This window comes from Sorex fumeus, unplaced genomic scaffold (assembly GCF_029834395.1).
Source record: "Sorex fumeus unplaced genomic scaffold, SorFum_2.1 ptg000007l, whole genome shotgun sequence".
NCBI lineage: Eukaryota > Metazoa > Chordata > Mammalia > Eulipotyphla > Soricidae > Sorex > Sorex fumeus.
This window is the reverse complement of record NW_026606064.1, coordinates 17,520,462-17,592,550: the sequence shown is the minus strand read 5'-3', so window position 1 is coordinate 17,592,550 and position 72,089 is coordinate 17,520,462. Positions and strand designations below refer to the sequence as shown.

General features: G+C 35.7%; 1 pseudogene; it reads right to left on the bottom strand.

Annotated features, from left to right (window-relative positions):
* Positions 1-36,856: 36,856 nt before the first annotated feature.
* On the bottom strand, positions 36,857-37,042 carry LOC130016789 (uncharacterized; annotated as a pseudogene).
* Between the last annotated feature and the right edge of the window lie 35,047 nt (positions 37,043-72,089).

Sequence of the window (72,089 nt, the reverse complement as noted above, 5' to 3'; positions counted from 1 at the left end):
TCCCACCCTGCCTCTGTGGCAGGGCATTCCCTTTCATTCTCTCTCTCCTATTGGGTGTTGTGGTTTGTAAAAGAGTTAAGCCTGATTTTCAGGGAGAAACGTTGGATGATTTACTTTCCATTGATCACTTTGTATATAAGGAGATGTCGGTTTGGAATAAAAAGTCCTGGTTCCCGCATGCCCAAGCTATGCTTGTAAAGGCTCATGGTCACTGGGGTTCCATCTGGAGAAGGCGGGATGCGGCACCTACCCCATCTGGGACTTCCCGGTGATCTCGGCTCTGTTTGGGATCTGGAGCATTCTCCGGGAGCTGTGGAGCCTCCCAGCGGCCTTTCTTCTCTCTAGAATTTTTGCTACTCTTAATGTAAGGGAATATGAATCAGTGAGTGAGCACATGATCTTGCATGCACATATGAGGCCTTGAGTTCAATATCTGGCCCTGCAAAAATATAAATTAATTAAGTAAGTAAATAAGTAAACAGCCCAAATATTCATTATGACAAAGAAATAAATTTAGGCTGGTATCTTCTTCTCCTCTTAAAATACAGACAGGTGTATATTTTATGTGAAAGTTTTTTTTTATACTAAGTGCTATGTAAATACATTTACAATAGTAGAGAGATCCCATTGAAACTTGAAATTGTATCATAAAATATATAAAACCATTGCTTCTATTTTAGAAATCCAGGTTGTTTGACTCTTAAAAAGTTTAAACTTGTGTCCAGATCTTTTGTTCCCAGTCAAAATTTGAGGGTGGCAGGGAAGGACTAGGGTGACTGAACACAAGGATGCAACACAAGTGACATTGCTGGTTTTCTTAAGAAACCCTGATCAGTAGTTTTGAACTCAGGAGTAGAAGGTTTGAAAGCATCATCAATCCAACATCTTCCTTGTTTGTTACCTGGAAACTTGTATTTGGTTCCTGGACCTGTGCTGACTGATTGTAAACATCTAATAGGAATTTAGCACAATAGTCAGAACATATATTTTGAATATCAGTGAAAGGAACATGACCCTAGTAAGATAGCAGAGTTACTCATTACTGCCACCCCATGAAGGACGTATGGCAGATATGTTGCTTTCTGCTGTGTATGAGATAGGACTAGGAATTTTCCTCTATCTTCTGGAGGAAAAGTTTGTACTTACATTGTGTGATACTTGGTCATAATGTATCATATGTTAGAGGACTATCTAGCTGGCATTGAGCTTAGTTTCCTGATTGGAGTGAAGGGCCAAGTCTAAACCTTTACTGTCTCTCATTTCTGGTCTTGTGTATTATTTTAATATTTCTACCTCATTAAATTTTTCTTGTATAATAGTTTCAGTTTTGCCTCTCATCCATATTTGCTCCTCAGATTGAACAGAGGATTAGCTGTTCAATGATTGATTCAGTTTGACTCATCTTAACTGGTTCATAACCATTCCAAAGAAGAAGTAAAAAAAAATAAGTCAATCATGCAACAACTTTGGAAAACATTAAATTTGAATAGCTTGCAATTTAAATTAAAAAGTTGGTTTCTAAAAATCTCACTGCCAGAGATGTAGAAAGGGAAACGTTTCTGAGCTCTATTGGCAATGTTTTGATGTTTTCACATGGGGAAACTCATATCAAATATTCAACTTCGAGAAAAACATAGACTACTCAGTGAAAATTAAAGCAGAGAAGAAAGATTTTAGTTAAATCAGGAGGATTAGATAAAAATAAACTAACTCAGATGATGAAAGTAGATTGCCTATGTGAGAAAGTTGAAAAACAAAAATGAGATATCTTAATTGATGAAAAAAGGAGTGAGTGATCAGACACATAACTCACACAAGCTTTCTAATATTTGGAAATATAAGTTATTATCTGGCCAGCAAAGTCAGTAAAATATTTTCTAATCTTTGTATAAATATTATTATAAAAATAATTAGCATTAATTTTGAGGACTGGAGCGATAGCACAGCAGGTAGGGCGTTTGCCTTGCATGCAGCCAACCTGGCCTGGCCGACCCAGGTTCGATTTTTCTGCCCCTTTTGGAGAGCCTGGCAAGGTACTGAGAGTATCTTGCCCGCACGGCAAAGTCTGGTAAGCCACCCGTGATGTATTTGATGTGCCAAACACAGTAACAAGTTTCACAATGGAGACATTCCTGGGCCTGCTCGAGCAAATCAATGAACAGTGACAGTGACAGTGATTAATTTCAAAATGGTACTACTTCCACTTCAGCTTCATAAATAAAGGGATGGGAACAAATGAAATATTTTATAATAAAAATTAGAAAAACTTTAATTAAGATTTTTTTCTGACCTATTTTTATTAATTTAAACCTATGATTTTTTTCTCTTTACTGGATTTTACTCTTGGCTTTTTGTCATTAACACATATTTCAATAAATAACTGATATGCACTTAAATAGTTGGTCAGGGAAAATTTTTTTCTGTGTACACGACTTTCAATAGTCATTTTAATAAGGGTTTGGGAGCACATATTAAATGCCAAATCAGTTCTGATTCTTATAAGGTATTTTAGAATTGAGTAATTGGACACAGTTCTTTATATAGAATTTATTAAATTTTATTGAAGATGGGTAATTTTTAGTTTGTTTTTTAAGATAAACTCGGTTTTCAACTTTTTTTTCATGATACTTTATGTACTTCTTGGTTATATTTTTATAATTAACTCACTGTACATAATTTTGATATGCAACAGTATATAATGTAGTGATATTAAACGTAGCATATTTAATTGAATAGATTGGACTTTTTGCAGTGCTTGAATTCCAATGTGTGTTATAATTACTGGTAGCATTTATTGAAACTTGGATTATTGGTTTCACATTCCAGAGATTTTAATTGTTCTGAAACTGGCATTTTAGAAACATTTCAGGGTAATAATGATACTTATATTCTGGGGATTGCATGTTGAGAACCATGATAAAGAATCAGATGAAGAGAATTAATTTTGCCTCATAAAAACCACAACCCTATATTTGTCATGATATATAGTTGCGAATGCTCATTATCCACAAGAGTTATCATACTTATGCATGTACAAAGCGCTATTTTCTCTTGAGAAGTTAGCATTACTTAAATGGTAGCTTGAGACAATGCCTGATTTAATCATATTATACTTTAAAAGAAAAATATAAATATACTGAAATTCCTATTCCAATCTCCTTTAAACTTGTGTCTCTGTGGCTGAAATATTCCAGTGAGGGAAGTGAGAATAATTGACGTGAGTCTCTTCTTGTATTATTAATTTAAACCTATGATTTAAATAGGACTGTGAGTCAAGAGCAACTCTATGAGCTAGTCTTCCTAGTACCATCCTTTTACCATACCAAAGAGGTAAGAGAAACTTAGTACAAATGAATCCTCCCAGGAGACTTTTGACCTCTAGAAAGTCAAGGTTGCTGTTGTAGGGAATGCCCTGTTGGGGAACAATAAATTTATATGATTTATACGAACATTTTCATTCTCATGGACTGGATCGATAGCATGGCGAGTAAGGTCTTTGTCTTGCACGTGGCCGACATGGCCGAACCCGGGTTCGATTCCTCCGCCCCTCTCGGATAGACCGGCAAGCTACTGAGAGTATCCCGCCTGCATAGCAAAGCCTGGCAAGCTACACATGAAGTATTCAATATGCCAAAAACAGTAATAACAAGTCTCAAAATGTGTTGTGAGACGTTACCAGTGCCCGCTCGAGCAAATCGATGAACAATGGGAGGATAGTGCTACAGTGCAGTGCTTTCCTTCTGGGACTACAAAAAATCAAGGAGGACAGAAATGCAAACAGGGAAGCAGTTAAAATTCTCACCAGTTTATTATCCCCTCCCTTCCACTTCGTTTAAACCTATTATTCAACTTTTCTATATAAAATTACACTAACATCTTAAGTTATCAAAATTATGTTCATCAATAATATAAATATTTTCAAAGTGATATTAATTGATACAGTCATAGAGATTTTCCCTCTCACCTTCCTTTTTTTCTTTTTGTGTACCAGGGTCAAGGAGTTGCAGTGTGCTAGGGTCACATTCTTGGTTCAGTGAAGATAACACAGAAGAAACAGGGACTTACACTGGGTAGAGAGGTGGTGTTGTTCCAGAGATCAAACTTATGACTGTGGGCTCCATTAATATCTTCTGACATATCATGATGTCTTATGGGTTTATTTTATTTATGGATATAAAAGTTGTCAACCATGATTTCATCCCTGGCATCAGTTATGAATTCTTGTACATAACCAGAAGTGAACCTGAGCACAGAGTTAGAAGTAACCCTGAATATTATTGGAGTTCGCTCATTCCTCACTCCCTCCCAGTCTATAGTCTTTCTCTCATATCGGAGTCAAATAAGGAGTAAAAATCTTTTTCATAGGAAGTACTAAGACTAATGTAAAAGAGCAAGCCAGGTTCTGCAAAGGATTCAGCACCATCGACCATATCCACACGATAACCAAGCTCATTGAGGTTTCTCGGGAGTTCAAGATGCTGCTCTGTTTAATGTTCATTGATTTAAAGAAGGCCTTTGATTCTGTTGAGACAGAAGCGGTCATTGAAGCCCTAGCCAATCAGGGCATTCAAGCCCAATACATCAGGATCCTCCGTGAGCTCTATTGCGGATTCACTACCAGGATCTCACCATTCTACAAAGAAGTGATCGTTGATGTCAAGAGAGGGGTGCGGCAAGGTGATACCATTTCACCGAAACTCTTCAGTGCCACCCTCGAGAACATCATGCGATGACTGGAATGGGAAGGAATGGGAGTGAAGATAGATGGTCGGCAACTACACCACCTCCGCTTTGCTGATGACATTGTTTTAATAACACCAAACTTCAGCCAAGCGGCACAAATGCTGGCTGACTTTGACCGTGAGTGTGGAAAGGTAGAACTACAGCTGAATCTTACGAAGACAATGTTTATGAAGAAACAGCCTCGTTTCTGATGCCCCATTCGCTCTCAATGGAACAACCATCTCCGAATGCAACAGCTATGTGTACCTAGGTCGAGAAGTCAACATGACAAATGACCTGGCACCCGACCTGCGCAGGAGGAAGAGAGCGGCTTGGAACGCCTTCAAGAACGTCGAAGAAATAGCTAAGAGGATGAAGAACCTCCGGCTCCAGTCACATCTCTTCAATTCCACTGTTCTTCCTTCATTAACATATGCCTCAGAGACCTGGGCCCTAAGCAAACAGGATGAGAATACTATTCGGGTCTCCCAAAGAGGAATTGAAAGAGCTATGCTTGGAATAACACGTTTCACTCAAATGAGAGAAAGAATCCGGAGTTCCGACCTCTGTCGACGATCAAGAATCAGGGACGCTGTCTCATTTGCCAAGATGTCAAAAATCAGATGGGCTGGTCACGTAATGAGATTTAAAGACGACTGCTGGACTAGAGCTGTTACCGACTGGATTCCACAGGATGTCAAAAGACCGCGTGGCCGCCCACCTATCAGATGGTCAGACTTCTTCATCAAGATCATGAACGATCAGTTTGAGGCTCTTCATGTTCCCAGAACGAACAGATGCCATTGGGCTACATTAGCACGCGACAGGGACAAATGGAGACGTTACTTGCGCCCGCTTGAGCAAATCAAGGACTAACGGGAAGTTAAGTGATAAGTGATAAGTGATAATGTAAAAGATTACTTCCAAGTTACAATTTCTAAATATTATTTGCTATAATGAAGAAGTCATGATAGAGAGGAATTTAAGTAGTGTATTCTAAACAAATTATAAAATGTATTTCCAGAGCAAAGTAGTTCCAAAGAAAGTAATATAATTTTTTAAAAATTTTTATTAGTGAAACACCATGAGGTACAGTTGTAGACTTACAAATTGTTGTGCTTGGGTTTCAGTTTTACAAAGATCAAGTACCCATCCCTCCACCAGTGCCCATTTTCCACCACCACGGGTTCGAGTATCCCTCCCACCCCCCATCCCTCATCCCACCCATCCCATCTGGGTAACACAAAGAAGTAATAGAATTTGACTAAAACTAAATAAAATTAAGGTCTTTCTTTCTTTCTTTCTTTCTTTCTTTCTTTCTTTCATTCTTTCTTTCTTTCTTTCCCTTTCCCTCCCTTCCTTCCTTCCTTCCTTCCTTCCTTCCTTCCTTCCTTCCTTCCTTCCTTCCTTCCTTCCTTCCTTCGTCCCTCAGTCCCTCCCTTCCTTCCTCCCTCCCTTCCTTTCTTTCCCACGCCTTATGGCACTCAGGGTTTTCTTTCAGCTCTATGCTCAGGGATCCTCCTGTTTGGGCTCATGGGATTTATATAATGCTAGGGGGTCAAAGTCAGGTCAGGTACTTGCAAAGCAGGTGCTTTACCCACTCTACTATTTTGTATGCCCAGATTCCTATCTTTTATAAACCTCTGTGTTATTTAGTTTATCAGTGATAGAGTTGAGTAATGTGAATGGGCTTTCTGATGACCATTACCAATCTTTGTCTATATAGTCTTTCAAATCTTCTGACAATTATTAAGAGGATATTCCTTTCATTTAAAAAGTCACTGTTTGAATTCTGAATATAATTGACTCATAAACCTACAACTAGAAGATGAAATATAGCCTTCTTTGGAGGGACAAAAATGGTTTATTATCTAATGTGCATTACCCTCAGGATAAAACAGCAATAAGTTTGGTTTGAATAATTAAAATTGATTGTTAAATCTGAATTGCCCACCCCCAAAGGAGAAAACCTGCAGAGCTAAAAATGATGTTTAAAATCAGTTTCTGCTTAGATCTTAGGGAACATAAGTTGCATTTTGATCATTGCTTGGAGTAAAGAGAACAGGAGATAAAGTCAGAGTGGGAGACTAATAAGAAATATGCATGTAAAACTAGACTTGACTGGTCTCCATAACCTCTTCGCCACATCATCAGTATACATGATTTTCATCTCGGCCTTCTTGGAATATTTTGGTAGCCCACATGTTGTCTTATGGTCTCTAGTTGAAAAGCTCAGGTTTACATGCTACTGTAAGGATGAAATAGAGGACCAGAGCTGTGGCAGCAGTCATGGCACTTGCCTTGCACATGGTCGAAGCAGGTTCTACCCCCAGCACTACACATGGACCCTCATGTCCACCAGGAGTGATCTTTGAGCTCAGAATCAGGAATAAGCCTCAACTAAATTTATGCATTTTCAGGGTGGACTGGGGTAGCTCCAAAAGAAAACAAAGAAAAATAGATGAAATAGAAATATATATTGCCAATAAAGGGGAACTGTACAGAAACCTCTGTCTTTAAGTTGCTGGAGGGTATTAGGATATTTTCTGTAGAGGGACAGAGTAAATGAATTATTTTAGCTTTAGTGCTTCTAGTAGGATTCCTAAATTTTGAAGATACAACCTAGAGCAAACATAGGTAATATTCAATTACCTGGAATGACTGTTCCAGTAAAACTATTGATACACAAAACTTAAATGTTAAATGGCACATGCTGTATCATTCTTTTGATTTAACATTTAAAAATGTATAATTGAAATACTAGCTTAAAAGTGAACAATAAGAGAGATAAATGATTTCTGACCCATTTACCATAATTTGTTAAAATCTAATTTAGGCAGTTGGATATTGGTGCACAGAAAGAGAAATTGGCTTATAAAGCAGTATATAAAGCTCGTTAATGGACCCACACATAATGAACTCTGTAATAAAATAGACTTTGCATATCTGTGAGGAAGGATAGGGTTTTTATACACAGTCCTGGGAGAGAATTAGTTTATGCAAATTTTACACACTTTCCATAAGGACTCAGTAGTTATCTAGTCTCCACAAAGCGGCATGATCCCCAGTATGGACATGTGTACTATGGTAGTCCCAGGGGAACACTAGAGACAAAATGAGCTAAGTGAGTCTGACACCTGTCAAACATATATGCAAGGACCACAGATAAAATCAGCGGATGTCTGATTAATGACATTGTTGGATCTGAAAGCAGCCATGTCATCTCTGATCTTGATAATATCAAAGGGAAGGGAAGGGACAGAAAACCGAATATTAAATATCTTCTGCACACTATAGAAGAAATAAATTCAATATAGAAAATAAAATTAGCAGTGAAAAGAAATGTTTAAGGATTGCTATAATAATGGTCTTTTAGGGCCCAGAGTGAGAGTATAGAGAGGATGCTTGCTTTGTATGTGGCTCACCTGATTTTGATATCCATATATGTATGGTCCCTTGAGCCAGCCAGGAGTGATGCCTGAACATAGAGTCAGAAGCACAGCCCAGTGTGCTGCAAATCCCCCTGCCACCACAAAGTAAAACAAAAATAATGGTCCCACAAAATCATTCTATGTGTAATTAAAAATTCGGTACATTTGGTGACTGTGACATTGCTACTAATAAAGTATGTACATTAAGCAGCAAAAAGAAAGTTAAGTCACAAATAGATGTCATATATGTTCTGCAAAATATAATTAACATCCTGTATCTGAAATGAATTTTGTAACTTTATAGGAAAAGAAAAAAGCAATGGAGAAAAATGATAGAACTTTTATATGAATATGAAAGATTGTTAAACATCATTATTCACTTGAAAAATATAAATTAAGTCCCACGAGATACCACTACACAACTACCATATTTTCAAATATAAAGGTTCTCTGGGAGAATAAATTGGTATCTTCTGGCATTACCTGAACAAATGAAACATGTGCATAAAGTATAAGAACATCAATTCTACTCTCAGATGTGCAAAAAAACATGGTTGTTCATTACAGCATTATAAATATAAACACAGACATAACACAAACATGCAAACAAACCTCAAAAATAACAATTAATAAAATCCCATAAATGCTTGAATAAATTATAGTATATTCAAATGATGAATTGTAGTGGGAAATGAATGAACCAAGGCTTCATGAATCATAATGGATGCATCTCCAAGACATATTTCTGACAAAATTAGATATGCTATATAAAAGCACATAGTTATGTGATGTTTAAAGGTAAACAATCCTTCTAGAATACAATGTTAGATTATATGCAGAAACATATAAAATTAATATTAACAAAAAATTATTCTCAGTAAATGAATTAGATATAAATATACGTTATCTAAAAAAGTGCACTTGATGACTTTAGTAGAGTCATGAATATATGGGATGTTAAAATATTACCTATTTTTTCTAATTTAAATATATCTGCTAAATTTATAATAAGAATAATACTGCCATATTTATCTGCAATAATGAAATTATACATTTATTATTATTATACAATCTAAAGCAGGAGTTCAGAGGCAAAAGGATGGGCATTATAAATTATTAATTGTTGATGAATATGAAAGTTTTCATATAAAGCTGTCTACTTTGAAACTTTACTACGTCTATTTATATATTCATGTGCTCCTACTTTTCTATTTATTTAAAAATTAAAACTTTCAATTTCCTAATATCCATAATACTAAAAGCAAATGTAGAAAAATGAGTTTTTTATATAAATCCAATATCCTGTGTTTATCTATTTCCCCAATCTGTGTTTAGAGATGTATTTTCAGTTTCTAGAAATTTGTTCAAACAATTCAAAATCGCCCCTATCCAATTAAGATATTACTATTTGTTCCAAGTTTATTTTAAGCAATTTGGGCTTTTTACATTATGAAATATAGCTGTATTAAAAGTTCCAAGGTTCAAGATTGGAGCGATAGTACCGTGCTTAGGGGTTTGCCTTGCATGCAGCTGACCCGGGTTTTGTCCAGGCATCCCATATGTTCTCTTGAGCATCTCCAGGAATAATTCCTGAGTGCAGAGCCAAGAGTAAGATTGAACACCCTCGGTATGACCTCCCTGCAATTTTTTTTAAACGACAAGATTCTTATCTAAAGAGCAAACTGTTTAGATCAGGTCAACTCTAAAATAGACGATCTAGATTAAAGATTTTTGAAAAGATATTTTTTATGTTGTTACACGTTCTTAATTTCTACCTGCAAACCAGCAGTCACAAACTCAGCAACCCTTTCTAGACAAATGCTCACCAAAGATATACAATTAAATTTGTTGACAATTGTAAAATATTTCAGTGATACTTGTGTATGTATGTATGTATGATCTGTGAGTGGGTGTTATGTATGTATGTATGATCTATGAGTGGGTGCTAAATAATAAGTATGACCGATTCAAGCACTTTGATTCTTTATCTGAAGTTCTTTTAGGAAGGTCCAACAGAAAAATATGACAAAGGAAAACATCTAGGAGAATTGACAGTGGACAGTCCTCAAAAGCCATTTTTTATTGTTCTTTCTGGGAAAATTATAGATATTGATATTGTTTCAATTTTTAAGAAATAGAAACATAATAGTTTAGTAAAGTGATATTTTTCAGTTGTAAAGAATCTGTGCTATAAAATACTAGATAGTATATTGTTCTAAAGACAAAATTTTAGGAATCATTCCATTTCTTTTCCAGATTTTGAGAACATGAGGCTTCTGCCAAAGTCTGCATGTGCAAAATTACAGGATGTGTTTAGCATAAATTGAGTTCTATGATGAATTTGATCAATGCAGTTCCATAAATAAAAAAGCTTAGATCTAATCTCTCCTTTTCTCTTACTGATATTTTTTTGTATACATCCCTAAATTTTACTGCTAAAAGAAGTTGAAATAAACAGCAAGTGAATTTAGGTTAAGGTTATTGAGATAATTTTTAAATTATTCTTTCAGTTTTAACCAGGTAACTTAGAGAAAATATAAATGGCTAAATGTGTATTTAAATGAACTGAACAATTGACTCTAATTGTTTGTCTTTATTTATGACTACATAATTTATTTCAGACTTTTTCCTCAGGGAAGAGGTTCAAAAGATAATTAAAAGTTGACTAATCTTATATGCTACTTAAATCTCCTGGAAACCTATTTAAAAAAGGAAAAAAAAACCTTTCCTGTTACTAAATAAATTAAAAAACATTAATAATTACTACAGACAAGCTGTCTTGATGAATGAATAAATTCATGGGAATTAAGGAGAAAAGGTTATTTCCACTTGTTCCCCCAGAGCTTACTCATTTCTCTTGTTGTTTTAATATATATCCACATGTTGGTACCCTTGCCTCTAGGAAATAAAGTTTTCTTATACTTATTTTTATAATTGTATTATTATTCATATGACTGTATATAATTACTAATATTGATTTATCATTTTGTTTTTAATTTTATGGAAATTTGTGGTATAGCTTTATACCTTTACTTTTTTAACATCAAATTCCCAGTGCCACCTTAACATAAAAAATATGCCTCTGCTCCTTTCTCCTCCCCTTTTTCTTTTCAAATTATGTTGAAAACTAGTCAAAATAATTTTTATTAAACTTTTAGTTCAATTATTACTGTCAGTTTTCTTTATTCATGTTCTATACATGTATGAAATCAACTAGTACCTGTATTTCACCCCTTATTTCAAGAAAAGCCTATTGCCTATTTTTTGCAGGTTGGAAACTTCCAAGATCAGGACACTGGTTCAAATTTGTAGAAACTTCCTTACTTGCAGGTTAATTACCGTTTCTGTGTCCTCCCTCATTTGATGGAATATCAGTCTTTTTCATCACTGTCTTATAAGTTACTAGTCCAAACTAGAAGCCCCTAAATTCAACAGTGAAAGCCCACTCCCAAATCTCCAACTAACCCTAATTATCTCCTAGTATAAGTTTTGAAATTGTAAAGTACCTGAGAAATTGGGATGGATTTAAGTGAAATGGAGTTAACAATTTTAAGAAGCAACAACTTGTATAAGTAGAGAAGCTGAATTAAGCGTACTTGAGACACCTTCTGGACACCTTATGATCCCGAGGTCTAAAAAGTTTCCTCTTCTACAATTCTACTACTCAATCCACATTGCTGAAGCTAAAAGACTAAAAGGAATAGTTGAGGATTAGCAACTTGAGAACACCATATTGATTTGATTCTGTGATAGCCTCACATCCCTTTCCCAGAACCACTGAAATGAAATTAAAGTTTCATTGAGAATTGTGATAGGATAGTGATATTTTCTAATGAACTTGAATTTAGCAAGATATGAATAATGTTATCATCACACATGTAGGATAGAACAGAGATATGGGGAAACACTTTATATGTAATATGTAATATTTTAATATGTAATTTATTTTAATTTAATTTTATGTAATAGGTAATATCACTTACATATCTGATCAAGCTGTACTTTATATTCACTTTATTCCTGAACTTCTAGTTATATTGCCCAAATATGTCACTTCCTTGTTTAATCCATGTTGAATCTTGTTTCTGACACATCAACCAATTAATGCTAATACTGAATAAGATTAACATAATTAAAATTCTCAAGATGTTTCTTGGAGCAAAAGAAAGCAATATAAATTTTCCATGGCATTTGGATCTGATTTCAGAAAAACATGCTCTGTTACACAGCATTATTATTTTTACTCTTACTCTGAAAACTATTACTAAAAACTTGGTTATTATAGACTATACATATCCTAGAAACCAAAGCTATTTATTACCAAATGTTTCTTCTCTGAAAATTGAACACTAACAGTGAAATAATTTCTGAGAGTCCCTTTAAGTTTTGTTTAAGGTTATAGCTACATGATCTGACTCAATATATAGCTATAAATGTAATGAGTAATTATATGAGTCGCACATTTTATATTTTATACAGAAAATCTAAAGTAATTTGTTTTCTGTCATTGACAAGGTTTTTTTACAATTTTTTCCCTTTATTTTATTTTATTTTTTTAAAGTTGTAGATTTACAATTTTTTGTGCTTTGGTTTCAATTATACAATGATCAGATACCCATCGCTCCACCAGTGCCCATTTTCCACCACCATGGATAATATCCCTCCCATCCCCATCCCCCCATCCCCCCTGTCTCTGTGGCAGAGCAATCCCCTGTGTTCTCTCTCTCCTTTTGGGTGTTGTGGTCTGCAAAAGAGGCATTGAGTGGCAAACATGTTCAGTCCATAGTCTACTTTCGACATGCATCTCCCCTCCTGGGAGGATCCTCCAAACATCCTTTATTTGTTTTTACACTCTAAATTATCAATATTTTGAGAAATAATCTTTTCATACAGGTAAAACAAAATAAAATCTTGTATTAAGTATTCATAACTATAGATTAAAATTAAATAACATTGGAATATTAATGTTATTTGTTTACATATAACCACATTTTAAATATTTTACTTGATTTTTGTGTCTCTTTACCTTAATATCATATTTGGAATATTATTCTCATACAGAAAGTCCCATGGAAAGAATAATGCTAGAGTATAAAAAAAAGGGAAAAAATCTCTGAAAGGAGAAATAAACCATCACCAAATGTAAAATTTTAATTTAATTATAAAAAATTTTCTCATAATAACTGCTGAGATAATAAACCTTTTGCAGGAAATTTCCTGAGGCCAATTTCTTGATAATTTCCTTTAATGTCCAGAGTAAAGATTTATTACTCTGTTGAGAACACATCTAATAATCAAATTTCATATGCAGTAATTCCACATCTTGATAAAGTCTAAACTTGAATGTCATACTCACTGTCCACTAAAGGTCAATACTTCTGCCTTAGTCATCTGCAAAGTAAAATGCATCAGATTATAATTAAACTTTTATATATCTCCATTATCAATGTCTACTGTCTTTAGTGGTTCTGTGATTCAAATAACTTCCCACAGAGCTGAGAGTTATCTTTCTAAAAGCAGTTTTTTGACACCATTTTATTGCTTAAATACCTTTCTCACTTGTCTTTTGAGAGGAATTCCATGCATTTTGGCAATATTTGCAAATCCCTTCTACATATTAATTTAGACTATTGGTTTGGTCTGATCTTCCATTTTCTTTCTGTCCTTTCTCTGATAATATAAGCATTTTTTAATGATTTTAAATGTGTGGTTGAATTTATTCTCTTCTTATCTCTTTTCTTCCATCTTCCCATACAGAGATACTCCATTGACCATTATATTCCAACTTCTATTAAGAAATATTACAAATTGAGCTCCCATTTGACCCAGCAATACCACTCCTGGGAATATACCCTGGAAAGGCTAAAAAGTATAGCTGAAGTGACATCTGCATTTGTTTGTTCATTGCAGTACTATTTACAATAGCCAGAAACTGGAAGAAACCTGAGTGCCCGAGAACAGATGACTGATTAAAGAAACTTTGGTACACAATGGAGTACTATGTAGCAGTTAGAAAAAATGAAGTCATGAAATTTACCTACAAGTGGTACTACATGGAAAATATTATGCTAAGCGAAATGAGTAAGAAATGAGTCAGAGGGACAGACATAGAAAGATTGCATTCATCTGGGTAACATAAAGTAACAAAATATGAGACTAACACTCAAGAACAGCTGTGATAAATACCAGGTTGTTCACTCCATGGCTTGGAGGCCAGCCGCACACTCTAGGGGTAAAGGCAGCTCAGATAGAGAAGGGAGCACCATATAAAGGGTGTTGGGAAGATCCGCCCAGGATGGGAGATGCATACTGAAAGTAGTCTATAGACCGAACATGATTGCCACCCAATGTCTCTTCTGCAGACCACAGCACTCCAAAGGAGAGATAAAACAAAAGGGAGTGCCCTGCCACAGAGGGGATGGAGGGGTGGGAGGGATACTGAGATTGGTGGGGGTGGAGAATGGACACTGGTGGTGGGATGGGTACTCAATCATTGTATAACTGAAACCCAAGCACAGCAATTTGTAAGTCTACAACTGTACCTCATGGTGTTTCACTAATAAAACAAAAACAAAAACAAACAAACCAAAAAAAGGTTGAACCAGTTGACATTCAAAAAAAAAAGAGATATAAAGAATTCATTACTTTTATAAGAACACAGATGATTAGTTTTACTGTTAACCTTGCTCTATGCTCTGTGAAATTGCCCCCCCACAACAACAACAACAACAAAAACAACAACAACAACAACAACAATGAAGGTGGGGATAGTGACCTAGGCAAAATAGTTAAGTCACTAGAATATAATAGGTTACAAATGGCACCCAGGAAAGGATACAATAGATGAGAATGGTTACAAACATATGCCCAGGAAAGCACAGAATTAAACAGTTTAGTAGGGTATTTTCCATGTAGAGGGATAGATAGATTAAAATTGAATGGGAAACTGTCAAGATCTTACTCTTTATTTTAAGGATGACTGCTGATCGGTTATGTGAAACATTCCAGTCTCTGCTTCTCATATACCAATTGAATGTTGATGTGTTTCCTAAGTGCTCTCCAATATCTTTAGCAGCTTAAACAATGGGTCATGGGTTGGCAGCTCAGGTGATGAAGAGATATTGTACTGAATAAATGCCCAGTCTTTGAATTCATTAATGGTTATCCAAATAGTTTTTATTTGAGCCATTTATTTCCCTATGTGTTTATTTATCTCATTCTCTGGGACTACAAGCTGAAATTTTAGAACAGTGTATAGGATTTAGGAATGTGGTCCTGTCAAATTCTTTGAAAGCATTAAAGACTTGCCTATCTATTATTCTAAGAGTTACCTTGTCTACTATATATCCATGATACAATAGATATTAAATAGATATTTATGGAGAAACATATTTTATAATTATACTATAAATTTGTCTATATTTTATTAAAGTTTAAAAATAGAATTGATTGTTTAGTCAAGTCTGATTATTTTACAAATGACTGAAGTTACACTGAAGGACAAGTTTTATTCAAGGTCACAATATTAATAGAGATGAAATAGCTAAAGAAAATTAGACTTTGATGATGATTAAATATTCAGTTAGATAATTTCTTACTATCTCTATCTAAAGAAATAAGATGAAAGTAACATTTCATAACTTGTAAAAGGCTGTACAAATGAAGAAAAATATAGAAGTATTTGGATTTTGATAAAGACATCTGGAATTTTGCATCTCAGAGATAAAACACAGTTCCTTTTCTACTGCAACTACTTTTTCATTGTATGATTGGGAGGGTAGAGTGAAATTGTTATTATTATTTTTCATTGGAAAATTTGACTGAAACAGAAATGGTAAGTAATTACCTCTGTTTGCACTTAAAGTTATTTCTTTGTGAAACTACTTTTTAGGTTAAAGTTTTAAATATGGAGCTAAGCATACATGGGTGGCTCACAGCAAAATAGAAGAGAGTCTTGAGCTAGGAAGAACCATTCCTCTGCGTAAGCACAAGCAACACATTTGAGTGGAGAAAAACTGCCATCCATTTGGCACCAGAAACTTGCTCTATCTTTCAAATGGTGAGGCAATTTTGAACATTCAGAGAGTAACAAGGGAACGAGCACTACCTAAATAAACTTGACACAAGTTCACAGGTTGGTGCATGTGTATCACAAATATCTTAGAGAAGAGTCGATCATAGATACCTTCCTGATTACCCAGAATCAAGTAGACAACCAGTCTTTAGTCAGTCTTGCAAGAAGCCTGTTCGAAAATATACTGCTGGCACTTCTCAGATCACTCTGAACAGAGAAAGCTGGTAACATCCAAGTGTGGGATTTCTAGTGGAGAGCAGTCACATCCTATGTTGTCTGGATCTTGGCAGGTATTCAAGAAAGGACAAGTGTATACATGAATGTAGGCACACATCAGTATGCCAGAGACTGAGAAGAGAGGTTTCTACCAATATGACCTTTCTAATATAGCCACTCAGGTACTTTGGGGAGAATTTCATTTTTAAAACCTAGTTCCTCAAGATTGAATAATCTTGGTTCATCTGACCTTGAGCTATCCATTACCTTGCATAAACCTGAATTATCTGTCTACAGCGACCCAGATCCTTTTAAACTGATGAAAGGAATCATTTGATACCAGAAATCAATAAAACCATAGACACCAGCCTGATTTTAAAAATGCGATTGTTTCTTGGACAGTCTCATGGTCAGTGATCCATCCTAACTCCTATATGGCACCAAAAATAATAAAAATGTTTTTGGACGCTTGGGATAGATGCCATGGAGTGGAATTGCTGAGTCATATGAAAGCTCAATTCCTAGTTTTTTGAGAAGTGTCCATGCTGTTTTCCAAAATAACTGGACCACTACACTCTACAATAACTTTGTCAATCTTGGTGCCTTAAAAGGTAAATAAATATTTTTTAAAGAATAATGAAGCTGAAGAAATTAAGTTGCTTCAGAAGATAAAAGCCAAGGTAGTCTTCAGTTAGTTTAGAACCCTAAAAATGCCTGAAGAAGATTTCAAAGGAATAAGCCTCTTAGTATATAATGAAATGAGGAAATCAGTGGAAAAGACAATCATTAATCTAGAAGAAAATTTCCTGGAAAGCAATGAGAAAAATTATTCAAGAAAAATGAAAGTGCTGTATAGTATGGTAGCTGAGCTAAAACAATAGCAGGACTCAAAAGCATTATGTGAAACTACGGGAATACTACGTGCCACTGTATGAACTTCTGAGTACTGCTCTGCATAGCCCTGTAGAAATTTGAACAGCACAGGGTGTGTCTCTGGAAGTCCACAAGCATTGTCAATGTGGTTCTGGAAGCCCAAAGCTCTGCCTCAGCACAGCAGCACAGCTGAGTCCCTGGAATATTGCCTCCTCTGTAACTGGTTTTGCTCTCTGGGGCCTGGGTTATCAAGTATTGCTAGGAATGGTCACCATTTGGGAGATCCCTCCCCCAAGGTAGGTTACCAAGCAATGGGGTCAGGGTTCAGTTTGACAGTCAGGAAGGGAGACACAGACCAGGTAACACCTACAATGATCTGGGACTACTTCTGTCTCTGTATTCAGGGGTCACTCCTGGTGGGTGTCAGAGGACCGTATCTAGTACCAGAATAGAAACTGGATCAGCCACATGCAAGGCAAGCATCCTACAAGCTCTCCAGACACACAGCAGTCCATTTAGGCACTCATCTCTCTAAATAGAACAACTAAACATTCTTCTAGTGAAAATTAAAAAAAAAACACCTACATGGCTTTTATTAAGATTTTTAAAATAATGGTGGTTTGGGATAGCATAGTGTGTATGGCATTTGCCTTGCATGCAGCCAGGTCAGGTTCAATCCTTGGAATCCCATATACCACCAGGGATACTTTCTGAGCACAGAACCAGGAATAATCTCTGAGCATCACAGGGCTGTGTCGCCTCCCCCCTGTCGCTCGATGCCCACTTGAGCAAATCGATGAACAACGGAAGGATAGTGCTACAGTGCTATGATTCTTGTTTGTCATTAAAGTTTGAATACAAAAAAGACATTTGTGCCCTTAATATTCAGTAGGTAATAATGAGAATACAGTAACGTAAATCAGAATTCAATATCAAGTTAGTACAGCATAAGAAACAAAGCCTATTTCTAAGTTATTTTGCTTATAGTTGAGAACAGTTCTTTCAGAGAGTTTCCAGTTTGAGATCTGTTCAGTTTAACTTCCTAGCTTTAAACCCCCAAAGTGTCTGAAGCTGGCTTACATTTTAATCACAAAAGGTTTTATTTATACTTACATCTTTGGGATACTCAGCTAAGTAAATTGTTCATTACAAAAATTTTAATGGATAGAAGAAAACATGTTTATTCTTATATTAACCCTTGAGCAAGGGTTTTTCAGATTAATATTTTAAAATTGATCCATGGGCAAGAATACTTCTTAATTTGTTTATCTCTTTTTTATATTTTGACTATATTTTCAAGAAAAAATGTAACTTAGATTTATCTGATTTTAGCTTTGAATGGCTCATGTAGTTTATCTCTACAGCTGAACATTAGCAATGTATCAAGTATAAACACCACAGATAAAGGGCCAATTGCTGGCATTGGTACTAAATCAACACATAATTTATCAAAACCTATCATCTAAATATTAATAAAAAGCAATAATTTTTGTCAGTTTTTATCTTGTTTTAAATCAAATAAAACATAGTATGTATGGGGGGAGTTAAATTTTTCATTTTATGAGTGAAAATAGAAAAATTAAGGAAAATCAAAATATAACTGAGTTGCCCTTGGTTAAGGAGTGGTTGAAAATCAAGCAACATTTCTTAAACGTTATTATAAATTTGGTAAGTAATCATATTAAGAATGATGAATGTTCTTAAACGTCTTTGAAATCACACTGAAATTTTCTGTGGGAATTTTCTAAAATAAATTTGTGCCAAATTCAACTCCTGATCTTTATGAAATCTTGTGACACGAATGTGCATTGCAAAATAACAAATTGTGGCCTTTAGTTAAACTTACCAGAAATATATCTATTTAATATTATTCTCTCTCTTTTTGCTACATATGAGAAAATTATTATTATATACTCACAGTGTGACAACATTTTTTATTTGTCTTTGTACCCACAGTAGAAGGATAGTACTAGTTTTTATCCGCCACCCCCCCCCCCCCCACCCCGCACCCTGTTAAAAGAGTCACATTGTTTCCCAAAGGATCAGCCTCAGGGAGATCACAGGATTTAGAGTGCCCAACAGTCCAGCCAGTCCTGTCAATCTACATTCAAGTTTCCTCAACCCACAGAATCTGAAGTTTGTCCTGTTCTCTCTGGAGCAGTACTCAGGAAGCTGCAGACCTACACTAAGGATGAGATATTCCTTTGGGATTATAAACTAGGGAAACAAAGGGCCTCAATCTTAATACCTGGTTCTTTGTCATCATGGAACAAAGAACATAAGGATGGAACAGTATACGAAAAAATAAAATATCAAGGTCTTAATAAAACTTGAGTAATGAATGTGGATGTTCTTAGGGGATAGTTTCTACGTTCTGAGTTGGTGGTAGAGAATAAGAGAGCAAGTCAATAAAGTCCACGTATTTTTGAATGGATTGGGATAGAATCACTGTTGCTGGGTCTCATATGTAGGTGTATTGGGATTATGGGCTTGCTTATAGGCCACCTGCGGTATTATTACCTCAATATACAGCTAGAGGACATAAGAGTTAAAATTTATGTTGGCCTAGGGGCTGGAGAAATAGTACAACTTTGTTTTGTTTTATATATTTTTAATGAATCATCATAAGATCAGTTACAGATTTACAAACTTTAGCGATTACATTTCAGTCATACAATTGAGTACCCAGTGCCCATTCTCCACCACCAATGTTCCCAATACCCTCCTTCCATCTCCACCCTACGTCCTGGCTCAGTGGCAGGCACTTTTCCTTTACTCTCTCTCTTCTTTTGGATGTTATGGCTTGCAATACAGGTAGTAAATGGCCATCATGTTTGGTGAAATATTACAACTTTGCATGCAACAATCTGAGTTCAATTTTTGGCGCAGTATATGGTTCCCTATCTCTTCCAGAAGTAATTTATGAATACAGACCTAGGTGTGAATACTTCAAATTATTTTTGGTCTTAATAAAAGGACAGGTGAGATTAGGGTCACGGTCTGCTTCATTGGACCTACAACTTGTTGGAAATCAGTTCTTCAAAGTTCTGTTATTATAAGAAGTTGTTAAAATGTAAAGAATTTCAACAATATCAGATATTTTCAATCCTCTTCGTAAATTTTTACATTACCTCTCCTATCTCTACAGTGCCCTCATGTGAAAAATCACCTAAATAGGGTGTCAGAGTGTAAGACAAGGAAGTCAACTGGTAATACTGGGGGTTCCATAAGTAAACAGGTCAGAAGGGGGCCACTAGTGGAAAAAGCATGAGAAACATTGTCCTACAGATAAGTTTGAAACAACTGGTCTGCAGAACTAAGTTTACCATGGTGGGGGACCAAGGATTTCGGTTGAATGCAGAAAACCCTGGTGGAGAGTGTGGTATTGAGTCATTGTTGACATAAAATGTACCATTAACAGTATTGTGAATCTCAAGTCCTAAAATTAAAGATAGGTAAAACAAAAACCTGACTAGCTTGAGTATATACAGCAAATAACCCAAACTTCAGTGTGGTTGTGATAGTTCAAGGGAATCCATTTCACCTACCTTTCAAATTGAACCATTCTGTTGGAACTATTCGAGATCACTAACACTTCAGAGTGGGGAAGGTGAAGTAAAGTGAAGACAAACCATTTCCCTTACTCTTGAAAGAAAGAAGAGACAGGTCATTGGAGAAGAAAATGATTTATACTTGATAAAAAAAGATTTATACTTGATAAAAAGTCATGTTTTACATTATATTGGGGGAGGACATTTTAATTACTGAGTATCTATGGAGTGACACAAAGAGCTGAGAGCTGCCTGTAATTTTACCTAGAGAAGTTTTCAGAACAAAATAAGACTTTTTTTTTTTTGTTCTTTCATATTGTACCTGTCAAGTCAGTTATCTCTCTGCTGAATCTTCTTAGTCTGATCAATGTCACAGATAATTACATGAAGAGTTCTGGATTGCTTCTCCTCCCACTTGTAGATAATACAATTGCTTTTAATAATGAAAAATCACAGACAGGTAGACAAATCAAATAAGAATTTTGATTTATAAAATTTGTCAACATAAAGATAACTTATTTGTGGGATGGGGAACATTTATATAAATGGATATAATCATATTTGATTCAAATTAATGTGTAAAGTTTCTGTTCAATTTGTATATTTCAAAGCCAGTTTTTATGAGGAGTTGCAGATGCCTCTTAAAATAAAGTAATTTCAAGGACGGTTGCCCCTGATTTTCTTTCACAATTTTTTTTGTCTATGTGTCATTGCATTCTAACATTATATAAAGTTCATATACGTACCATTGTATACACATGCACACACAGAGGTGCGTGTATATATGTGTGTGTGGATGTGCACCATTTTATCACAAGTCCAATTTTATGTTTAATGGTGAAATTTATCCTTTTTATCCTTTTTACTTACTCCATTTTATACACTAGTGCATTAAAAACCTTCCTCAAATTATTCTACAGACCTTTCTATTATTGCTAGTCAACCTTAGAACCTATACTAAATTATAATTTTATATTTAACCCAACCCAAACTGCCTACCTTCAAATACGGGGCATTCATTGTTAAGTCTCTGAAAATCAATTATGTCATTTAATATTTAAGAAACTTCTTATGTATCTGAAAGTTGATATAAAATTTATAAAACAATTATGATTCAAAAAACAATAACTGAAATTGTTAAAGGCAATAGATTTTTTATCTAAATTATCACAAATCACTTTATTTTTGACACTGAAATTATGCAACTGAAAGTTATACAAGTATAAAAATGTCTCTAAAAATACAGTTGTTAATTTTAAGTTAAAAGAAACAATGGTTATTTATAAAAAAGTAATATAAAATGTTATTTCAATACATTTAGATGAATAAAATATATTTAAGTAATGCAGTAACTAGTATGGTAACTAAAAGAAATATGGAAGAGAATACAAGAAAAAGAAAAAGAAAAATCATTTTATGTCAAAGAGGGCTGGAGCGATAGCACAGCGGGTAGGGCGTCTGCCTTGCATGCAGCCAACATGGCCGACCCGAGTTCGATTCTTCCACCCCTCTCGGAGAGCCCGGCAAGCTACCAAGAGTATTTGATATGCCAGACACAGTAACAACAAAGTCTCCAATGGAGACGTTACTGGGCCCGCTCGAGCAAATCGACGATGTCAAAGAATCCTACATCAATTCCAGAGGAAACTCCTTTACACTTCCATAAAAGCAAAGGGGAAAAATGAAAGGAGATTCCATGAATAGCTGTAAGATCGCTGTATGTGTGCATACATGCAAAAAATGGAGCATAGAAAAGAAGAAACATGTTTTTATAGCAATATTATTTTTAGAAAAATACCTTATTTTTCAGTTCTGGACTATAAAGTTTGTATCTGGAAAATAAAGTTGCTGTCTAAAATAATATGGTAACCCAGGTAATTCTTATCCTCAATTTGCATGCAATAGATCATAGATTGTTTGCTTTCTTTTTTTGAAAATTATTAATGAGAAATTTGTTATTCATATTGTTTATACTTAATTTTATGGAAATATAAACATCTTCAGATTTATGTGATATATAATTATGTATGTAATATGCTTTGTGCATTGCTTAGTGACTACCAGTAAGAAACATTTTAAGAATATTGCTTATTTAATTTTGCCTTCTAATTATTATGAGAAACTTGGACAGGAGAGAGTACAGAGGGTAGGGGTCTTGTGTTGTACACAGTGGATCTGGGTTTGATTCTTGGCATCCCATATGATTCCCCAAGCCCACCAGTAGTGATTTCAGAATGCAGAGCCATGAGTAACTCCTGAATGATTCTAGGTATGTGTTTCCAAAAGAAAACTAAGCAAGCAAAAAACCTAGGTATTTGATAATACTTTATGAATTTGTAGCAAGTTTTTTAGTGAAAAGTATTACCAGAGTCTTTAATAAGCGATTTTTTGCTTTCCAAATGTTTTTGAAAATTTTTCTTAATCATTTATTCCTCCATATTTAAATCTTCAACTTTACATTAAATATTTATATGCTAATTTTAGGTGAAGAAAAACTATAGCTTCATGCTTCTTCCAGATAGATTTGTTTATTTTTATTTCTTAATTTTAGAAAACAAATGATATAAGATATGATTATCTTATAACTTTTCATGTTTATGTATTTTTTTCTTCTAATAGTAAACTTGCTTCAAACTAACTGCTATCTACTCTACTTTTCAGTTTATCTTTCTTCTACTTTCTGGGGAAAAAGAAAAAAATTCTATAAAACTTGAGTTAAGAATAATAATTTTCTATGGTTCTTGCACTACCATACCAAGAGATCTTCTCAATTATCTTTGAAAAATACCATGATTATTCAGAGTTGATTTTTTTTTTGTGTGTGTATATACAGAAATCTCAGTTCCAAGACCATATATTTGGGCAGAAGGAAGGCAAGAAACCAAGATTTATAAAATTTGAAATACTGTTTTTATTCAATAATCCACCCTGTGTTGTTTATATTTAGTAGCTAAGATTTCTTCAGAATTCCACTGAAGTGTTAAAATCTGCTTATTGTCCCCACAGACATATTTTGCTGATGGAAGATTTTAACAATTTCCCATATGTAATTAGGAATTTGATGTGCTTATATGTATGATTATTTCCATACTTATAGGAATTTATACAAACTGATGCTTTTCATTTATCTTATATAGTTGGGCAATTTTAATACTCTTTATTTTATAATATAAGTACACACATATCATTATAATAACATTGTGAAGCTATTGTAATATCCACTTCTCCAGACCCCAGCACCAACTTTTGATTCAATTTGCTTGTTCAAATAAAAGAGACTATACATCTTTTCAAACAGATGGTACATTTCCTTATTGTGAAACATGATAGCAAAATCACTGCATTTCAGAAATAATGCAATGTTTTTACATTATAAAAAACAAAGTCACAATTGTTTCTTAATGAGATGTGCTATTCAACAAAAAGCTAATTTAGACCCCAAGTACTACACTCTGTGCTGTACAGGAAAGCTTACTATCAACTCCAGAAATATTAAAATTCTAGTTCTCAATTTTGAATAACAGAGTTATAATTACCCTGTCGACTTGCTTATTCAAATGGTGTTTATTTTCATATTATCTGTAAAGTACTATACGGTGTGTAAATATGCCATTTTAATCTACTTAGATTATCTGTTAAAAAAGAAAATAGACACCACAAAATCAGTCATGCAGAATTTTACTTTCTTGCCTTTGTAAGGGGCTGGAGCGATAGCACAGTGGGTAGGGCGATCGCCTTACAAGCGGCCAACATGGCCGACCCGAGTTCGATTCCTCCGCCCCTCTCGGAGAGCCCGGCAAGCTACCGAGAGTATTCGATATGCCAGACACAGTAACAACAAAGTCTCCAATGGAGACGTTACTGGGCCCGCTCGAGCAAATCGACGATCAACGGGAGGGCCTTTACCTTTACCTTTACCTTGCCTTTGTAAAGTTTAATTTCAATGTTCAAGAGTGTTAAGTTTCCAAAACAACTTTCTTGCTGGTCCTGGTTCAAAAATATACACTGTTGTATAGGAGAGAGTGAGAAAAATTGAGAGGAGTGAACATGAATATGGGAGAAAGGACGATAAGGCATGGAAGAGAGCATTATTATCAAGTTCTCTATCATCATTCTTTTGTTCCCTTAGAAACACTTACCCTGATTACCTCCCAAAGGCTCTGTCTCCATATATAGGTACATTAGAAATTATGGCTCAAACATATAGATTTTAAATTCTAAATTTGCTCAGTCTACTACTTTTTCAAGGAGATATAGAACAATATGGTGTAAAGAAAGAGTTTTTGAATGAGAACAACTGACTTGAAATTCTGATTCTTCATGTCCGTCATTAGCAGACAGAAAAGACACAATCCTTATATTACTATCTCTCTGAATCTCAAAAGCTTTTCTATGTGATTTACAAAATCCATGGTGGAAAAGGGACTCAGATTTCAATTTCCCTATCAAGAAATAGAGAGTAGTAAGCACTAGGAAATCAACTCCTCTGGGGTGTGTAAGGAATAAGGATTTATTGGGCGAGGCTAGTTTTTTTTTTTTTTAATTTTTCTCATGGAAGGCCTGAGTGGATAGAAATATCCCAGAGAAAGCTTCAGCTTCGAAGCTTAGAGAGACAAACAGGCAAATGTAGGAAGTCACAATGTACAGCAATAGAGATTCAAAAGCAGTTGTCACTAAGAGAGAGGCTGGAGTGTTATTAAAGTGGACAGGGCATTTGCCTTGCACGAGACTGACTCATGCTGAATCTCCAGCATCCTGTAAGGTCCCAGAAATTATCCCAAGTGGTAATTTTTGACTGCAGAGTCAGGAGTAACCTCTGAGCACCGGTGTGACTCAGAAAGCAAAATTAACAAATAGATAAATAATAATAGTCATAGTAATAATAAAAGAAAAGAAAGAAAATGTCAGTCTGAGAACAAACACTGGTGTAGGAAAAGATGAGATGTAGTTGATGAATGTCTGGGGGGTTGTGTGGATAATTCTGAGATTTAGCAAATCTAGAGTGCTGCAGTTTATTCTTTCCGGACAATACTTTTACAACTACCTCCAGATGTCCCACCAGGTACGCAGAATAAATATATGAGAAGAACTTCCTGTTGCCTGAGCTAGGGTAAGGGAAAAAGAAAGGTTATTAAATGCATCAGAGTATTTTTTTCCAGAAAGTTAGCCCTCAGGAAATACTACTTAAACCATGATTAAACTGATAAGATAAAATGAGTGGAAATGACCTTGGGATAGGGAAATATAAATTTCTATCCACTCAGGCCTTCCATGAGAAAAATTAAAAAAAAAAAACTAGCCTAGCCCAATGTACCACCCTGTTTTATGTAATATCGGAGAAAACAACCTAAGAAATATTCATGAAGCGCATAGCCCAAAGGCATGAGTGCCCTAAAATACCAATATCTGTTTATAAAACTACAGAATGCTTCCTCTCTCCTAACGTCTCACAACCATATTAAAAGTTAGTTTCCTTTTATCTGCTAAAGCATACCTATGAAAAAAATCTTAAAAATAAAAATTAAGAGGCAAAAATATATCATTTCAATAGACAAGGAAAACATTGAGTCAGACAAAATGGAGATGTTGAAAATGATCAAACAGAATTTGTAACCAAAATGATTAATATGCTAAGGATTCTATTTATAAAGAAAGTAGCATGTAAAAATGTGTAGCCCATATAACCAGAGAAATTAACAATCTAAAAGGGAATAAAAGAGAAATGTCAGCGATTCTAAAAGAAGACCCTCAAATAGAAATGAAGAGTGCTTTAGAGGGGGTTTGTTATTAGATAGCACACAGTTCGAAAATAATTTCTAATATAGAGCCTATACCAATAAAAATCCTGAACTGTGAAAAATAAACCGTAGAAAACAAGTCAAAACGAACCCCCCAAAAAAGGAACAGTTATGTATTGTTACAATAATAACGATAATAATAACAATAACAAATTGCATAATGATTATACAAGAAGAAGAGAAAAAGAAAGAGAAGACATATTTTTGACAACAATAACTGAGAACTTTTCCCAAACCACAGGTCCAGGTGCCTAGGAAGTTCAGAGAACAAGAAACATGCAAATTCAAAAAGGTAAGAAATAAAACAATGCAAAACTGCAAACTAGCAAATAAAGAAACAATAACTATGTACCATATGTCATTTTTTTATTTTCCTTTTTTTCCCCTTTGCTTTGTGTTATTTTTAAAGTACAGCAAAAAAGAAAAAAAAATCCTGGGAAGAGTCAGGGGAACAAAACTCTTACTTACAGAGGAACAAGTATAAATACTAGCGCTATATTGGCTTACCTTATAAATCACAAAAACAAGAATTTAGTTTCCTGTAAAATTTTCTTCAAAAACAGAAAATGAAATAGAATTTTAGAAACAGAATATGAGGGAATTTACTCCAGTAAACTGTCTTGAAAAAAGTATTAAAAGACTTTCACTAGGGGATATGTACAGGTCAGAAATAGATCTCTATAAAGAAAGAACTTTTAAAAAGAAATAAAGTGAAATAAAATATCGCACCTTTTTAAATTTTCTTTAAACTAATGAATCCAGAAGATCACTTTAATATGTTTTCTTCTGGATACAGAATATATATTGAGTGAATAAAAGCAATATTATAAATGACATGGAAAGAAGATTAGGAATGTTTTATTACAAGTTACCTGCTGGCAAGCTACCTGTGATGTATTCAATATGCCAAACACAGTAACAACAAGTCTCACAATGGAGACGTTACTGGGCCCACTTGAGCAAATCGATAAACAATGGGAGGACCGTGACCGTGACCCACACTATCTGTGAAGTGGGGAAGTTATTTAAAAACAGATATTACTAGCTTTTAATGTGTATTATGAACTGGAGCTAAAGCACAGCGGGTCGGGAGCTTGCCTTGCACGTAGCCCACCCGGGATGACCCCGGTTCAATTCTTCCACCCCTCTAGGAGAGCCCGGCAAGCTTCCGAGAGTATCGCACTCACACAGCAAAGCCTGGCAAGCTAACTGGGGCATATTCGATATGCCAACAACAGTAACATGGAGATGTTATTGGTGCCTGCTCGAGTAAATCAATGAACAACGGGAGGATAGCGCTACAGTGCTAATGTGTATTATAAACTCTACAACTACTCCCAAAACAAAGGAAAGAATAAATATAAGCAATATCCAAATAAAGAGAGAAAGTGAAATTGTAAAATTAGAATTACAAAAAAAACCCAGAAAAGTAGTAGATGACCACTGATCTTTTTATTAAATAAATTGCATAAAATTTAAATTTAATAAAATACATTTTGTTTTAATAAAATTAATTACGTTTAGGGGCTGGAGCAATAGCACAGTGGGTAGGGCGTTTGCCTTGCACGCAGCCAACATGGCCGACCCGGGTTCGATTCCCAGCATCCCATATGGTCCCCTGAGCATCACCAGGAGTAATTCCTGAGTGCATGATCCAGGAGTAACCCCTGAGCATCACTGGTTGTGATCCAAAAGGCAAAAAAATAAATAAATAAAAATAAATAAATAAAATAAAATTAATTACATTTAATAAAATTTAATTTTTAAAAAAATTGTTTTATTGAATCACAGTGAGGTACAGTGAAAAGACTTACAAACTTTCATGCTTACGTTTCAGTCATATAATGATCGAGTATCGATTCCTCCACCAGTGCCCATTCTCCACTACCAATGTTCCCATTATCTCTCCCCCCACCCCAAGCCCCAACTCTGTGGCAGGTGCATTAGGGTGTTGTGGTTTTCAATGCAGGTATTAAGTGGCTATTATATTCGCTGTATACTCTTCTTTAGTAGTACGCATCTCCCATCCTGAGCAGGCCCTCTAACTACCCTTTAATTGATATCTTTCCTTCTCTGAGCTGCCTTTTCTCCCAGCATTTGAGGCTGGTTTCCAAGCCATGGAGCAATCTTCCTGGTCCTTATCTCTGCTATCCTTGGGTGTTCCACAAATGAGTGCAATCCTTCTATGTCTGTCCCTCTCTTTCTGACTCATTTCACTTAGCATGATACTCTCCATGTTGATCCATTTATATGCAACACTGTCCTCCCATTGTTCATCGAATTTCTCGAGCAAGCCCAGTAACATCTCCATTTTGAGTCATGTTGTTACTGTGTTTGGCATTTTGAATACGTCATGGGTAGCTTGCCAGGCTTTGCTGTGTGGGCGAGATACTCTCCATAGCTTGCCGGGCTCTCCAAAAGGGACAGAGGAATCGAACTTGGGTTCGGCCATGTTGGCCATGTTGGCTGCGTGCAAGACAAATGCCCTACCTGCTATGCATGCAAATTTCAGGATTTCATCTTGCACTGTTTATAATGGCCAGGATCTGGAAAAAACCCAAGTGCCTGGGAATAGATGACTGGTTAAAGAAACTTTGGGAAAATCTACATAATGGAATACTATGCAGCTGTTAGAAAATTTTATTTTTTTATTAAATAAAAAGACCACTGATATTTTTATTAAATTCAAAGTTTGATTCTTCAAAGTATTGGCAAATATGAGTAAAGCAGTTATAAATATACATTTTGAAGTTGTTTTGTGGGATAAATTTTGATCTCCTTTAGATAAAGACCAAGGTCAATATTGTTGGTTGGTATAGGACTAGCATGTTTAGTTTTATAAAAAAAAATGCCAAGCATAGCACAGTGGTAGGGCATTTGCCTTGTGCACAGCCAGTCTGGCCCAGCCAGGTTCGATTCCTCTGCCCCTCTCGGAGAGCCCGGCAAGCTACTGAGAGTATCTCGCCCGCACAGCAGAGCCTGGCAAGCATGACGTATTCAATATGCCAAACACAGTAACAACACGACTCAAAATGGAGATGTTACTGGACCCGCTCGAGCAAATCGATGAACAACGGGAGGACATTATACCTCTTTTTATTTCCACCAGCAGTTAATGAGTGTTCTTACTGTTCCAAATTCTCAGCTGTACACATATTTACAGTATTCTAAAATGTGCACATTTCAACAGGTGTATACGGGTAGCTCATTGTTGTAATTTGAATTTTCCTCATGACTTTCTATTTATTTGCTACTTAGATACATAACTTGGCGGGTAAATTGTTTAGGATTTTCTTTGTTTGGGTGTCACAGCTAGCAGTACTCAGTGCTTGCTTCTGGCTCTATGCTTAGGAATCACTCCTGGTGGTGCTGAGGAGACCATATGGGGTGCTAGAGGTGGAACTCAGGTGCATAAGACAAGAACTTTACTTTCTGTCTTCTCTCCAGCCTCTATGTAAATTGTTTTACAACTTACTTGAACTATATAGGCAACTAATCAACAGGCATTAAAAGCCCAAGATATGGTTTTATATAGTGATTGAAAATGGAATGCCTTCATCTTTTGTAAAATGTATGAGTAAGTTTTGTTTCTGTACTACCATCTTTTAAAAAATATGATGATAAGATGCACACATTTTTTGACTTAATTTAACCACTGTTTGAAATCAAAGTTTTTGTGACAAGATCCTGTGGTCTGGTTAAGACATCTTCAAAGATTTTTTACATCACAGTATCTCTTTCTTTTTTTCACTCCCACTGTTAAATATATTCCTTTGACAATCTACTGTCCACTGAGATTAAAGTCTCTAGACTAGTTTACATAGAAAAGCAAAAAAAAAAAATGAATGGAAATTGTGACTTCGTATAGATATCTTTTACAATATTATGGGCCCAATTTCTTCTACTATTTTCTCATGCAAAAATATATTTTGATTGTTAGAACATGAGGTTTTCTTTAACTTTAATATGGAAATTATTTTCTGACTCAGGAAAATGTTGTCAACTTTTTAATTTACTTGGCTTTTTCCATATACATTTCTGTGAACCCTTCATATTTCTTTTTAGTCTCTTGTGGAAATATATTATTTATATTGAAATGGAAGTTGACACTTTTTCATAACTCTTCCTCCAAATCACTTAATTTTAAAGGATAAGTCTGAGGGAAAATGGCACATTTACTTAAAAGATCAGCTCTTTGAGCTAAGTATTTGCTTTTTCTCTTGTAATTTTACTTTGCTCCTGTCTCTGGAGGAAGATGAGAAAAGCTAAAATAAAAAACTATAAAAGAGTTTAACTCTGACATTTTCCTGTTATTTAGAAAAAAAATCACAAAAACTTGAATAAAAAACTAAAGATCAAAATATTTTACTGTCTCTGAAGAAACCCCATAAATACTTTAATGAGCTTAGAGAAAAGGAGGAATTGTTTAATAATCCATTTTATCTGATAGCATCCCATGATTCTGTAAAGAAAGTTGCTCATAATTCTGTAAAGAAAGTTGCTCATGATTCTTTAAAGAAAGTTGCTTCATAGATAAAATTCCCTGTCAAAATTTATCATCAATATTCTTCTGAGAAAATATTCTATGAAATATAAAAATAAAGACAGATGATCAGGTGAGGTTGCATCCTGTAAGATTATATAACTAAGATTCCACCTATTACATAATTTTTATAAATCCATTTACAACTATCATTTAAACATTTTTAAAAATAATTTGCACATTTTGTGTGGCATCATTAATTCTGGCATTTTACACACATATTTTGAACTTTTAATTTTGGACTTAAAATTTTTTAGATATCTGATTGTGGTCAAGTCATTTACTTCTCTGACGCTAGCTCTCTGAATGGCATTAATTGACTAATTTCCATATGTTTTATTTCATGCACTTTTCATCAGTTTTATGGTATTTTAGACATTTCAATGATGATAGGTACTGTTTTCCAATATGATATGAATTATTTATACATGAGAAATAAAATCAAATATATAACAAAATATGACATCAAAATTTTGAACAAATTTCCAAAATAGAAAAATCTCCACCAAAATTATACTATCTGAACTTTACGAAAGAAATGAATGAAAACTGATGTTCTGATTTTGGAAACTTCAGACAAAGCAATTGCTAGTATACTAGTGGTTTGGAGTCGAAGATCTTTCTCTGGCAATAAAGGTTGATTTTAATTTCTCATTCTACTTCATTGGGAGAGAAACAGAAGGGACTGACTATTGTACCCTAATCATGGAAGTAATATGGTATTTGCTTTACTTTGCTTTATTAAGTATTCACTTAGACAAAGCTATACTGCATCTGGAAATATATCTATTCAGTGTATGTAATATGTATCAAATATATCAACTATAACGTTAAGAATAATAAAGTACTGGTACTTGGATTGTTGTGGTAAGTTAAAGTAGGCTACCAAAAGGAATTTGCTTATACATCCAGTTATAGGGGCAAAATATTTATCACTATATACTTGTGTCACTAAATTTATGCATTTCTTCCTATCTAGTACAAGTGAGGAAACCTAAAATCAAGAGCCTGTAATGAGTATTTGGTTATACATGGCTTTAAAAAAAGGAATTGGCCTACGTTGGATAATCAGTTTACACTAAGCTGCTGACAAGCTACAAATCTCTAGAGATAAAACAATTAAAACCTTTCTATGTCTTAGATATTGTATGCTCTTTATCCTATATGCTCTATTCTTAACTACCCTATTTGACTAAAATGGGTTTAAAACAGATAGTAGCAAATAAATTAAAGAAAAGAAAGAGAAAAATGGTCCAGAACAAGAAAACTCGAACTTCTCAATGTCATGTTTTTTTCTATTCTAATTTTTCATTTGGGAAGGCAAATTTTCTTTCAAACCTGTTTCTATTTTATGATTTATATCTTTGATGCACATTATATACACTAAATAGATATATTCACAGATGCACTATAGCTGTGACAAAGGGAATGTTGCATTGTCATTTTCTTGCACAAAATAGAGACTTTCTGTTTTCATACGGTATCAGAGAAATATTTTTTTCTGAATAAATGAAGTTGTATAGCAACAGTGGGAGCCAAAGAAGTAAAGTTAAATTTTTAACATGCCTGAAAACATTTTTTGGTACCATAATATAATAAGAGACAACAAAAGCAACTTTATGTTTTATTCCTTTCTCAAATGGTGTTAAATGAAATTAAATTTGTGAAATTTACAATGATTTTCTCCTTTCTCAATCTTTTCTTTTTCAATTTTTCTCACCATCCATATTTTCTCAAGCCTTTAATTGTTATTTTTTCATCAACCAAAATTCATCTCTGTCCTCAAAACAATGATTTGACAATCTTCTAACATTATTTTTCGTTTCTTTACTTTGTGTGAATGTGTGTGTGTGTGTGTGTGAGTGTGAGTGTGAGTGTGTGTGTCTGTATGATGACCTAATTTTCTTTCACAGGCTTCTCATCTGCAGTATCTTCATAAAGAAGCTAGGTATATGCTTGCAGTTACAGCTAGTTTCTGATTCTGGCATGAGGTTGCTTATATTTATTAACATATTTACTTAGAGACATTTTATCGGATGGCCCGAAAGTTAGTTTTTATCAAGTTCTGCCTACACAGTTCCTTCTACCACCACTATCAAAATAACATGATATAAATACCTTTATTGCTTCTTTTCTTCCTCCTTCTTTATTTACGTCTTTGTCTTTTTTATTTTTTATTATATTCTTCTTCTTCCTCCTCTTTCTCCATCTGCTCTCTGCTAAGACTCTCAAACCGACATTTGCTAAAGGTATTATACTATCCTCTACCAAACTGTGCAATAGATGATTATATAATATTTACTTGATAAATTAATATTAATCAATATGTTTATTATAGAGGAAATAAAGAGTACCATAATCTATTTAAAATTTTTTCTAATGTCAGAATAGATGTAATCCTGGCATCTACAATATCAAAAGTTAACCATTTCCTAAGAAAAGACTCAAGAAAAACTGAATGACCAAAAGATTTGAAAACAATTGAATCTTCTGCTGATGAATGTAAATACAAAATGTGCAGCTTAAGTTTCAAATTACAGCTGGAATGATCTTGTGATTACATAGCTACACTTAGGGAATCTTCATAATGGATTCTGTTTTTGTTTGGGTTTTGCTGCTTTAGGGAAGAATGCATAGCAGATATATGCAACCATAATCTGAAACTTTCCATTTACCCCCAGTTTGCGGTAGGGTGTTTGCCTTGCACGCAGCCAACATGGCCGACCCGAGTTCGATTCCTCCGCCCCTCTTGGAGAGCCCGGCAAGCTACTACTGAGAGTATCTCGCCAGCATGGCAGAGCCTGGCAAGCTCCCCGTGACGTATTCGATATGCCAAACACAGTCACAACAAAGTCTCCAATGGAGACGTTACTGGGCCCGCTCGAGCAAATCGATGATCAATGGGAGGGCCTTTACTTTACTTTTACTTTACTTTATTGAAGTAAGATGGACAAATTGAGACTCAATTTATCTTGACCCCATAGTTATTTATAGTTGTAATATTGTGTGAATCTTGATCATTTGTTGAACATCATGTATACCTACTGATTTCTCCTGCTCAGGCTTAGATTTACATATAGGGACAATTTTGCTGCTGTTCAGTGCAGAAATTATTGGTTATCATACTGTGATTTATTGTTTATAACATAGCATTATGATCCTTACATAATTTTTGTCTAAGTAGTTGCAAACTTTGCATCTTCATTGGGGGTTTGCTGGTCCAGAGCCCACTGGTATTCTTCCATTTGGAATCCAGAGACAGAACAATCTTCTCTCAGTGACAGACATACTGAATTGAATTTAGAATACAAATTCTAGTCACTGTTCACCCTGTCAAGCAAATGTTTGTCTTGGGTCAAAATTGACCCTTCTGGTAGCCATAGTGTGTCGGGGCCCTGACCAGTTGACCCCGGCAAACTGGAGTAAAATCTCCCTAAATCACTGAAATTAATCCCCAAAGGGGAGGGAGTGGGTAGGGGAGAAGTGTCTGCCCTGGCCTTCTGCACACCCTGGGGTTCCTGGATTCCTGGATTCCTGCCATCACTGCCTCAGTCAAGAAACAAAAGCAAAGCAAGGGCGGGGGGTGGGGGGGGTGGGGGGGGGGGAGTCTGGTGGTATGGTGATCAAGCAGTTGTTTGTTTATTGGCCCCTACATGAGAGTGAAGGGGAGTTCTTATAGTACACTGTGGGAGGGGAGGGATTCCACATTCAGGGAGGGGGCCAATCCCACTTACAGGGAGTTTCTGAGTTTCTCAGATAGGGCTCTTAGAGATGTCAGTGCTCTTAGGGCCAGGTTAACAGTATGGGTGTGTGGGCACAGTCATTTTGCTCATTCTTAGTGCCTGCCTATGGGGAGTGCTGGAGTGGGCCCCCTGGGTCTTTGTAAACAGGGCCCTGCTGGCTCTTGATTCCAAGGGCAAGGGATTTGGTCAAAGTCTCAGGCTAGCTGCTGAGACCCCAACAATAGTGGTAAACTTTCACAAGCTGTCAGTGTCTTTCACTTAGAAGTCTGCTGCTCCTGTGGTGTCTAAGGCACAGCTAGCCATAACTCAAATCACTTTCCTTATATCCTAGTTCACTGACTACTCTGAATTATTTTAATATTTTCTATGCTATTTCTTCGACCAGCATACCAGCAGTCCCAAAGGATTTTTTTTGGCCTATGCCGATTTAACACTGCTTTTGCAATAAATGAACCCAGCCTTGGCTTTCAGTTCTCATTAATAAGTCTGGTATCATAAATCTATTGTTACACAGAAAGGATCTTTTTTTAGAATAAATAAATAAGGAGTAAACATTATTTTCTAATATACCTCTTTTCAATGAAATTTTTTGGAAGTTTAGTGAGCATATATAGTACTGAATATTGCCTGCTTTAAAAATCCAGTTTTAAATAACTAATCTCATGATTTGCAACTTGATACTAAAACTCACCATTCTTTCTAAAATATTGCTAATACATTGAATTATTCTAATTACAACATGGTAGCACAGTAGCACTGTCCTCCCGTTGTTCATCGATTTGCTCCATTGGGCCCAGCAATGTCTCCATCATGAGACTTCTTTTTACTGTGTTTGGCATATCGAATACCTCACAGGGGGCTTGCCAGCCTTTGCCAGGTGGGTCAGATACTCTCAGTAGCTTGCCACAACAGTGTCTCATAATTAGCAGCCACTTTGTATATAATGTTCAACTATGTGACTCAAGCAAGTATAGGGGTTTGTTAATTTATCATATGCTTAATTAATACTTCTCACAAAGAGAGAGACTCTGGGCTTTCTATTTCGTGAACCTTTTGAAGTTGACCTCATGTGACTAAATGTTACTATATTTATAAAACAGTTTTCAAAATCAAGAATTTGATTCAAATACTGTGACACACATGTTTCTTAAACAATAATACAGGGATAATCCTAAACATAATTAAAAAAAATTTGTCAAATGTTTTCTAAAGTTTTTGCTTTTTAGTTCATTTCATACTTTCTAAAACCTTTTTTACCCCAACTCCTCTCCTGCCTTTCCTTAGAAAATGTAGCTCTTTCTCAAAGTTCTTACATTTCTGATTTATTTACTTGTTTGATTCTAGTGAATAATCCCTCTCTGCTAAAATGCTCTACTTCTCACTCTTCTCAGAATGTCTATTTTTTTCTGATGATTCTTTCATTCTGTATCTCAAAAGGCAAGAAGGAAAATACTTATTCATTGCTATCTTTGGTGTGTTGGGTTAAAGAAAAACTTTAAGTAGTTTTGTCCTTCTTTAGAATTTAATTTCTATTTAAAAATAATAAAATAAATAAAGGCCCTCCCGTTGATCGTCGATTTGCTCGAGCGGGCCCAGTAATGTCTCCATTGGAGACTTTGTTGTTACTGTGTCTGGCATATCGAATACTCTCGGTAGCTTGCCAGGCTCTCCGAGAGGGGCGGAGGAATCGAACTCGGGTCGTCCATGTTGGCCGCTTGAAAGGCGAACGCCCTACCCGCTGTGCTATCACTCCAGCCCTAATTTCTATTTGGTAAAATAGATTTGGTAAAAAAATAGATTTGGTAAAAAAATACCAAATTTCTATTTGGTAAAAAAAAAATAAAAGTTGTACCTTTTAAGATATATATTCTGTTAAGTTATATAAGACATTTTATTTTATTTTTTCAGAGCAGAGCATGAGTGCAGTCCCCCACTACCTAAAATTATGCAGTCAGGTTTCATACATTTGGAGAAATCACAGGGGTCAGAAGATCTGAAGTACAATGGATAAGCCTCGCCCTGGAAAAACCACCTTCATAATCATGGCATCTCACCCTCATAATCATGGTATCTTCCCTATGAGGAAAGTATAAACAAGACATTTTAATAGCCTCAATTAGAATCAGTATGAAATGGTAATATTTACAATTACATATTGTAAAACCTTAAAATTCATGAAAATTACGTGATTCCACACCAAGTAAACTTTAAATGGCAGTGATTAAGGTGAGCACCAATGCCCTACTAATGTCTTTCAATTCTCGTGCCATTTTCTAGAATATAAAGTACATATCTTTACTTCATTGGATTATTCTATTATACAAATTAAATTATCATTTATAAATATATTAACCTCCCTAGATCCCTTTACTTCCATATTTTCAAAACGGTTTCTCAAACTTCATAGATGCTGGAGTTATCTAACAGAATTTATAGATATACTGTATTTCATAGACATGTTCTCTTCATATATAAAATAAATTGACAGTTTTGGGGATTTTTATGTCTGTAGGCTCTATTTCTCTCCATTGAAGTATATGCAATGTTATCATTAATATTCTTTCTGAATATGTGTTTGGAATTACCTAGTAAATTTTACCTATTTTTGATTCAGGTGTGGTGATAGTGATAGGTCTCTGTTTATATTTGTGGTTTCCAGGTTCTTCAGTATTTCAAGAATGAAAATATTTTTTGAAAAAATTGAGCAATAAAGATGCTCAGGTTCAATTCAGAAATAGAAAAGAGAAAGGAAAAGTAACTCTTCTTGTGGGGACTAAGTATAGGACTAAGGTCAACTATCATTTCATGGGGTTTTAAATAGGAAAACTAGGTCTATGTGTTAAAAAATGCAGGAAGCTAAAGATAATTTTTTTTCTTTTTTTGTGTTTATAGGTGTTTTTAAATAAAAATTGGTCTTTGTATATGTTATGTATTAACAAGACTGTTGAAGAAGATGTAAGGAATTTACAGAGTTCTCTAGCTGGTGTGAATCTTTCTGACCATTTGTTTCTGGCATTGTCCTTTAGTCTCCCTGTGAGCCTAAACTCTGGGATAGAATTTTATGGTCCAGGAATGTTATGACAGGACCTTAAGGTGAGGTATATGTCAGTTGTGTAATAAATGGAACTTCTGGCAAGGGGAAATTGAAATTTCCTCCTTCAGTTTTATACTTTTAAATCCAGTTAAGCTATTTATTTCCATTCTGCATGGAAAGAGGGCACAGAAGTGTCCCTTGACATAATTTAGTTCATGATATCAAATAATGTTCAATTAAAATGTGAAAATACTATGTATTTCTTAGTTTCTTTTATAGTTGCCATTATAATCTTTTTATTTTTGTTTTGGGACCACACCCAACAGTTCTTAGGTGTTATTCATGGCTTTGTGTTCGGTGATTACTCCTGGGGATTGAATCTGCCACACTTGGTGCAAGGTAAGTGCCCTACCTATTATACTGTCACTCTGATCACTATAAACTTAGAGGTTAGAGGTGTATATATTTTTGTTATAATCTTTGAGAGCTCTTGGGAATCTTATAATCAAAGAATACCCCTGTCTCTGCCCTTTACCCATTGAATATTGATGTGCTTACTAATTGTCCTTAATGTCTCTGTCAATTTAAACAATGAGTCACTTGTTGGGAGCTTGGGTACTGGAACAGTATGTTATTGAAAAAATATTCAGTCTATGAGACTACTGATAACTGCATACAGGATCCTAAACCTTGGAAAAAATGAAAAAGAACTAAGAGTCAAATAGATAGAATAGGAAAAATCTATCTATTCAGAAATGTCCTTCTCAAAGATACTAAAAAAATAACAGCTCTTTTTTTTTAAATGTAGGAGTACTGCTATTTATTCAGCCACTGAATTGAATTGGGCATGAATTCCACCTTACTTTTTTTTCATAATTTTATTTATTTTTTTCTTCTTCTTATATTTATTTATTGAATCACTGTGGGAAAAGTTACTAAACTTTTAGGTTTAAGTCTTGGTCATACAATGATCAAACACCTTTCCCTTCACCAGTACTCATTTTTCACCAGCATGAACCCCAATGTGTCCCCCTTCCCCCCAATGCCTGTGAGGCAGATGATTTCCACTTAACTCTTCTCTACATTGATTACATTCATTATTTCGACAAAAGATGCACCATTATTGTTTAGAATTCCCCACCCCCCAAACAATCAGAATTTCTGAAAAGGCATTGTGAAATACTTTGTTTTCTATAGCTGGTTAAGAGAATCATATGTCTCACGATTTTGGATTTCTGCAAAGATCCAGATAATTACGAGATTGGTTTCTGTGCATCTGGTGTTATGGCTGTGCTGGAGAGCCACTCGTGGGGGCAACTCATGACCTCGGTTAACAGCTCTTTTTTGAAATAAGCATTAAACCAGACTGGGATACAAGTGAGAAGTAATACACTAAGTGATTACCAAGTCAGGAAGAAATCTCATTCTTTTGTGTAGTCAACTGGATATTAGTTACTATAGATAGATGTCTAAGATAAGTAGCAAATTGGACTCAAGAAAGAGGACTTGACAGAACATAATCATTTTTCATATGTATGTAAAACCTGCTCACTTACCTAGTGATACGTGTTTTCCTTCATATTTAGGGTTTTTAATAAGTAGCCTTAGATGATTTTAAAAATTTACTATTCATTTGACCCAGAAAGCTTTACGAAATCTTGCAACAAAAGGGTTCAAAAATTTTTACTGACTTTAAAAATTTAGTGAAATTGCTCAGTCCCTTTGGGTTATGTGTAACTGAAAATCCACCAAATTTCTAAAGTATGTCACTGTCCAGAAGCAATATATGGCATTCCATTGTTACAATGGTGGTTTTGGTTTGGTGACTAGCTGAAGCAGTTGATGGATTCTGCATGCAATACAGTTTGTACTTAGTGCATCAGTTTCATAGGCCTATTAAAATGGAGTGGCTGTTGAAAGAAATATCAGGGCTGGATAGAGGGTTAGTGGTCCAAAAGTAGTGCTGAAGTTTCACTGCATAAGGCTAACATTGCAGAAGTCATGCAGAACTTAGGTTTTTGTTATAGAGTCTCTGATCATTCAGAATATCTAGGTGATCAAATAACCCTAATGTGTGCTGCAGAATTAACAAACCTTATATTTTTTCCCCTGTCAAATGGAGATGATTCTTGTTGATAAAGATCAGATTGTTTCTAAACCAAACAGCAGATTTAATGGAACGTAAAGATATCACAGAAGAAACTGGAAAAACAAAAACTTATGAAATGGGGGGATAATAGGCATAAAATGTTTTTTAAAAAATAGTTCAACAAATTATGCAGGCAGTTCTCAAATTTTAATGGAATTTATTTTGAAATTAATGTTTTAAAATATATTTACATACAAATTTTTACTTTTTTTGTTGTTTGGTTTTGGACTAGATCTGATGTTCCCCATAGCTTATTCCTGGCTCAGTGCTCAAAGATCATTACTGGTGGTACTCAGGGTTTACTCCTGACTGGACACCATTATCAGTGGTACCCAGGAGACTATATGAGTTCCATGGATCCAACCTGGATCAGTTGTGTGCAAAAAAAGTGCCCTACCTGCTGTATGATTTCTTGGACCCTCCAAATTTTTGCTTTGAAGAGTTCATTGAGGATTTGTACACCTAAAAATTAAGACATCAATTAAACCAGATAAATGTTGAACATAAGCTTTAGAATAGCTTAGCACTGTAGTACTGTCCTCCCATTGTTCATCGATTTGCTCAAGTGGGCACCACTAGTAATGTCTCCATTGTGTGACTTGTTGTTACTGTTTTTGACATATCAAATACACCAGGCGGACCTTGCCAGGCTCTGCCGTGTGGGCGGGATACTCTCGTAGCTTGCCAGGCTTTCCGAGAGGGACAGAGGAATCGAACCTGGGTCAGCCGCATGCAAGGCAAAAATGCCCTACTTGCTGTGCTTAAGCCAGATAAATACTGCTATATAATATTAATATTTTTTTAACTTTTTAATCACACCCAGTACCCAGGGCTTCTGGCTCTGAGCTCAGGGATCACTCCTTTTGGGTTCAGGGATCATATGCGGTGCCAGGGATCAAACCTGTGTTAGCTTCACACAAGGCAAAATTCCAGCATCGTCTTATCGTTCTAGCCCTATTTAAGTATTTTTAATGTAATGGTATATGAGTTATATGTTTGATTCCTAGAGATTCTCAAGAGAACATATATGATACCAAGGATTCAAACTGGGGCAATTTCCTATGAGACAAGCGACTTACTTCCTTAATTATATCTCTGGAACCGCATTTAATTTTAAACCATTAATAAAATAGTGTGAGTCTGATAAAAGTAATTTCTCAACTTTTTTTAATCTATTAGAGGTTTAAAAATTTACCTGATCTAGATACCAGTAATATGCTTGATTTAGTTAAGCTATTTTATCGTCTTGTAATGCATTAAGGTTGAGTTATAATATTCCTAGTTAAAGTAGGATCTTTTCAAGAAGATCACAGTGTTAATTATTATAGAAACAATCATTTACACAGCAGAAAATGAGGACTCAATATTCAAAATGAGAGGTTTAACATTTTTATTAGAAAAACAGGTTATTCTGCATATGAAATATTTTTCCTGCCCATTGTACTTAACCAATTATATTACCTACCATAATATTTGATAATTTTGACAAATTAAATCTCTTTTCTTGTTCACTATGTTTTTAAAGAATGAATTTAAAGTTTTGCTGTTCTTAAGAATAAACAATATGTGTGGAAGTCTAAATCACTTATGAAGGAGATTGAAGAATACCTTAGATAATGAAAAATTATTTTATGTTAATAGATAAGAAGAAGCAATATTGCAAACATGACCATAGTCCTTAAATTACATACATGAAATTTGGTCTCCATCCAGATTCTTATGGCTTCTTCAAGGACTTAGACAGGTCTGTAATAAAGTTTGTATGGATTAGTAAAACACCCCTCCTGCCCCAAACATACTGAGAATAAAATAATTAGGATATATCTCGTTATCTAATTTGAAATTATAGAACAAATCTATAGTGATCAAAATGGCATAACACTAAAATAAGGATAGACTATATGACCAATGGATTAGAATTCAGTACCAAAAAATAACTTCCCCTATGTATAAGTTTGACAAAGGAGTTGTATGCATGAAGTGAAGTAAGTAAAGATAGCATCTCCAAAATATGATTCTGAAAGAAGAAACTAACCACTTATGAAATAAGGAAGCTGGCTCCATATCTCACACCTTACACAAAAGTCAATACAAAATGGATAAAAAAACTTGAGATCAAACAAAAAACCCATAAGACACATTTAGGAAAATATATGTAGACTGTTCTAAGATTTTTCACTGATTATTCAATGATGTGATTCCTTAGGCAAAGACAACAGAAACAAATAAATAAATGAAAATAAGCAAAAAAAGACGACATCAAATCAAAAAGTTTCTGCTCGGAAAAAGAAATACATACTAAAATAAAAAGACATCCTATTAAATGATAGAATACGTTTGCACTCAATAAATTAGGTAAAGGGTTAATATTCAAGAAACACAAAGAATTCACAGATATCAAAAACAACAATTAGAAAAGCCCTATCCAAAAATGGAGAGAAGAAATGAACAGCAGTTCTCTGAAGGAGACAGATGGATGGCCATTAGTCATATTAAAAAGTACTCTTAATAAATAGATAACTTATTTTTATGTCTTATTTATGCCTTATTTTATTTTTATGTCTTATTTTATTATGTCATTTTTTTGTGTCTTAAGTTAAATTTATGACTTGTCATGGCGTCTATTTTGTTTATTTTTGTTTATTTATTTATCACTTACTATCAGGAGAATCCAAATGAGATAAGGAGATATCACTTCACATCAGTGAGAATGACATGTAAAAAGTTCACAAACCATCTGTGTTGGTTTGAATATGTTGAAAAGAAATTCCAATATATTAGGATATCTAAGGGTTTTATTTATTTATTTTGTCTTTTTGCTATTAACTCCTGTTCGGGCTGGAGTGATAGCACAGTGGTAGGGCGTTTGTCATTGCACGCGGCCGGAGGGCCAAGCCATGGGTTCAATTCCTCCACGATTCCTCCGCCCCTCTCAGAGAGCCCAGCAAGCTACCAAGAATATCTTGCCCGCCCGGAGAAGCCTGGCAAGCTACCCGTGAATTGTTCAATAGGCCAAACACAGTAACAGCGAGTTCTCACAATGGAGACATTACTGGGCCCGCTCGAGCAAATTGATGATCAGCAGGAGGACAGTGCTACAGTGCTACCCCTGTTCTAACTTTAAAATATTTCCGCCTATCTATAAGTTGTCTTTTAACTTGTTTATAGTTTACTTTAGTGTAATCTAATAAGTCATAGCTGTCTTTTTTGGTCAAAATCAGCACAGAGAAGGAAGAAACCCACCAGCCAAACAAACGAAAAAAGATATTGTCACATCTAAGGAAAATGTACCTAGCATTATTTTTAGATTTTTGAGTTTGTGATTTTTGCACACTTTCTTGAATGTGTAATTCTTTCATTTAAATCAAAGCTCATTATTCAAAGTATATTTTCAGTTACATATATTATCTTCACAGTAGCAGATTAACAAACTTAGTTTTAAGGAGGGTCAAAAGATCAGTCTTATCAAAGGTTTCTAGACTTTATCAACTTCTAATGTCTTCTCTGTTGAATTTTATGATAAATTGTGAACGTTTTCAAGTTCTTTCTGTAACCTGTCTTAGTAAATTACAAATGACAGAATCTGTCTTCATATCAATTATTTCTTATCTCTTTTATTAAATAATTTTGCCATTTGAAATCCCTATAGCATAGCCTTTTAGTGAGTTAAGGTATCAGGCAAACATGTAGGCAGAAATTGGCAAGATTCAATTTAATGTCTTGAATCCAGTTTCTGTGATTATATCATCATAATAAATTCAATAGGATTTTAAAATGATACTATTATACTTATTGGGCTATCTTATGATTCATTTCTACACACACACACAAAGAAATCATTTCACTTTGCCATCATAAAGTGGTAAACTTCCTAATGTTCTGGTCTTATATATGTCATAAGCACCCAAGTCCTGCTTTTGAATGTCAAGTGTCTTGATTTTCATATTAAAGAACAGGTGATGCTAAATTTAATTGATGTTTTAATTTGGCAATTTCCACAATTAAATGGAAATTTTTCTTTCTGTGTATTTAACTCTGTGCCTTTAAAGATTAAAAGGATTTCTATCATATTCATGAACAATTTTTGTACTTCAATATGTGACTTGACCTAAAATTAGTCATCAGACTGTTTCTTTTCTTTTCTTTTCTTTAGGCATCCAGTACTTTTAGAATTAGTTATTAAATATAAAAATATTTAAATAATAAATTTTTATGACATCTAAACTTTCTGAGTCTCTTTATTGGTATCATTCTATGTCACAAATGAAATTTAACACAATGAATTTTTAAAGACTAATTTCCATGTCTTGCTGTTCTTTATACTTTCACTTTTAATAAATTAATGGCAACTGCTTCGAAATTTAAATATCACTATTTAAAATAATTTAGTATTATGCTAGAAATTTCCAATTAACATTTAAGTAAACTGGAAACTATATACTTTGTATATCTCTTAAAGTTTTTTTGTGTTTTTGTTTGTTTGTTTATTTGTTGTTGGGATATACCCAGTATTGCTCAGACCTTCTGGTTCTAGGTTCATTTTTGGAAGTCCTTGGGGCTCATATAGGATACCTGAGATAGAGTTTGAGTTGTCCAACATACAAGGCAAGCACTCTATCCTCAGTACAGTATTTCCTACAACAATACTTTTTATAATTCTTTGATGTCCTGTGAGTGCTCTTGATTTAAAGGTAACTTCCAGAATTAATGGCACTATAAATACCACACTGCCTCTGACTTAATATTATTACAGTTAATTTTCAGTTTTCATTTCCAGATGCTATCATAATGTAAGGTAGTCATTGTAATGGTTTATTATTTATAGTCCATTCAACTGTATTAGGTAACTGATGTGCTTGCCTTGAGCTGTCTTTCTTTTTATGTCAATAGAGTTTGACTTTTAAGTTCAGGAGACTGTCATTATGGGTGTCAGAGTTTTAGAATTATTCTCTATCTTTATATACAGAGATGCTTGACTGATTATATTATCTTAATAGAATCAATCAAAAAAATCAGACAATATGGTAATTCCATTTAAAGACTTTTTGTCTGCCTTAATTTCACTGTCAGCAGACAAAATTGTCTCAATGTATTGATGAAGAGACAGAATATCTATATTTGGGGACATGATGTGTCTTCAAGCACATCAGCTAGAATTACTGAAAGAAAAAAATCTTTCTTATATGTTGAAAGTTTTAAAATAATGGAAAGAAAATAAAGAAAATTTAAAGTTAGCTACCTGTGTCTCTCTACTCTAAATTATGCTATATATTTATTTCTGGAAGAGGCCTCAGAAAGAAATACATGAGTTATCCTGAGTTGCACTGAATCAACAAAAGTAAGACAAATGTTTGAGAAATTCTTTTGTGTTCTAAAGATTCCAGGTGATTAAACACAGTTGCTAAAACATAGATTCTGTGAAAGGATTCTTTGTTATGTTTAAATATTTGAAACTGTAGAATATCACAACTATATCCTTAATTAATAAATGTTTATAGTCTCTGAGTCTTGGCCGTTGATGGGATTACACGGCGCCAGGGGGCCAGGTGGTGGGTGTGACCCCTGCCTACTGGAATTTGGAGATCTGGGTGGAGGATGCTCAACTCCAATCTGAGTAGGCTTGGAGATCTCGGCCCCGGAACCCGCGTGGCTTTGTCCCTCTGCCAGTACCTCATGTGTGCGGAGAGTGGTCTCAGCATGGTGGTGGCTGGTCCTGGAGGTCTTCGGCTGCCGGAGCCCTGGTCGGGCCTCCAAAGGGCCCCGGCGAGGAACAGCAAGGTGCAGGGGCAGGAGACTGCACCGTTCTCGTCCGGGAGCTGGATTTTATAGTCTCTGAGTCTTGGCCGTTGATGGGGGCCAGGTGGGGGGTGTGACCTCTGCCTACTGGAATTTGGAGGATCTGGACATCTTATCAGGACATCTTTTTTATGACATCTTATTATCTCATTCCTACTTTGGACATGTAATCCCATCAACGGCCAAGACTCAGAGACTATAAAATCCAGCTCCCGGAACCGCGCGGCAGCATTTGTGGCTGCGCAACATCAGGACATCTTTTTATGACATCTTATTATCTCATTCCTACTTTGGACAAACTTGCAGGCTATCGAATGTAGCCTGCCCACAGAGCAGAGTCTGGCAAACTCCCCGTGGCATACCAAATATGCCAAATACCAGTAACAATGATGGGTCTCATTCTCCTAAAGAGCCTTGAATATAATCTCAGGGCTAGGATGAAGGAGACGTTACTGGAGCCTGCTTGAGGCAATCGACGAATAACAGGATGATGAATGAATGAACGAATAAATGTTTAAGTGTTTCCATAAATAGAACAATGCAATAACAGAAATTAGTCTGGAAGCAACAATAAGCCATTTATTGAATTTAATAGAATGCTAAAAAATGAGGAAAACAATTTTTTTTTGGTTTGTTGGGTCACAGCAGGCAATGCACAGGGATTACTCCTGGCTCTACACTCAGGAATTACTCCTGGAGGTGCTTGGGAGACCATATGGGATACTGGGAATCAAACCTGGGTTGGCCATGTGCAAGGCAAATGCCCTACCTGCTGTGTCATTGTTCCAGCCCTGGAAAACACACTTTTGAAAAGAATAAAATTTATTTTATGTGTTTGCTGTATATTGGTATGAACATTTGAAAATTGAGTTGGGATATTTTACAATATTTTTTGGTGAAATTGCCTTGTCCTATGGAATTTCATGATACTGATACAAAAGATTAAGAATTAATGTAATTTTACAGCTCTTGGTTCAAAATTCAAAGTACATAATGTGAAGTACTTAAGAAGAACATCATCATGGATACAAGAAGTGTTAAGAAACTTTTCAGTTAGGACATTATAACATAAAAAATATAAAACAGTACAAGTATCTTGTGCTCTACAATGGACTGTGTCCTTTAAAAGTGTGGAATCTAAAAACAATATTTTCAATCTCATATTATTTAAATTGGGTAAAACAATATGGAAACTTTTAGCTTAGTGTTCTGATATTAATAGTCATCTAAAGCATCTTTGAGAAAATTTTTATATTACCTTATTTTTTTACTGAAATTCCTTTGCTTCATCTACAAAAGCTTTTGAAGGAAATTCATCTTAATTATGAAATAAGTTTGAAAACATAACTTTATTTTTCCTGTTTAGCTACTACTATTGGATATCACAATATTTGAAATAAAAATGAAAGCTTCTGACAAATAAAAATAAATTTCAATGACATTTCATAAACCTGAGCACTCAAAAGTGTCTGTGAACTATTGTGTGCCTAGGTTTTGGAGTGTTCCATATTGGAAACACAAAAATATATCTTAGCTATGGAAATCACTTTTTGATACTGAAGAGGATTGTCAGTAAAATACACTTGGATTCCACAAAGCAGAAAGAGGAATATTTATAATTCAAAAAATATTTTCATGGCAACAGACAATAATACAAATATATCTTTAAAAATATTTCTAATTAATATTATCATACATATCCTACCATCTAACTGTAAATTCTAAGGATGGGAATAGGACTTCAAAGATTAAAAGATACATGCCTTATTTATTATACTTAAATGAAAGTTGGCAACTTATACCACCAAAATAATGATTTTAAATATAATAATATAATTATTTTAAATCTTGTCTTCTCAGAACAAGTAGACCATTAAAACAAACCTTTTTTTCTATAGAAACCAATGAAAATGACTCAACTTTATTCTTATTATATTCATTATTAAATTATATACAATTTCACTTTTTACCGGACTATTTTAGATAAATTCTATTATCTTACTAAGAACTTACCCAAGGATAAAATCTGTAAATTTAAATACTCTAATTATTAACTTTAAATTGAGAATCAGCTTATAACTTTTTCATTTTACTTTTTCTGGTTTCTGAAAGGTTAATGCTATTTTCCTTGGCTGAGAATTTGAAATTATAACTGACGACAGTATGGCCTTGCCTTAATAAATAGAAAAAAAAATCGCAGGGACATCAGTTGTCTAAATTGCAGTGTTAAAGCAAAGAATAACCTTAAGTACATACCATCTTGACTGATAGATTCCTACATATATTTCTGAATATAAAGATTTCAAATTCAAAATTTTACAGCCAAATGTTTTGGATCTGATATTTAAACATATAAATGGACAAAATAAGCAAATACCAGAAACTACTGTTCTTGTGCCATCCCGGGAATTTGTAGTGGCTATACTGCATGTGAGCTGGAGCCATAGCACAGCAGGTAGGTTGTTTGCCTTGCACGTGACTGACCCGGGTTTAATTTCTCCATCCCTCTTGGAGAGCACAGCAAGCTACCAAGAGTATCCCACCCGCATGGCAGAGCCTGGCAAGTTCCCCATGGTGTATTCGATATACCAAAAACAGTAACAACAAGTCTCACATTGGAGACATTACGGGTGCCCACTCGAGTAAATAGATGAACAACGGGAAGACAGTGCTACAGCGCTACAATTTCACTTTACTTGGGAATCTGCTACTATGTCTTTATATATTTACAAATTAAAATATGCTTTTATAAATAAATTTATAAATAATCATTTTAACTTGAACTGTTTTACTTGATACAATAAATTGCTAATTGAATTAGGGTATAATGTTAAACAATGAGAAGAGAAACTTCTCAAAAGAACAAAATCTGTTTTGCCTGTTTCCTATAAATTGGTGGAAACTATCATATTTGAAAATGAGTTGGGATTTTACAATATTTTTGAGAAATCGCATTACCCTATGAAATTTCACTATACTGATACCAATCTATTATCATGGAATGCAAAGCAAAGAGACAGTGGCTAGTACTGTGACTTGCCACAATTCAATGGATTAATTATTAATGCAAATGAGGATTTAATTGCAAGATTTTTATTCTGGAAGCTAGGTAACTTGGGTTAATACTTTAGTACCTAGAAACATTTACAAAATATTTCAGACAGAAAGCATAGTTGTAACTGTTGGGGCTTATCAGTTGTGCTCATGGCTTCTCCCTGGCACTGTGCTCAGGGATCACTTATGGTGTATGGGGGAACCATATGCATTGCCAGGTATCAAATGGGAATCAGCCACATGCAAAATGTGTCCCTTAAGCCCTCTCTAATATCTCTCTGGTCTAAGTCTTATTTTAAAGATATAGGAAGTGTTGCTGTACAGTGAAATCTCAATCAGTGTTAGTTTTTCTATCTCTCTTTTTCCTTAGAGCCTGACATTTCATCAACTAGAGATTCATTGCTATTAATAAAACACCTCATTTGAAAGTAAAATGTCTCTGGGAAGGTTAAGAATTTTATTTCTTATTTTCAATTAGTTTAATTAGATCGCTTTATATCTCTATCCAAATTCAACCTCCAAAGTTGACTACATGTTGGAAAACAAAGCTTTATAGGGATGTTAAGAAGGTGACAGATAGATAGTTTTTCAATGTAGAAGTTTCATCTAGATTAAAAGAATTGAGCTTAACATTTTCAAGGTAAATACTAAGGAAGAATTTTTAAATGGAAAGAGGTAGCTGATCTATTTACTTATACGTCTGTTTCCTTCTAGTTTTCAGATCCTGGGGTTTTCTCCTCCTTATTATATATTTAATGTAAAAGGAATAAAAGGGACACGTGTGGCAGTTTCTTCATTGAATAAACTGAAGAAAAATATTTCTTCATTTCTGAGGAAAGAGATAAGGAGAAATTTCTTCAATTTTTTCCCTTTATTAGCTACATAGGGATCAATAAAAATGCAATATATGTACAGAAGATAAATATTTTAAACATTCAACTGATAATGTATTAAGTACTGATATATCCCTAGTCTTAATTGCTCTCTGGAACACCCAGGAATTAGTCCTTTTCACATAGAATTCCATTTCTTAATCCCTGATCTTTAAGAGCACAAATAGAGAGATAGCATGATTCCATATTTGACCTAGCAATTTGCAGAAAACATTTAAACCCCACAACAGACCCATAAGATAGGAAATCTATTTTTTTAACGTGATGACTATATTAAAAAAAGGGAAATGAGTTCAAGATAATTGCTTACAATTAATTAGTAGAGCTGACACTAAAACTTAGTTTCTTTTCAGTGCCAGTGCTCAAAACTATTTGTCTTTGTAATTGAAACCTGGGATTTTTTTTATGCAAAACATGTTTTTGAGCTTTTATTTTATATCAGAACTCTTAAAAAGAATTTAACTTCAGTTTCTCACATAAAATATTCACACAAAAAAAGAAAAAAACCTTTATGCCAACCTATTGTATGGCTATATATAAAATAAAACGCTTGTCAAATTGTTCCATTTTTTAAGATTGACATATATATGCATACTTGTTTATTCATTTACAAAAAATATACAATTTGAAGCAAACATATGCATCACTAACTAAAATTGGAGAAAAATAATGTCTAGAGGTAATGGAATCTAGTGCTATTTAATAAATCAGCTTCAGATGACTTCTTTGACCCCAGAAGTTCTCCCTCTCACCTGTAAGGTGTTCTCGCTTGATACTGAGCAAATATAAAGAGAAAGATAGATAGATAGAGAGAGAGAGAGAGAGAGAGAGAGAGAGAGAGAGAGAGAGAGAGAGAGATGCTCTCTGCCACACACATTTTGAAGACTGAATCCATAGAATCTCTGAACACGGCTAAATGGTCATAAAAAAAAAACAAACTCAGGTGAACTCAGGACATTTTTTTATATAGTAGCAATAAAATCATTACCAACCCAAGGAATTCAAGTAATGTGGTGAACTGCAACTAAACAATGAGCATAATTCAGGAAAGAACCCCATGGAGTTTAAGAAAAACACTCTCCTCCCGGTGACATTTTGAAAGACCTGTAATCCTGAAAAAAGGGAATGAGGCATAAAATCTACTAAAGGATCATGGTAGTGAAGTTTAAGAAGACTGAGACCAATTGTAGTGGAATGAAATACTTCTGACTACTGCTCTTTATACTTTTAGAGAAATAGAATAGAGAGCAATAAAATGACAGCAAAATGTTAGACATACAAGTTATGAAATCAATGAAAAATTCAAGAGTATATTATATACAAATGTAAACAGAAAACTGGTAAAGCTTATAGTGATAAACAATTAGTTATCTTATGCTAATACTTAGTCTGGAGTGATAGCACAGTGGGTAGGGCGTTTGCCTTGCAAGCGGCCAATATGACCTATCCGAGTTTTATTCCTCCATCCTTCTTGGAGAGTCCAGTAAGCTACCCAGAGTATCTCGCCCGCAGGGTAAATTCTGGCAAGCTCCCTGTGACGTATTCGATATGCCAAACACAGTAACAACAAGTCTCACTATGGAGACGTTACTGGGACCACTCAAGCAAATCGATGAGTAACAGAAGGACTGTGACCATGATGCTAATACTAAAGTCTCCTTTTTTGATATCATTCAATTTCTTTTGTATTATTTGTTTCTTTGTTTTTGAACAACACATGACAGTGCTAAGGGCTTATGCCTGGCTCTGTGCTCAGAGGTGACTTCCGGAGGGGGTAGGGGGAACAATATTGGAAGCTGGGGTTCAAACTTGGGTAGCACATGTGCAAGGAAAGCTCTCTGCCATCTGCACTGTCCTTCCAGTGCCATAATTTTATTTTTGATGTAGAGAAGTCTGGAACTTTATATAGATTTTATATTTTCCTATTTGAGAACTATTGTAGAAGAAGTAAACCATTTTTATTCTTAATTCCTATCATAATAGATTTCAAAATAACTGGGGTACCCCTCAAAAATTACTGGATAATCTGCATATTTTTTGTACAGTTCCTTTATCACTTAGGCTCTACATCAAGTAACATCTAAACCAAACTAGAATGATGGTCTAATGCAGTCAGTGGATAACACCTCAGTTACCTTGAATCATACATTCATTAAATATTTTCTCTCTCTCCTGAATGTAAACTAGGATGACTGGTATAGTTTTTCTATGAAATTCAAAGTTGACCAGGTTTACAAAAATGTTAGGTCTAAAAAAAAATCAGTTTTTTTAATAGAAAAAAAATTTCTCACTTTCCAGTGAAAATATATGCCCCTGAAAATTTACTAATGAATGAATTAATTGTCTATATAAAATATTAGTGCAGAGCCTGCCAAAGTGTAAATAATAATTTTATTGAAAAGGAAGTTGACTCGTAATCACAATGATAAGACATACACAATGTTACAAACTTACTAGCAATTCTGGGAATAGACCCTTGGAAACAGAGCCCCTGAGACCAAATTTTGTATTCATCTTTAAAGTTATATCCTTACATGAATTTGAAAGTTATTCTTTATAATGGGATTAATACATGTTTTTCTACTCTCTATGATAATTTTTTGGCAGCATTGCTTAAACTCATATCATTAATCAATTTATGCTATATCTACCAGTTATTTACAATAACATTTTATACTATTGGCACCATAATTATTTTTCAAATATAATTTTTATTATACCATACATTTTAAAGCATTCATATGTATCATTTCAGTTAATGTCAAAAGAACTTTATATAGAAATGATAAAATGTTATTAATAATTGAACTAAAATGTAATGAAACAGCTTCAGAGGAAAATGAAACAAACATACACAAAATTTTCAAGGTTACCTATCCAGAATTTTTACAGAGATTATCATTGTTTCTTTAGAATAGTGATTGTCCTTTTGTCATTTTATCTGTTTTGATTTAAATTTTTAAAAATTCTACATCTATTTGTTAGAAAAAATTCAATATTGTTCAACTTTTCTTGATATAAATTTTAAGACACTGTAACAAAATCTACTGGATAGAATCATGTATACCTAAAGTTAGCTCTTGAGAAAATTACCCAATAGCTTTTCACTTTCCTGAAAGAAGCATATTGTATGAAAGAGGATAAGAAACATTTTGTCTGACAGAGAAAATGACCTTTAGAAGTCAAAATGTAGCCTGGCTTTCCCACACTGTGTGAAAAAGTACTACAAAAATGAAATTTAATGATATATGTTAAATTATTAATAGATAATATCTATCTATATAGGGCTGGAGCGATAGCACAGCGGGTAGGGCGTTCGCCTTAACACGCAGCCAACATGGCCGACCAGAGTTCGATTCCTCTGCCCCTCTCGGAGAGCCTGGCAAGCTACCGAGAGGACTCGATATGCCAGACACAGTAACAACAAAGTCTCCAATGGAGACGTTACTGGGCCCGCTCGAGCAAATCGACGATCAACGGGAGGGCCTTTTAAATCTATCTATATAATTTTCTGAATCATCTTAATTTTTACTGAGGGAGCATAGTTCATAGTGTTATGGAAATTATTATTTTATAAAGTTCCAATTTGAGATATGTACTCAGAGGAACTGGGTACAAAGTACTGAATAGTTCCTTTAACTTCCAAGTTTAATGCAGCATTAATCTCAATAGCAGAGGTATAAAAACAATCTAAATGTCCATTAACAAATGAATAAATAAATAAAATGGTTGTGTTTAGTGGAATGAGTGTAAAAAGGAATAATATTTAATCTTTTTGAGGAAAAAAAGTTTTATTACAAAGTATAAAGAGAATAATGATTGAAATAAAGCTGAATGGGAATCCAGATGGTAGAGGTCTTAAAAAGATGTATATATTTAAATCTTACCCTTGGTACACTAAGAAACTATTGACAACTTTGATGATTTAATAAAAAATTTTATGACTTGGTACTGAACACAGATTAGAGAACATAAAACCAGACATAAGGTAACTTAGAAAACATATTGGTAACCATTAGCATGACAGAAGTTGATAGTGATCAAGAGAACTGAAGATGTTTATAAAGCAGGCTTTTTTTTAAAATTTACTTTTTCTCCTACTTATATATTTATAGGATTTGATATGAGTGCAGTGGTGTTTACAATTAATTGATCACAGCCAGTTACAGATTTCTTTGATAATAATAATAAACTTTAATATAATATTTTTATACTTTGGTAGTTGCAATATTGTTAAAGTTTATATCAATATACAAAATTACTTTGCCCTACCACCAGTGCCCTATGACTGCTCAGATCTTTTCTCCCTCATAGAATCCTTTCTTTGATTTAGGAAAAACATGAAGAGAGAGAAATACTGAAAGAATTAACTGGTTGGAGGGCAAAATTTATAGATCGAACAAATTATTTTCATCACTATTGTTTGTACTCTGACTTCTTTTCTTCTTTGATTTATTCTCAAAACTCTAAAACATTATATTTATCTTCTTTCTTTAGTATCACTCTCATTTATATTGTTCTATAATATCAATAACCTCCAGATAGATAATCAAATTTTTTAACTGTCCTGAGTCCCCTGAATAGTACTTGGGGCCATAAAATATATCCACCTGATTTCAATAGCCCCCAAAGTTCCTATTTCCTATCTATTCTAGCATTAAATGTAAGCCCCAAATCCTTTTTCTCTATCATGTAAATCAGGCATAAGTGAAGATTAAGGTATAATTCACTTAGATCTCTATCTTTTCAGCTATGAATCTGTTAAACTAGACAACTAATTTGCTTACCTATTACTCATGTTGTGTTTGAACACAATGTGGCATTTGTTTGATCTACAAATTTTGCCCTCCAACCAGTTATTTCTTTCAGTATTTCTCTCTCTCTCTTCATGTTTTTCCTAAATCAAAGTCAAAAGAGGCAGTATTTTCAAATTTCCATATATCCATAAGCCACTCTGAATAATTAGGTGAGACAAAATTTGCTACACACCCAATTTTTATATATCAGAATAGATTGAAACATGTGGCTAATGAGGACATTAATTAATTGGTCTTTTAACGAATCATTTTCCCTTAACATCTGTTTTTAAATTACCTGTAATGCCCTTTACAGCTTGTGAATTCTTTAATAAATGACTTTGAACTACCGATATATATTCAAACTGGGTCTCACTGTCAGGTTTGGGATATAGCTCCTGGAACGAGGTTGTTCCAAGTTAGGAACAGTCACAGAACTACAAAGGAAACGATATATATATATATATATATATATATATATATATATATATATTTGCTTTTTGGGTCACACCCAGAAATACATAGGGATTACTCCTGGTTCTGCACTCAGGAATTACTCCTGGTGATGCTTGGGGTACCATACAGGGATGCTGGGAATCAAACCCATGTAATTGGCTGCATGTAAGGCAAATGCCCTATCCGCTTTGCTGTTGCTCCAGCAAAAAAAGAGACATTTTTAAATGGGTAAGGTCCTGTACAGTTGTTGAGATTTAATTCAAAACAATTTTTTTCTTTTTTTCTGTTTTTTAAAAAATGAATCACTGTGAGATTCAGTTATAGACTTATAAGCTTTCGTGATTATATTTCAGTCTTACAATGATCAAGTACCCATCCCTCCACTAGTACCCATTCTCCACCACCAATGCTCCCAATACCCCTCCCATCATTGCTACCTCATCCCTCTGTCCCACCTCTGTCACAGACACATTCCCTTTTACTCTCTCTCTCCTTTGGGGTGTTTGGTTTGTAGTACAGGTACAAGTGGCCATCATGCTTGGTCCATAGTCTACTTTCAGCACACATCTCCCATTCCAAGCAAACCCTCCAAGTATCATTCATTCAGTGGTCCCTTCTCTATCCCAGCTGCCTTTTCCTCCAGCATGTGAGGCCAGCTTCCAAGCCATGGAGTGATCCTTCTGGCCCTTATCTCTTACCCAAATAACTCCTTGGCTGTTAGTCTCCCATTACGTTACTTTATATTCCACAAATGACTGCAGTCATTCTATGCCGGTCCCTCTCTGTCTGACTCATTTTACTCAGCATGATACTCTCCATATCAATCCACCTATATGCAAATTTCATGACTTCATCTTTTCTAACAGCTGCATAGTATTCCATTGTGTAAATGTACCAAAGTTTCTTTAACCAGTCATCTGTTTTCAGACAGTTGAGTTTTTTCCAGATTCTGGATATTGTAAATAGTCGCAATTAACATAAAAGTGCAGAAGTTCATTTCTACTGCATTTTTTTTGCATCTCCCAGATATATTCCCAGAAGTGGTATTACTGGGTCAAATGGGAGCTCAATTTCTAGTTTTTTGAGAAACATCCATATTGTTTTCCAAAAAGACTGAACCAGTCAGCATTCCCACCAGCAGTGAAGGAGAGTCCCCTTCTCCCCACATCCACACCAACACTGTTGCTTTTCTTCTTTTGCATGTGTGCCAGCCTCTGTGATGTGAGATGATATCATGTTGTTTTGATGTGCATCTCCCGGCTAATTAGTAATGAAGAGCATTTTTTCATGTGCCCTTTGGCCATTTGGACTTCTTCTATGAGAAGTTTTCTGTTCATTTCATCACTCCATTTTCTGATGGAATTGGATGTTTCCTCAGACCTCTACCTAACACCATGAACAAATATAAAGAAAGAGTACAGGATGCAAAAGGATATTCCCCCAGTACCTTTCTGGTAAGGGGTTAAAATCAAGGATATATAAGGTACTCATTGAACTCTACAAGAAGAATTTAAAATAATTTAAGGGGAGAAAAATAAAGCAAATCGACTAGCTTATTTTGGTAAGAAGTTGAATGCGAATGTGACCTCATTTGGAAGGTCAGGCAGTATTGCCACTCTTTCAAGCTTCTCCTTTGTTTAGTTTGAATTCATCATTCAGCTTGCTTCAAGCTAATTGATCTGGAAGTGTGATACAAAGGCCTAAAAAATCTCTTTGTTGACTTCACTTCAGCTCCAGGCGGAGCAGGGTGTGGAGGACTTGGACAACATTCCCACTTCTATGATCAAAATGCTGTTGGAATTTCATGGAATTTCATGGCTGAGTTGGTGCTCTGAGCATAAGTGTCAATTCTAGAAAAAAAATGAGGGATAGATGACATACTAGAAAATTAGCAAAATTTATGCCGAAAAACCACTGTCTGACCTGAGGATATTCAAAGATGTTGAAGCCTCTTGGTAAAAATCTATGTTTGTAAAGATTGCATAGGGTAACACTTTTCTCATCAGACATAATTGGATAATTCTGTGAGCAAATAGACTCTATTATTGAAACACTGAAATACAAAAATCATAGGGAAAGGTAAGCTACCCTGACTATTGCATTATATTGCAAATATTTTATCCCTGGATGTTTGTCTTTTAACTTTGTTTATGATGTCCTAATTAAAATGCCATATTTTAAATATATAATACTCCTTTATGTTGTGCTATTTTATCTTACTAAGGTATTTTCCACCTTAACTATAAGAACTGATATGAATTTGATGCAGAAGTTCCTCAGTATTATTCTCTGTGTACATTGAGGAAATACTCAATTCACTTCCCATATAAATGTTGATTTACCAGGACTGCAATTACCCAGGACTCAATTCTACATTCTATATATCAGATCTTAAGACCTGTTACTTTGTGTTTGCATTTCCTCAAAACTGTAGTTTTAATGTTAAAATTCTGAAATTACCTTGATTTAATTTTGATGTATATTACATAGTTCCTGTTATTGCAGATGAAATATTTTTTTTAAAAAAAGGTTAAGAAAAGAAAAAGAAGACAAAAACAAGGAATTTATTCTTACTTCTAGGCTTCATTTTTTTAGTTTTCAAATCAAGTGACCCAATTTATCAGTCCTTTTTTAATTCTGTGTTGTATGGCCTTATATTTGTCTTGGGGGCCATATGCTGAGATACTCAATAGATCAAACCAGGTCTGCCACATGCAAGGAAAATACTCTATCTACCCTCTTTACTACAGGCTTCTAGCCATAATGTACAATATAGACTATTTCTGCTATATTCACTTTGAAAATTTATTTGCATCAAGACCTCATTAAGTATAGTCTTTGGTTTCCTCTGATCAAGGTACAATTTCTTCTTTTATGAAAACAAATGCATCACAATGTTTAACTATGTTTCTGAACAAGTTCAATTGGTCAGAGAATTTTGAAAGAAAATAGGTCTTTTTATTTTTTAATGGAAAATGTGGTTTTCATGTCAAAAATTCTGCTGTTTATTAGCTACTTTGGAAATCTTAAAAATGACCATATGTTGAAATAGATAATGTTCACTATCAATAACAAGATACTGTTTGTTGCTCATTGTTTTACCACATCTGAAAAGTAGTAATAAAAAATAAACTTGGAATAAAAATAATATGTAAATACCTCATTACAGCAAAGTAAAACCAATAGCCCTAAGGCTTTCTGAATCCCCCTTCTTGACACAGGAACTCAGGCCTGCTAAGAAACTTAACTGGCCCAGAGAAGACTGAACCCCATTCCATGAGAAGCTCCAGAAAGAACAAAGTCCAAAGATAGAAATTTCAAAGAAGACGACCAACCAATCCCAACTCTACGACCTTGGCAACTAACCTAGCAATAGTTTCTTACCTAGGTAAAAATCTCCATGTGGGGCCACTTGGGAAAAACCCTATAAAAGCAAAAATGTACAAAGAAAGCACAAAATACACTGCCGGAGTCCATGTGCTACTTGTGTCCATGGGCCAACTACATATAGTGCACGAGCACACGTGGTACCTTCATCTCCCCTCTTGAGATGTACTGCGGCTCTCTTTGCCTTTGGAGAAGCCCACATTCTCACATTCTCTCTCTGTCTCTGTCTCTCTATCTCTCTATGTCTCTGTCTCTCTCTCTCCCACTTTCCCTTTCCTCAAAAGACTCCAAATAAAATTTGTTTTTATTTCACTGCTGTGCTGTCGCTCCAGCGGGCAGGGCATGTGCCTTGTATGCGGCCGACCCAGGTTCAATTCCTCTGTCCCTCTTGGAGTGCCTGGCAAGCTACTATGAGTATCCTGCCCGCAAGGGAGAGACTGGCAAGCTCCCTGTGGCATATTCAATATGCCAAAAACAGTAACAACAAGTCTCACAATGGAGACGTTACTAGTGCCCGCTCAAGCAAATCAATGAACCCCGGGAGGACAGTGCAACAGTGCAATTTCACTGCTAGTTTATTCCTGAAATTATTTTCTATGAGACGGACAAGGATCCGGAAGTCTGGGTAAGTCTTAGGACTGACTGGCAATTTTTTTTCCTGCAAAGAGCAATTCCTCTCTCCAGTCTGAGTCCAGAGCTCCCTGAGAAATAGGTTGGTGGGAATTAACTCCTGTGCCAAGAGAGACAAGGGGACCTAAGGTGTGGCTTGATAACTACCGATAGTGACTGGCAGGACTCAGGTCTGTGTTGTGAAGGGACTTACCGCGTACTTTATCAGTACTAGCCTTCCCAGCTGTTTGTTTTGTTGTTGTTGTTGTTGTTGTTGTTCAGGGTGTTCAATATTTTTATTTTGAACAGTAAGGCTGGAGTAGCTTTTTAAGTGAGTGGCAGCTTTGAGGTGTGGATGTGACTACTAAAGGGTTTGGAAGTACAGGGAAGTCGGGGGAGGGGTGCAGGAGGTAGCCCATCCTGATGCAGAGAAATCTTGGAGATTTCGGTCACAAAACCCACATACCAGAATTTTCAGCAGTTATACCTCAGTGAGGTCTGTTTGAAGATGGTGGAGTCCGGCCGGGAGCATGATGGCAATTTTGGATTGCTGAAGCAAGCAACTGCCAGGGGTGGGCACCAGGCTGACCCGTCCCCCGTCCCCCACCCTGCCCCCTCCAATTTACCCTGGTATGTTCAGCCTTACATGGGTCTGAGATTAACTATGACTTTTGATCTCTTTCAAGATTTATTTATGGGTCTCTGAAGCAAGACCAATAAATGAGCTTGTATAGCTGAGCTCTTCCCAGTTGTTCTTAGGGTGTCAAACGTAGATTGGGAGAAAATAGCTATCTCTCTCTCCACTCCACCTCACATACTCACATAAGTCGCCCACAGGGGCCCCAGTGACTTAATAACAAGACCAAATGTGTGAAGTTTCTTCATTTACAATTTTCATGATTTCATTTTTCTCTATGGTTGACACTCCATTTATCCTTTTGATTCTCACAACATTTCTTCTACTCTTAATTCTGTTACATAAAAATATATATATTTTTCAATATTCTAAGAATATAGTACATTTTCTTATTATTATTATCCAGATTTTACAAGTCAACTGTATTCCACTTTGTAATCTTTTAAAAATGTTTCTCTTTTTAATGATTTTTGATTAAGTGTTTATGTGACGTCAGTGACTATTTTATTAGAATGATGATAGAAATTTAAAAGAATATTTTTTATGAAGAGAGAGAGGAAGAGAACTTCATGTGTTAAATACGGGGGAGGGAGAGGTGAGTAGAGTGATAGGATTCAAATTAAATTTTAAGCAATGAGCAGTGTGTTACAGTCAGAAATGATAAGGAAATTAAAAGGAATTATGTAAAACGAAAACAAAACTGAGGCACAGAGAAGGCAAATTGAGATGATGAGTACTGTTAGTGTCAATGCAAATATAGAAGTGGAGCTGGAAGATTACATGCAGGTTGGTAGGCAATATTGGCACAGAGAGATTTCATTGTGACTTCAAGTAGAATTGGAGAAATGAACTGTATGGAAAAGCCATACAGAAAATTAAAAATGCAAATGCGGCCATTTAAAATCTGTGTCCATAGCAGCACGTGTATTAATCACAGGACCCCTTTCCACTGAAATATGTGAGGACTCAAAATCTTTTGCACAAGGCATTCTAAGCATTATATCAATCCATCAGAACTGGCAGTTGCGACAAAACCGGAAGTGTAGAGGACATGGATCAAGACTCTGTATTCAAACTTTAACTGCATCACTACCTGAGTCACCTTTGGCAAGTAACAGCATTCATCAATAATTTGAATATTTTGCTTACAGTTAATATGAGAATAGTGATTTTTTAGGTCATTTTAAAAATCCTGCTCTTGGCATCACACTCAGGCATGTAAAACTGTTTTGAAAAAAATATAATTTATGCCAATTTAAGGAGATATTTAAGAAATAAAATGTAACAAATATATTTCAGTTTTACTGTGCAGTTAAATTTGAAAAGCACATCTTCTGCTTTTAATACATATTTGTTGCCAAATAAATAATACTGACATTCAGTTACCAATTCAAAAATACTCGCTCCTAATATTTCATCTTTAAGATGTTAAATGTGTTGGTATGTTAGTAACAATTTGGATTCACATGCATAATCTTTTTTTTTTCTCCTAAAATAATCTTATCTATATATTAGATTTTGTTGTCAGTTTACCAGAATAAGAACACTTGCCAGGATAAAACTTGATTATTTTGGGGGGTATGGTACAACCAGCAGGTCAATCTGTACCTGTGAAGCGAGTGCATCAGCAGTCCAATGACATCATCAGACTTTCAGATACCCCAAAATTGCTGCTGTGTCTTTGGACAGACCCCAAAAACTTGGGGCAAAGTTTATCAAGAAAGTAAATGGCCAAAAGTTAGGTATGTGGGAAACACACCCACTAACCACCCCGGGCTCAGCTATATAATTGGAGTCATGACCTCTCTGGTTCCTGATTGAACTGCTTAATGGCTATGATCCCAGAGACTCAGAAACAAATCTCGAAACCCAAAGGCTTTTGGCAGAAATGTATCTGGACTGCATACCAGGTGTCCACCGCCTCAGAGCTTATAGAAAAACCAGGTATGAGCCAGCGGTGATGGGGCAACTGCAGTCTCAGGGAAAGTGGGGCTGAATGGGCTTGTCCTTCACACCCTACCAAGGTCACAAGTTGCCCCTCCATGAGCGGCTGTCTGGCACGGCTATGGTTCCAGAGGCAAAAGGACTTAATCCAGAACCCAGCAGCTTGTGGCAGAAAAGTGAATTGACCATGTGTTAAACTACGGCACTATGCCTCCCTGGGAGGGAATAAGTGTTGCTCCCTTCCGCCTCCCCCCTCTCCCTGGCAGCAAGGTGGCCGCTGCCTCAGATATTATAGGAAAGTCAGGTATTAGCAGGCGGTGGCGGGACAACTGCAGTCTCATGGGAAGGGGGCTGGTACCGGCTCGCCCTTCATGCCCAACCAAAGTCACGAGTTGCCCCCCACGACAGCCATAACACCAGATGCACAGAAACCAATCTCATAATTATCTGGCTCTTTGCAGAAATCCCAAATTGTGCGGCCGTGATAGTGGCCAGCTCGACATTATATGATTCTCATAACCAGCTATAGAAAACAAAGTATTTCACAATGCCTTTTCAGCAATTCTGATTGTTGGGGGGAAAATTCTAAACAATAATGTTGCAAATTTTGTCGAAATAATGAATGTAATCAATGTAGAGAAGAGTTAAGTAGAAATCATCTGCCTCACAGGCATTGGGAGGGGTAGGAGGGGGCTATATTGGGCTTCTTCGTGGTGAAAAATGAGTACTGGTGAAGGGAAAGGTGTTTGATCATTGTATGACTGAGACTTAAACCTGAAAGCTTTGTAACTTTCCCCACAGTGATTCAATAAATAAATAAAAGAAGAAAAAAAAACTTGATTATTTTGTGTCTACAAGTAATGGAATGATGTTTAAGATCTGAAAAAGTTATGAATTATATAAGTTTGAGGCATATAAATTATTTTTGTTGAAAAATTTACACTGTGAATTAGAAACAAAATGAAAACAATTAGCAGCTGCATAAGCACTAGAAATTCTAGATTACAACGACTAAAAATATTCATGGGATTTCTTCATTTTGAAACAAAGTATTCTATAATTTTTTGATCAGTATTGTATGCGCAATGTAATTTTTAATTATACTTATTCCAGTCTCCCAAATAGGTATTAATTTTAAGGATAATGTTCTATATTTATGCACTGTTACATAAAACAAAATTTCCATATGAATGTGGAAAACCAAGCCCTGATTAAAACATGGTATCTTTATGCACAAAAATTTTTAAAAAGTGAGAAAAGACAGTAACTCCAATCTTCTCATAACACTTTCATAGCACGTGTAATTATGGGTGAAGATGATTGTACATTTCATGATAGAAACTTTTGATTTTTAGAAGGCCTCAGCTCTAATATTTTATTCTCTGTCAAAAGCTTTCAGTCATTATGGAAAGTAACCATGTAATTCTAGGAAGTGAAAGGGGCCAGAGTCAGTAAAGGGAAAGTTAATATACTGATAAAAGAAATTTATTCTTTTTGTGAAGAGGCAGCACATTCTGAATGGAACAGATGCAAGAAGACTAAATTAGTTCATTATAAATGAGCCATCTCTCTCTCTCTCTCTCCCTCTCCCTCTCCCTCTCCCTCTCCCTCTCCCTCTCCTTCTCCCTCTCCCTCTCCTTCTCCCGCTCCCTCTCCTTCTCCCTCTCCCTCTCCTTCTCCCTCTCCCTCTCTTGCTTTTGCTCTAGCTCTTTAGTTTTTTTGGGAGGGGCCTTACCTGGTGACGCTCAGGGATTACACCTGACTCTGCATTCAGAAATCAATCCTGGAGTTACTCAGGGACCATAAGGGATGCTGGGGATTGAACTTGGGTCCACAGCATGCAAGGCAAGTGCCCTACTCACTGTGTCCTACCCATTCATTACTTGGGCCCCAGTAATAAGCCTTTCTTGGAATAACGTGGTGAGTGGAAAATTTCTTGTTCCTTTTTTAATTTTTTTGTTTTATCAGTGCCATACATCAGAAATGTACATATTTAAACACGATTGTCTCTTTTCTTTCTCAGTATGAATGTGGTTGAAAGATAGTCTGGATCTGTTGTCCCATACCCATTCAAATCTTACTTTATTTTTTCACTGAAGATGACGGAAGATATTTGTATTTGTTGAGCAAATGAATCTTTATTTTAGAGGAAAAAAGTCAGTTCCACCATTTAATTGTTAGTTTATTTATCCAACATTTTACTCTGCTATAATACTTCTTTGTTTTCTTGTGACAAGAGTGTAGGTCTATAATTTTTTTCACACCCACAAGAAATGAGACATAGTGAGAGCATTCTTACATATGTTGAAGAGTCTCTATGGAGAAGTATCTTTGGCAGCTACTTAGAAGCAAATGTTGATCCCATTTGTTTTTAGTTTGATTCCGGAATTAAAATCCATCCTCAAGGGCTTGAATGCTCTTGAGTCTGATCAAATGATGGTTTCAAATTAAGATTTTTTAATTTAGAGATTGTAAGTGTTTATTTTCTAACTTATGAAAAGAACATTCAATTTACAATTCAATTTACACTTAGAGAACTGAAATTAGATGAGACATATTTGTTTCCTATTCTTCTATTCTTTCTGTCCTTCTTTTGTTCAAGTATATTGACACATATTTGTTGACCAAGTAAGGGTCCTGAGCAAGAAGATAGACACTAGAATTGAACTGTCTATACAATCTGGATTTCATTTGCAACTCTACCCCATTAGATATATGTGATTTTTGAATAAATAATTTCTTAGTGCATTAGTCTTCCGAGTATAAGATTATGATCACCGTCACTGTCACTGTCCTCCCATTGATTTGCTCAAGCAGGCCCAGTAACGTCTCCATTGTGACACTTGTTACTGTGTTTGGCATATCGAATACGTCACGGGCAGCTTGCCAGGCTTTGTCCTATGAGTGAGATACTCAGTAGCTTGCCGGGCTCTGCGAGAGGGGCGGAGGAATCAAACTTGGGTCAGCTGATTGAACCCAGGTTGGCTGCGTGCAAGGCAAACACCCTACCTGCTATGCTGTTGGTCCAGCCCAAGATTATTATATTTAGAGTAATTATATTTATAGTAATTATTTTCTGGTTGCGGTGCAGTTTGGATTCAGTCTACATTAATTGCAGGACATAATATCTGGCATACATTATAGCAGGATGTTTGTAGCAAGAAAAATAACCAAAGGGTGACGATAGTAGTGATGTAGGCAGATAGATAGGGACAGGCTTTATGCAATGAAACAAAGTCTCATAGAAGAAGAATTCTAGGACTGACCCACCCTGTGGAGACAGAGAATAAGGACTTGATAAGACCATCCCCAGTCCCTGAAGATATGGGCCTCCTCCCCATGAAATTCCTCCTTTCTGAAAACCCTCCTTTCAATCCAGTTGACTCCAGCGACCCAGCCCCAAGGAGATTTCAGGACATTCCAAGTTAGAAGATTCTCGAACCCCCTTTTAATCCAGTTAACTCCAGCGACCAAGCCCCAAGGAGATTCCAGAACATTCTGAGTCAGAAGGATCTATAAGAACCAGCTCGAGAGTCCACTTGGTGCTCTCTCCACCCTCGGAGAAGCCCGCGTTCCCTCTGGATGCGTTACTCTCTCTCTCTTTCTCTCTCTCTCTCTCTCTCTCTCTCTCTCTCTCTCTCTCTCTCTCTCTCTCACTATCTGCTTATCTCTTTCTCTCCCTCTCCAAAAGCCTCCAAATAAAACCTGTTACTTCACTGCTTGTCTACTCCTGAAATTCTTTTCTGCGAGCGAGACAAGAACCCCAGAAACCTCGGGTAAGGCTTGGGACTGGTCTCTCCTTTCCTGCAAAGAGCAAATTCTCGCCCCAGCTTGAGTCCATGGCTCTCCGAGCAATCCGGTGGCGGGGATTAACTCCCGTGCCGAGAAGATCAAGCAGACTTCAGGTGTGGCTTGATGGCCACCTTGTGGGGCTAGCAGGGCTTAGGCCCGTGCCGAGCAGGTGCTCACTGCAGACTTTACCGGTCCTAGCCTACCCAGGGTTCCGGGTGGCAGAGGCGGGTGGGGAGAAAGTGGCCGTCTTTCTCCTCCCCACTTCACATAAGTCACCCGTGGGGCCCACCGACATCAGTAGCAGTATTTCTGAGTCACTTTCTGTGCATAAATACAAAGATTATTTTGTCATACTCTAATTAATGTTTTCTTATGACCATTTATATTATTATCTATAATTTCCTTTATATGTTTATGATCTTGTGTTTAAGTTTGCATTGCATTTCTCACTGTTTTGTGTTCCCACATAGAAGTAAAAAACATTGTTTTCTATTTCATCACCAGTCGACACTTTTTCTTATCTCATAGTATTTGAGACAACTTGGCTAAATCAAAGATTCTTTCTTTCTTTCTTTCTTTCTTTATTTGCTTTTTGGGTCACACCTAGCAATGCTCAGGGGTTACTCCTGGCTCTGCACTCAGGAATTACTCCTGGCAGTGCTGTGGGTACCATATGGGATGCCAGGGATTGAACCCAGGTCGGCCACATGCAAGGCAAACGCCCTACCAGCTGTACTATCGCTCCAGCCCCCTAAATCAAAGATTCTGAATAATATAAATTTGAAGCTTGCATGATGATTACTAGTCTGTTTAATTTATGAGATTTGAAAATAATTCTAAGAATAAATTTATTTTTTTAATTCCCATATAGGAACTTTATATTTTAATCCCAACAAATGTTTAGGGTAAACTCTATGCGTAAGATTAAATTTTTGTAACAAACTTTGTTAGATTAAATTTGTGTAATTTAATCTAACATTTTGTCTCATCTGTCTTCCACTACTTAACCATGACCTCATACTCCCCAGTTTAGCCTATTGATATTTTGGTCTTAAGCAAGAATAAATTAATAAATGCCTCCCATTCCCCATCTGTTAAGTATAAGCAATAGCTGACCATATAAGACAAAAGAAAAGATCACTATGAAAACTCCTGTTTCTCTCAAGGCCCAGAATAATTGACAAGCCCCCTCCTTGCAGTCTCTAGACAAAGGCTATTTTTCATCCCATCAAGGGTCTCTGGCCTGAATGGATTGGCTCTCTAGCACAGTGGGGGAGGGATTAAGGACTGGTCTGCTGATGGCTAAGTTTCACATGCAAAAGGGTAAACAACAGTTCCATTTTTCAGTAGGAGATGAGCCTAATTATGCTCACAGCTGTGCCCACCCATGGGGTCACTCGTGACACAATCTGGCTCTCAGTTACTTTTCCTAGAGTTTTCTACCTCTAGTTCTCCGCAGAGATGAAACTTTCTGGTCTCTAGTGTTTGAGCTCCTGCTGACTTGACTCATTAACTGATTCAAGCTGCTCTTTCATGGCAACAGACAATTTCACATCTGCAGGGCCATTTGGATCTCAAATGTGAGTGGCAGAATCACTGCTTGACTCTGTTTTGAAATTTCAGGTTGTGGTTAGAATTGAAGTCAATTTCAAATGGAAAGTTTTGACGACCTTATATTCTGACTACATTTTGACTTTCAGTAATTATATATGTGGGTTGAAAACTAAACTCACAATTTGAAATCCATGTGAAAGTAAGTAGGGAATGCATATAGGCATACACAACAAAAGTCAGAAATTAAAACTAATACAGTAGACCTATGATTAATGTGAGTGAAAAAAAAATAAGTTGAACTTTTATTAATGAGCATCAGGACCCTACCTTCAAATATCACCATGGGATGTTTAAACAAAAACAAAACAAAACAAAATCTGTATAAAAACAAATAGATTACATAATTTCTAATGATATGCTAGTTCCTAATTTTGTGATATTAAATTTATGTTAAATAGGACATATAATCACTGATATGATTGAAAAAGATTTCTTTTTAGAAAACAAATACATCATGAAAGCAAAGGCAAATATACAGATTTAACTAAGACATATGCTTTGTACAAGACTGACAAATAACACCAATAAATCAATCAATAAAAAAATGAAGCCTGGGAGGACAGCACGGACCCACCGCGTGTCCAGCTCTGGGACCGGCCGCCCAGCAGTTCACCGGCCCCCCCATCCAGGTGGGTTGGAGGAGCCGAGCCGAGGCCCACCCCTGACCCCAGATGCGCCGCCCACCCACCGATCCCCGCCGGAGGACAGCGCGGACCCGCTGAGCGTCCAGCTCAGGGAGCGGCCACCCAGCAGTCCATCGGCCACCCCACCCCATCCAGGATCCTGGGAGGGAGTGGCCTGGGACTGGCTAGGGGCGTGGCCTCTAAGAACAGGGCTTGGCCTCCTAAAAGTGGCCGTGGCCTTCTTCCTGGCGGACAGATGCTTACGCGGCTGCAGGTACATCACTCACTCCAAGCAATTTGGACCTTCATCTTTTCATCCTTTTCATCAACTTGTCACCTAATACCAACCAAAAATTTCTCACCTCTTCTACTACAAGTCAACAACATCCCACTCACCTACGCCATTTCCAACAAAAGTCCTGTTCGAAAATAGCTGTACAAGCTCAGTAGTAAATAGCACCTCCTCCAAAAGTTTCAATCAATGTCAGTTATAAAACAAAGAATAACGCCTGATCGAGAAGAAGGTCAGACTCAGAAAGGTAGAAGAGGCCCAACTAGCAGCAACAAAGCTGAACGGCTCCTGGCAGTCTCTCCTCACTCAACCAGAATAGTAACAGTGACTGTGAAGGACCAAACCACACTGGTCACAATGGTAAAGCAACGCAAAAGCCCACCAAACTTTCTTACTCACGAGGCTAGCCCAGAAGACAGCAACAGTACTATAGCTTAGACAAACTTTCTGACAAGGAATTCAGAATGGAGCTACTTAGGATGCTTAGGGAACTAAAAGAAACAATGGAAAGCAATGCCAATAAAAGACAAGAGGATTTAAAGGCAGAAATGAGGAAAATGCAATCGGAAATGTCGGACCTGAAAAGCATGGTAGCGGAATTGAAAACCTCACTGGAAGGCCTCAGCAGCAGAGTAACAGCGGCTGAGAACAGAATCAGTGAGCTCGAAGATCAAGTTCAGAGACTCTCCAGAAAAGAGCAGAAAATGGAAAAGAGACTCACAATTTGGGAACAGATGGCAAGAGAAGATCGTGACGAAGCCAAGAGGGGTAACATAAGAATTATTGGAGTCCATGAGGGACAGGAAGAAAACCTTGATGAAGAAGAAACTGTCAAAAAAATCATTGCTACAACGTTTCCAGAGCTGAAGAAAACTTATGACCACATCCAGGAGGCCCGAAGGGTACCAGCTAGAGGAAATCCGAATAAAAATACCCCAAGACACATCCTGATCAAAATGACCAAAACATTAGACAGAGACAAAATTCTGAAAGCAGCAAGATCGAAGAAAGAAATCTCTTACAAAGGAGCATCCTTAAAATTCACAGCTGATTTTTCTGATGAAACCCTCAGGGCCCAAAAACAGTGGTGGGACATAGTGAAAAAACTCAATGAAATAAATGCCTCACCAAAAACACTTTACCCAGCAAGACTCTTATTCATAATAGAAGGAACAACACACAGTTTCACAGACAAACAACAGCTCAGGAACTTCATAGACTCAAAACTATGATTACAAGAACAATTAAATGGGCTACTTTAAGGCAAGACAGGCCCCTCAAATACACCAAATTTCAACAGAACAATGGGACAAAATCCCATAACAATAATCTCTCTCAATGTCAATGGGCTAAACGCACCAATTAAAAGACATAGAGTAGCAGGATGGGGTCGAAAATTGAACCCTACATTCTGATGCCTGCAAGAAACACATCTCAAAAGTCAAAGCAAACACAGACTCAGAGTCAAAGGCGGGAAAACAATCCTACAGGCAAACAGCTCCCAGAAAACAGCTGGGGTAGCCGTCCTAATATTAGAACACATCGATTTCAGAGTGAAGAAGGTCATAAGAGACAGTGAAGGCCATTTCCTATTGATCAAAGGATCTGTACAACAGGAAGAACTTACAATAATAAATGTATATGCACCTAATGAGAGACCAGCAAAGTACTTAAAACAACTACTCATAGATTTGGAAAAAGACATCCATAGCAACACAATACTAGTGGGAGACTTCAACACCACTTTGTCACCTCTTGATAGAGAATAACCAGACTCAAGCTTAGCAAGGACATACTTCATCTGAGGGAAACAATGCAAGAAAGGGACTTAGTAGATATATACAGGACACTTCATCCACAAAAAGCTAAATACACATTCTTCTCAAGCGTACATAGAACATTCTCCAAGATAGACCACATGCTGAGCCACAAAACATGCCTCCATAAAATTAAGAAGATAGAGATTATATCAACAATCTTCTCAGACCACAATACACTGAAATTAGATGTAAATCACACAGAAAAACAGAAAACTAAATCAAACACCTGGAAATTAAACAGTGCACTATTAAACAACGAGTAGCTTAGACAGGAAATTAAAGAGGAAATCAAAAGATTCCTAGAAACGAATGAAAATGAGGACACGAGTTACCAAAACTTATGGGACACAGCAAAAGCAGTCTTAAGAGGAAAGTTTATAGCTCTACAAGCATTCCTCAGAAAGGAGGAGCAAGCCCACATAAATAAACTAACCTCACAGCTTAAGAACTTGGAGAAGGACAAACAAAAGGAGCACAACCCCAACAGGAGGAAGGAAATAATAAAACTCACAGCAGAGATTAACGAGATGGAAACCCAAAAAACAATCCAAAAGATCAATGAAACCAAGAGCTGGTTCTTTGAGAAAATTAACAAGATCGATAAGCCCCTAGCAAAACTCACAAAGAAAGGGAGAGAGAAAACCCTAATAAACCTAATCAGAAATGAAAAGGGGGTCATTACAACAGAAACTACAGAAATTCAAAGGATCCTCAGGGAATACTTTGAAAAGCTTTATGACACAAAACATCAAAACCTCGAGGAAATGGATAAATTCCTAGACTCCTACAGACTCCCAAGGCTGAACCAAGAAGACCTAGAATACCTGAACAGACCTATCACCATCAAGATATTGAAATGGTAATAAAAAGTCTCCCCAAGCACAAAATCCTGGGCCCGGATGGATTCACCAGTGAATTCTTCCAAACCTTTAAAGAAGACTTACTCACAATCCTCTTTAAGCTTTTGCACGAAATTAAAATATCAAATACACTTCCAAACAGTTTCTACGACGCAAATATCACACTGATACCAAAAGCAGACAGAGATAACACAAAGAAAGAGAACTACAGGCCGATATCCCTGATGAACACAGATGCAAAGATCCTCAACAAACTACTAGCAAATAGAATCCAACTACTCATCAAAAAGATCATACACCATGACCAAGTAGGATTCATCCCAGGGATGCAAGGATGGTTTAACATTCGGAAATCAATCAACATAATCCATCATATCAACAAAAGAAAAGATTAAAAAGCATATGATCATATCAATAGATGCAGAGAAAGCATTTGACAAGATCCAGCACCCCTTTATGATGAAAACCCTAGCCAAAATGGGTATAGAGGAGACTTTCCTCAACATAATTAAAGCCATCTACCACAAGCCTACAGCAAGAATCATCCTCAATGGGGAAAAACTGAGAGCCTTCCCTCTAAGTTCAGGGATGAGACAAGGATGCCCACTCTCTCCACTGCTGTTCAATATAGCGATTGCTATATCGCCACTGCTGTTGCAATAGCGATTAGCCAAGAAAAAGATATTAAGGGCATTCCGGTAGGAAAGGAAGAAATCAAGCTCTCACTATTCACAGATGATATGATACTATACATAGAGAACCCAATAACCTCCACCAAAAAACTCCTAGAAACAATAGACTTGTATAGTAAAGTTGCAGACTATAAAATCAATACCCAAAAGTCCATGGCTTTCCTATACGCAAATAGTGAGAGAGAGGAAAGCTACATGAAAATATCAATCCCGTTCACAATTGTGCCCCAGTAAATCAAGTACCTAGGAATCAGCCTAACTAAGGAAGTAAAGGATCTGTACAAAGAAAACTACAAAAAGCCACTTCAGGAAATAAAAGAGGACATGAGGAATTGGAAAGATATCCCGTGCTCATGGGTCGGGAGACTTAACATTGTCAAAATGGCAAAACTACCGAAAGCATTGTATAAATTCAATGCAATCCCTATAAGGATACCCATGGCATTCTTCAAAGAAATGGGGCAAACTCTCCTGAAATTTATATGGAACAATAAGCCCCCACGAATAGATAAAGCAATTCTTGGGAAAAAGAAAATGGGATGAATCAACCTCCCTAACTTCAAACTTTACTACAAAGCAGTAATAATCAAAATAGCATGGTACTGGAACAAAGACAGTACTGCAGACCAATGGAACAGAGTTGAATACACTGACATCTCCCCTCAATCATATGATCATCTAATCTTTGAC